This window comes from Canis lupus, chromosome 10, assembly GCF_011100685.1.
Source record: "Canis lupus familiaris isolate Mischka breed German Shepherd chromosome 10, alternate assembly UU_Cfam_GSD_1.0, whole genome shotgun sequence".
NCBI lineage: Eukaryota > Metazoa > Chordata > Mammalia > Carnivora > Canidae > Canis > Canis lupus.
Window position 1 is genome coordinate 33,903,218 of NC_049231.1, and position 72,089 is coordinate 33,975,306.

General features: G+C 41.3%; 1 long non-coding RNA gene and 2 pseudogenes across 1 annotated transcript; all 3 read left to right on the forward strand.

Annotated features, from left to right (window-relative positions):
- Nucleotides 1–13,200: 13,200 nt before the first annotated feature.
- LOC100687854 lies at nt 13,201–14,596 on the forward strand (annotated as a pseudogene).
- A 15,858-nt stretch (nt 14,597–30,454) lies between these two features.
- Nucleotides 30,455–30,690, forward strand: LOC100686172 (annotated as a pseudogene).
- A 33,771-nt stretch (nt 30,691–64,461) lies between these two features.
- Nucleotides 64,462–66,158, forward strand: LOC111097679. The gene is made up of 3 exons (XR_005365191.1): nt 64,462–64,521; nt 64,768–64,818; nt 65,835–66,158. It is a non-coding gene; the product is annotated as an uncharacterized LOC111097679 (long non-coding RNA).
- Nucleotides 66,159–72,089: the final 5,931 nt, after the last annotated feature.

Genomic DNA, 72,089 nt, shown 5'->3' on the forward strand with positions numbered 1-72,089 from the left:
TCTATAAATAGACTATTCACAATGTTCTGTGGTATCCACTTAAATGCCTATCTCCCTTATTGGATGCTATGTCCCCTGAAGAAACTTTTCTTACTGTTTTTTTTTTATCCACAGTACCCAGAACAATGTTGAAATAATGTAGTAGGTAGAGCTATATGAAAATGCCAGTTTTGTAGCTCAAAAACAGTTGAATGGCAGCAATTGAATGAAATGGACTTTCCTTATCTTATTCATATTTTTGTTCAAAGGGAAGAACAGAGTCCAACAGTCCTGAAGGAGGAATTCTTTTAGAAAATAAGTATTGACCTATATTTTTCACTGAGAGTTCCACAAAGACCTTGGGATTCCTTACCCATTGGCTAACTTCTTGTCTCCAGAGCCTTTGCTGGGCTGAGAAAGTTTGCCTTGCTCTAGTAGGCCAACAGCCAGAGGCCACAGAGCCTCCAGATGCAGACATGAACGTGCAGGGTGGGGTCCCTGATAGCAGAGGATCCAGGCCCAGCTGGAAGGCAGCCATGGGTGCTGCTGGAGCGGGAGGCTGCAGGAAGTGAAGGAAGGAGGAAGTTATCTTGTTGGCAAGCCCCACCCCTCCTCTATTTCCCAGGAGGTCAAACAGATGCCATCAGATGAATTTTTCCAGACTTGAATGGAAGCTCCACTATGATTCTAACAGGAGACAGTGGGGGGCACATTTTTGCCACTTTCTTTCTTCCTTTTTCTCTTTTTAAGCCCAAACTTAAGAGCAGCTGCCTTTGTATTGTGTTAAGTTGTGCATCACTCTGCAAGGCCCTATAAGCAAGAAACAGTCACCAGAAGGACAAAGGTAATTTGACAGTCTCATGCATGCTACATGACTTCCTCCAGGATCAAATTAAGACATGTCTTCAGACACATCTGAGAAGAGAAAGTGGCGAGTGGTGCTTGGTGGCCAAAAGAGTTCTGCCACCATGATGGCCTCCAACTTATTGTTGAGTCATATCCAAAAATGTGTTGCCTGTTTCTCTGTTTATGAATTATCCTTCCCCAAACAGAACAGCTGGAGCATTTTGTTCTCCATTCTTTGAATACGACTGGGCTTTCCAATTTCTTGTTCTCCATAGTTTAACACACACAGCAATAAAACATAGAGCCATTTTCTGTGGTATTTAGTTAATGATGCAGTGTCTGGCAGCCTCTCCTCCTTCACCAAAGCCATCCTTGGGAAAAGTTCTCATTCAAACACTCTAGAAGTTGTTTTTAACTGGCAAGTCCGAAGACTTAGATATTTTTTTGGGCAATCTGGTTCTTATTTTAACTGAAACTAGTTTATTCTCCTCAGAACAAAAGAATGCCAACAATTCATCAGTCCTTCACGCTGCTATGTCACCAGCCAGAGTCTTTCTGAGCTCTGAGAAACAGTGCTTCAAGAGATTAAAATAGAGGTCCTGGTGGTTGTGCAAGGCATCTGTTTTTAATTGGTCTTATTCCTTATTCTGTGTGCCCATGCAGCCAAGAGTATGTTGAGACCCAGTGTACATCACAGCTGAGAGCCTTTGGAGCCAGACACACAGAGGTGTAAGCCACACTCCAATGAGACCTGGGATATGGTCAATACAGGGCTAGTAGGGAAGAGGGTACTTCTGTAAAAGATCGAGAATGTAATACTGGATCAAGGGCCTACATGCAATAAAATCTTCTTGCAGATCATCCTACAATCTGTCCTTCTCAGGACCAAGAAGGATTGGAAATACCACAGTGATTTACCTGATAACCACTCAAGACAGAGCAGGATGCCCCAAGACTCCTGGATCCTGTCACAAACCCAAAGTGTGCTCTCCCTTTAAAATTATATCTCAGCCTTTTGGAGGCTTTAGAAAATCTCTATTTTTGTAGATGGAAGAATATTTATTGTTTCAGGGCATCTCTAGAGAAGATGACCCATTATGAGTCACTTTAGTTAACTTTGTCCTAACTCGCTCCAACTTTTTATCTCCTCTCTTCTTCATACACTTCTTTTCTTTCCCTCATTGAGTTGGTCAATATTTAAATATTGAATATTTAATTATATGCCTGATTATCCTAGGGACTGAGGAATATAGCAATGTATCTGTCAGAATGGACATAATGCATTATGTTCCAGTAACAAACAATCCAAGAGCTTAATGTTTTAAAACAACAAAGGCTTATTCTCCTAATGCTTCTTATCCATTAAGGATTGCAAAGAAACATGCAAAACAGGAAAATGAAGAGGATATACTGATTATATCCTATATACCAATAGAGTATCATCAGCTCCTCTGCCCACATTTTCTCATTTAATTTTCACAACAGCCCTATAAGATATGAAAATGAGGCTCAGGAGAAAAATTAGTACTTTATGTAAGTTGAGACATGCCACATAGTAGAAGCTCTGTAAACGTTACACTATTACTATCATTGTTAGTATCAGAAGGGAGAGTATTAAGTCAGTATATTCCATGCAAGTGGAATAACATTTCAAAGCAAGAAGAAGAGCCCAAGATAGCAGTGCTCCAAAAATAGGAAGGAGATTCCCTTGGGCAGAAAGTCTTCAACTCTTGGGAAGTCTGGGATCTCTTTGAGACTCTAATGAATATCATGGACCCACTCCCCAGAAATGTCTATACACACACAGTTTTATGGATCTTCAGATTTATGGACACACAAAAACCCATCCACGAATTCTGGAAAAATAAATATTAATGTTGACCATGTACTCCCAACTACGTGCCAGGTTCTGGTCTAAACGCTTAACACAAATTATCTCATGTAATCCATAGAGCAACTCTAAGGACTAGCTATAATTATTATTTTCGTCTTTGTAGACAATAAAACAGAGACCAAAAAGTTAGATAACTTGCCAAAGGTATACTGAAGTGTGAGAGTAAGTGCCATTACTGGGATTTGAACCAAACTGGCTCTAAAGGAAGTACACTCCTCCCATACCCTGCTGCCACTCAAGACCCCATCCCCTGAAGGCTACTGAGCTCCCCTCCTGCATTCAAAGAAACAAACAAAAAAACCCTTGCTTCTTAAGAGCAGATTCCTTCATCAATGAACCAAATCATGACCACCTGTTCCTCTTACCTGGCACCTGCAGACCAAAGGCCCTTTCCCAGCATGACCATGAAAGTAAAAACCACTTGATTCTATGGCCATCCTGATTGAGAAATAACCAGTTCCAGAGGTGTTACTGAGATCCATGCAAATCCTTTGAAATAACAAGCAGTCTCACACAAGCAGAAACTCCCTCCCCATCCATCTCTTCATGAGAAGTGTGCAAAACTTCCTTTTCCACCTCAGAGTCTCAGATATATTAATGGTTTAAGCTCTCCCCCACACTACACTTTCAGGTATATAACCAATCCTTCTCTATTAAACCCAGTAGTGTAACAGAGAGAAGAGGCCAAAACTGCGGGAAGGTCTCAACTAGCAGGGACAGGTAGCACACCCACAATTAATTATACACATTTATTAGAGAGCTGGTAAGCAAATCAATGTCATCAATGATTTATTCCCTAATTTGCTTTGAGTATGCACCTCATAAATCAATAATAGAAAATGGCATTAAAGCATTGGTGTTAACTGTCAGCAAAAGGCAGTGTACCGATTCTTTTAATTAAAAGAATGTGTGTGGTGAATATGTCCATGTGTTATATTAGATATGGTACATTCTTAAATTGCTTTTTCACATCAAAAGAAATGCTAGGAGTTTGGAAGAGGACGAAGAACTGTAAATTCACAGTAAGTGGCAAGAGTCCTGGCGTTCCTGGGTGATGTATGGTAATTTGATACGGAGGCTCATCCAAGAGCATTCTGGAAATAGAGATAATGTTCTCTAGTTCCAGGCCAGGCTAAGTGGATCTAGAATAAGAGCCATTGCTGACACTCCACCAGAAGAACTTAGAAAACAATGAGATGTGGCATCATATCCTTTCGGGTACCAGATAAAATTGATTCTATCTTTCCCAAAGAGGTATATATAAACTATGCAAATCGAGTGGTTATCCAAAATTGACAGTCAAAGTAGCAATGGTTCCCCCTCCTCCAAAGTTCTGAGGGTTAGATAACTATTTTAGATAAGAAATCTACATAAAAAATATTAAAAATCACAGTATTTGCCTGGGTGAAGAAGAGAAGCTATTACAATACAACATAAATTTCTATTCCATCCTGCCTGAAAACACCAGCTATTGTTAAAGTAGATGGCACATGGAAAAAATACACTTTATATTTGATTTTAACCAAAAGGCCAAGAAGCAATAAGGAGCGCACTTATAAAAGAGGAACCTGTTACTTGAGTTTAGGGACACCCATGTCTCAAGGAGAATATAGACTGCTAGCTACTCAATCTTCCAGCCTAAAAGCAATCAGACCTCCATGAGGGAAAAGCGGTGGGTAAGAGATGTAGCTGTCTGGATGCGAGCACAGGTTTTCAGTCAGGTAGACAAGGGTTGAAATCCTGGCTCAAATAAATACCCACTGTGTGATCTCAAGAAGAGCAGTGTCTCTGTTTTTGATCTGTAAAAAGGGCACAAGAATATCTATAATTTACAGTATAATTATAGGGTTACAAAAGATAATGCATGTAAATCAATTAGCAGAGTCTTCTGAGCCATAGTGATGCCCCACAAATAGTCAAAACAAAGTAAAACATGCAAAAATAAACAAACAAAAACCAAAGGTGTGGGACAGGGGAGGGAGGATAGATGCACAGTACAAAACTGTACATGAGGGGATCCCTGGGTGGCGCAGCGGTTTAGCGCCTGCCTTTGGCCCAGGGCGCGATCCTGGAGACCCGGGATCGAATCCCACATCGGGCTCCCGGTGCATGGAGCCTGCTTCTCCCTCTGCCTGTGTCTCTGCCTCTCTCTCTCTCTCTCGCTCTCTGATGACTATCATAAATAAATAAATTAATTTAAAAAAAAACTGTACATGAGGTAATAAATGCTAGTGTGTGCCTGAGGGTAGAGAAATTTTCTGGAGCTGTTGAATTGGAAGAAGAAAGGCAGGCTAGGGGATGGAACAAAATTCCTGAGTAAAGTACTATATGACTTTGGAGTGGTCACTTCACATCTTGAAACTTAAATCATAGGCAGTAAAATTGGAGTTTGAGGCTCCATAATCTCTGGGTCTCTTTCAGCTCTAAACATCTGGGAATGTGTTACCCAAAGATCACAGTGGGCTGAGGGTTTCCTGACTTCCAGGGAATAGCATGTAAATTCTGTCCCTGTGTTGTTGTTGTTGTTGTTGTTGTTGTTGTTGTTGTTTAAGATTTTATTTTTAAGTACTCTCTACATCCAATGTGGGGCTCAAGATCAAGAGTTGTGCGCTCCACTGACTGAGCCAGCCAGGCCCCCCAGTCCCTGTGTTTAGATCAGTGGTACACACCTGTTTCTTAAACTAGGCTCCTTTCCAGAGTCTCATTCTTTAAACTAGGACTAGGAATGGACCAGGAGACCAGCAGAGACACACTGTTCCCATGTTGGGATAGATGCTGAATATGGTTCTTTCCAGCTCAAGGATTGTCAAAATGGGGCCCTAACAAATATTCAACAACTAGCTACAATATAGTGTGCATCCACATGCCTGCAAGTGGATATGCTATCGAGGATGTCCAGAAGCAATAGAAAGGCACAAGAAAGAGTTGGCAGTGTCCTCTTAAGTAACTACTCTGCCTCTACTGACTTCTTTTTCACATTCTTTTTATCTGTCTGGAATACCCTTGTTACCCTTGATCTCAGTCTCACTGTAGAAACTCTTCTGTATTTTTTTTAGGCTCTGAAGGTTAAGGCAACCTTCCCAGGAAGCCATTTATGCTTCTGTCAGGTGGATACTGTCACGGTCCCTTTTCAGCACAGTGTACTTCTTTGCTGGCACTCATTGCCATTCTCATTTGTAGCACAACCCCTGCCTGGAAGCTTCCTTCAGGGTCCAGGTGTATGGATCCAGCTGTCTGCTCCAAGGCAAGCCCAGAACTCACGATATCTCCCTGCAGAGTAGAATGGTTAGGAACTCTGGAGAGAACCAGTCTGGCTCCATCATGCCTAACTGGGTGATCTTAGTAAGTGGCTTACTTCCTCATGTGATTTCTCATCTGTAAAGTGGAGGTAATAGTATTCCCAATTTGGATCAGACCTCTTGTTAATGCTCTCGTGGTATTCTATGTACTTCTTTTCTTTGTGGCACAGATCATCAATGTATTTAAGTCATTGATTCAATAGTTAACACTTTAATATATGTCTTCTCTATTAAAATAAAAGCTCCACTGAAGCAGAGACCTGCTGCTTTATTTCAAATTTCTAGAGGTTGGTTGAATGAGTGCATGAATGACTGAATGAATAAAAAGTCATCTATGTGAATGAATTATATTACTTGAAATATTTTCTACAAGATTGTTCTTCCTTTGAGGTAAGATTTTATCTTTCTGATCTTTATATCCCTAGTGCCTAACATGGAATAGGTATTGAACATGAGGCAGAATTTAATTGAAGGGCCCTTTCTGTGGAGGGCCAAGTACACTCTGGGTGGCAGTGAAAATTCTCCCCAAAAATCCTGTGTTCTGTTGATGTAGACCAGTTGTCTTTCTGCTGTTTTCTTTCTTTTTTAAAAAATATTTTATTTATTTATTCATGAGAGACACAAAGAGAGAGGCAAAGGGAGAAGCAGGCTCCATGTGGGAAGCCTGATGCGGGACTCAATCCCAGGACCCCAAGATCCCGACCTGAGCCAAAGGCACTCAACCACTGAGCCACCCAGGTGCCCCTCTTTATGCTGTTTTCATCTCAGTTTCTCTACCTGTGAAAGCAGAGTAATTGGCTTATGACATGCAAACACTACATAACTAAACCTCAGGCTGTCAGCTTGGAATCCAGGGCAAAACTTGTCCAGTTCCCATGACCTCATCAAACAAAATCATGGGGCAGGGTGGACCCCACCCTCACTGTAGCTCACTGGCATGAACACAGCCAAAATCAGGGCTTGGCCTGTCCTTGCTTATGCAGTGGAATTGTAGGCTTAGCCACACTCATAGGGTTTTATAAAAGATATTTGTGTTGACTTGTACTGAAGGACATTGCTTCAAGCAAACCCATCTCAGACATTTTTAATCTCAGAATACATGGATTTTAAATTTGAGGTTCTTTTAAAATTTTGTATCTGCCATACCCAAACATTTGGAAGTTGCTATTTATCATTCTGTTATAGAACTGCATAAAGCTCTGAACCCAAGACCTGCAATAAAAAGTATATGTATATATATATATATATATATATATATATATATAGAGAGAGAGAGAGAGAGAGAGAGAGAGAGATACATTTTCTCTGAAATATATCTTATATTAAGGTGCTATATACACCAAGTAGTGTAAATACAAACATAAACATGCAACAGACCCAACAATCAATGATCTCATGGATAAGCAGGAGAAATGGTAACATAATAATAATTCGTATCAATTAGAGTATCTTTGGGTGCAAATAACAGAAAATGCTAATTCGCACTGGCTTCAGTAATTTAGAGATGTAGCAGCTAGTCCAAAGGTGGAGTATTATGGCTGACAATATCATGAAGAATCCAGGTCTTTTCCATTTCTCTGTTCTGTGTCTTCAGTGTTGCTTTCTTCTTCAGTTTAGGAAATTGCTTCATTCCTATGTGCCAGTTCCAGATATAACATCAGGATGTGACAATTTCCAGAGGCCAAATGAGGCTATCTCTTCTGTTTTCTCCTTTGTAAATCCTCTCTCCCATCATTGTCCTGATGTATGTCACATTCCAATCTCCACCCCAACCACTGGAGAAATGGGTATAGGATCATAGTGAAGATTTATTCCTGAGTCTATGATTATGGTCAGCGTTCCTAGAAACATGTGGAAGAGGTAGACATCAAAACATAATTAAAGTTCTGGAACTCAGGGCAAAAGGAAGGTAGATGGTAGAAAAGTAGCTAACACATGCTAGAATATTTAATGTCAACTTGGCCTTTGATACTATATAACTCTCCTTTTCATACCCATTATCACTTGAATATAAACTCCATAGCTCAGAGATCTTTTGTGTCTTTTGTTCTAGGATGGATCACAGAGAAAGTTCCTTGCACATAGTAAATACTCAAGAAATATTTGTTGAATGAATGAAATATTGACCACATTATTTCACTCTCATGGAAACAGAAGTTAAGAGTGGTTATATGGATTCTCCAGTCATCTAGCTATGAAATTTCAAAAGAAAGATTTAACTCCTATTTGCTAGACTTCATATCCAGTGTTTATTTGAATCACTTTGGCTTAGCTGCCTTATTTATCAGAGAGGTATGGATAAAGGGTTCTGGTGCTTTCAAGGCATAGGTATTGATTCTTACTGGAATAGCTAGAAGACTTCATGGAGAAGGCACATATAATTTCAACATGGAGTTCTAATGCACACATTCATACAGATAGCAACAAGTAATTCTTTCTCACTAGAATCAATTCCAAAATTCTAAATTTTCATGTGATAAGTACAAAATCTGTATATGAGCAGAAAAAAACATTTTTTCTTATTTAAAAAATCTTTCTGCTATTTTCAGCTGCTGTATTTAATAATAACCCACTGGATTTTTTTTATATCAGTTTCTACTTTGATATGTCATTTGCCTTAAGTTGTAATGTGAGATTGGCTCCATAATCTGGAGTGGTGAGCCTGGGCCATTTCATTCACCAGGATAGTCATTCAACAGCTATTTATCTAGTCTGTCAGGGGCCATGCAATGTTCTAAATGTGGAGGACATGCAGGCCAAGCATCCACTCGTACACTCTGCCAGGTGGTGGTGGGAGCAATGAAGAAGCTCAAAACAGTGGAAAGGGATAGAAGCCCAGGATGGTGGGGGAAGAAAGGGATGCTCGTTTATATACACAATTAAAGACAGCCTCTCAGCTAAGGTGATATTTGAGTAGATTTGTGTGAAGTTAGAGTATAGAATATTCCAGAATAAAAGAACAGGAAGCACAAAGTCCCTGAGATAGAGGAATGCTTTATGTGTTTGAGAAACAGTGAAGAAGTCAGTGAAGCCAGAACAGGAAGGGTAAAATGATGGCAGGAGGTGAAGTCAAGGGTCCCCAGGGCACCCTAACGAAGGTTCATGGGCTTGGGCGGCATGGTCCACTGCAGGTATGGTAGAGGAGGACACATGCCCCCTCAACCCAGCCTCACTGATTTCCATCTAGGGTAGAGGACACACCATCAAAAGCCATCATATAATATCTACACGTACAAATGAAGCGACATTGAGACATAGTGGTAACCAGGCTGGACCGGGAAGTCAGAGAGGCCTATGATAGAATCCAGATTCAGTCACCATCATTCACTTTGTCCCTGAGAAAATTATATAGCCTCTCTGAGTCTTAGCTTTTTCATCTTACAATAATATGATCATACCTACTTCATTCTGCTGTGAGGACTAAGCAAAATAATGCATGTGATGCAATTAAACCAGTGTCCGGCACGTAGTAGGTGTTCACTAAAGCACACCATTGTTATTACCATCGTCAATTACTGCTGTTGTTCACTGGTATTTGCTCAGCATGGCAGACACTCAAACCAGCTTAGGATCTTCCCAGGCTAACTTCAAAACTGGAAAGAGTCTTCCCAGAAACAAAGCATTTGCCCTTGCAGAAACAGCAATGATGTCCCCTAGTGAAAGTTTGGCAGCCGCAAGAGGCAGGTGAGAAGCTGGCATCGCTCCATGTGAATGAGCAGAGGACAGCCCACCTGAGCCAGGTGGAGGAGAAGAACAAAGCACCCTCTTTGGCAGCCCTGGGCACTGCTACCTGGGATTCCACACCTAATAAGCCCTTTCAGGGCCCTTGCTCAGCATTCCTGGAGCAGACTGTTTTCCCTGCATGTTCTCTGAAGAGCCAAATATGACTCCTCTAAACTGCACACGTGGGCCTGTGGTTTGGGCCATTGGTGGATGGCAAAGAGTGGGGGGGGGACTATGAAAAGTCCTGGGGTGTATACAGGAGACCTTGGTGTAGGAGACCTCAAGACTACCTGATTGCAAAGCTTTCTTGCCTCCCTATCCTGCCTCCAGTAAGGATTGAGGGGGCCCATTTGTCCTTAAACTGCATCCAAAGAGTCTCACCTTGCAGGGGAAGGTGACTACAGCTGGAGGACTTGGGGTATCAGGTGAGAGGGAAGGGAGGATCCGGTAGGCATGAAAGATAAAGAGGGGTCCTGAAAGGTTGCTGTTTGACAGCATGTCAGGGCAACATGGAGACAGAGAAAGGCATCTCATTCTGCTTCCTGGTTCCAAGCCCTTCTTTTCTGACCAGAACAGGGCAGAGCAACACCATGTATTGCTGTTGCACTGGACAGTTGACCAGCAAGTGCCCCAGGCAGTCTCTCTTTGAAGCTGTAATTAAAGCTGTAAGTGCATCAGACCTGCATGTCCATCCCCTGGACCCTCCCCAGCCAGGACTCTTGCTCAGCTCCCCCAAGTGCCAAGCCAATCCTGACTTCTGGTGGTTTCTTTTAACACATTTCAACAACTATCTGAGACATCCTGCAGCAGGCCGGCACAGAGCCAGGCAGCAGGATGTAAAGGTGCAGAAAACTGTGCCCCCGTGTTCACACCCCTCAGAGACCAGCCACTCCCCGTGGTGGTACCGGCTCCCTCTCCACAAATACCTGATGCCACCCTAGTTCAACAGGCTCCTTTTTTAAATTCAATTAGCCAACATATTATTAGTTTCAGGTGTAGTTTTCAGTAATTCATCAGTAGCATGTAACACCCAGTGCTCACCCCATCGCGTGCCCTCCTTAATGCTCATCACCCAGTGACCCCTTCCCCCCTACTGCCAGCAACCCTCAGTTCGTTTCTCAGTTAGGAGTCACTCATGGTTTGTCTCCCTCTCTGATTTCTTCACATTCACTTTCCCCTCCTTCCCTTATCGCCCTCTGTGCTATTTCTTATATTCCACATATGAGTGCAATCATATGATAATTGTCTTTCTCCTGTTATTTCACTTAGCATGATGGCTCTTTATGAAGCTCTGAGTTCAGCTTCAGTGCTATCACTTATCAGCTAAGTGACCTCAAGAATGAAACATATTCTCCTAGAAACTGTTTTCTCATCTGCAAAATAGGAATAATCCCTCCTGTCCTGCCCACCTCAGCATGGTTGTTGTGGATCCTAGAGACAACAGCCACAGAAGACTTGGAAAAAATTAAACATCGTATAGGACCCAGACATCAGAAAGAGTTTAAAATTCCTCAGCTGGTAGGAATAGCCAGCATGGGGGGCTTCAGGCAAAATCGGATCCCCCAGCCAGGGCATCAAAGGTGAGGTTCTAGAAGCCCACAGGGTCTTTCTCAGCTTTATTCTAAAGTGTTGATAAAGTTCCTTGGCCACTGGGAAGGGACTAAAAGACCATCCAAAATCAAAGCTAGTAGCCCCGAACACTCACAACTTCCTTCCTGTCTTTCCTCAAGTGACTTGTTTTTACTGGAACCCAGTTTCCTCTTCCTGTCTGGGAAGCTCTGTTGACAAAGACTAGCTCTATAAGGAAGGCAAAAAGGAAAGCTCTTCCCACCAACAGCCTTGGAATTTCACCAGGTTATCCTCTTAAACCTGACCTAAAATAGGCCATGACTCATCATGTATGCTTGGCGGGGGAGGGGAACTTCTCCATTTATCTTCCCAGGAGAACACATCCTGAATGTTTGCCAGTAAAAAAGCAATCTGTAGGGATGCTTCTGTAGAAAAACAAATTAGGAAAAAATTCGTTTTGGGAAAACTCTTTCTCCACCACACTTGCTTACAATATCTAAGCTCCCCACAGGCTGTCCTCAACCATCTTCTCCTCACCACACACTTCAATGCACTCTCTGCTGCATTTCCTCATCCAAGTCAAATTTCCTTTCATTGCTTACCCTTCCATCCCAAAGTGACAAATTCCTGGATGTGTGACCCCAGACACAGCTCTTCAAGCTTTAGTTTCCTGACCTATAATATGGCTAATAATGGTAAATCATAGCCTACAGATGACAGAGCTCTTTGTATCTGCCACCATGTGAAGAAGCTACAAGGAGGAGCTCCCACTGTCTTCATTTCACAAATGAGGACACTGAATCACATGAAGGTAAATAATTCACCCAAGGTAACATATCAGGGGAGGAGCCAGAATCAAAATACAGGCAGGCAGTCTGGCCCATGGTTTTAACCCATATTCTACACTCACTGACCCAATTCATCAGCATGTTTTGAAGGTTTATTTTTTTTTTAAAGATTTTATTTATTTATTCATGAGAGACACGGAGAGAAAGAGAGGCAGAGACACAGGCAGAGGGAGAAGCAGGCTCCATGCGGAGAGCCTGATGTGAGGTTCCATCTCAGGTCTCCAGGATCATGCCCTGGACTGAAGGTGATGCTAAACCACTGAGCCACCCGGGCTGCCCTGTTTTGAAGGTTTAAAGAGATAACTGGAAAATGGCAAGCAGTGAATAAATATTGTTATATTATTGGGTGGAAATATATGTCAAAGCACCTGTCATAGTGCCTGATTCATAATGGGCCTTAAACTCATATTAGTCCCTTTCCCTTCATTCATCTTCTCAAAGCAACACTCCTGACCATGATCTTCCCTCAGGCAGCCCAGAATGTGCTGTTTGAAGGTTATTCCTGAGACAGTTACAACACTCAATAATTTTTTCCTTAAAATAGTCTTCTGAGTAACTGTGTCATTAACAGGGGATCTGCCACTTTCTAGATGGTGCTTTAGCTCAAAGGCACTCAGCCATGGGCACAAGTGCCATCAATGCAACACAGAGTTTCTGTGATAGTTTCTAAGAAACCCTGATTCTTGGTGAGAAAGCAGGGTTGTTATTCTCCATGATGAAACTCCCAACAGAGTAATATTCTTAACTTTACCCATTGTCCTCTCCTCTCTTACTTAATCAAGGATAAAGAAAACCACTGTATAATGATCAAGGGGCCAATTATCTAAGAAGAATTAACAATCCTGAATATGTATGCACCTAACAACACGAGGCAAAAATTGATACAACTGCAAAGAGAAATAGAAGAAGCCATTAGAGTTAGAGACTTTAACACCCTTCTATCAGAAATAGACAGCTGTGGCAGGCAGAAATCAGTAAAGATATAGTTGAACTCAACAGTGCCAGTAGTTAATCCTTAAGCTCACATGGAACATTCACCCACATGGACCACACTCTGGGCCATAAAACACACCTTAACAAAGATAGTGTAATCGAAATCATACAATGTCTGCTCTCAGACCCCAGTGAGATTAAACTAGAAATCGGTAACAAAATATAGCTGGAAAAATCCCCCAAATACTTGGCAATTAAGCAATACACTTGTAAATAACACATGGGGGTCCCAGCTCTTGAGCTGAGGGAGAGGCATGCTGTGCAGCTGGTCAGGATGTCAGAGCTGTGGATGAGGAAGAGGAGCAGACAGAGGAGGACTGTCCTGAATTGATCCCCATTGAGATGAGGGAAGGAGAGGAGGAGGAAAAGTCTGGTCCTGGTACCAAGATCCTAGTCACAATTATCACTAGGTATTAAGGGGCTAGGTGCACCAATACTTCTGAAAAATATCTTGATGGAGCAACATAAGAAAAGAGTAGTAGTTATTTCAAACAAATTTGGGGGAGAAAGTACAGTGGAGAAATCCTTATCTGTCAGCCAAAGTGAAGTTCTCTACCAAAAATAGTTGGAACTTAGAAATGATTGCCTCTGCTATTCTACTGAATAGGATAGTGGCCCTGGAGCTAACGAGAATGTGATGCAGAAGAAGGGAAAATTTGATGACATACCATTAAAGACCACTGGATTAGCAGATGCTGGTGCTGTAGCATCTTTGTTTTGGGGTTGATGCTGAATTAGGGATTAATATTTCTCTTATTAGTATCAGAACTCTTGTGGATACAAAATATGGATTAAAACATTTAGCAGTAGAAAAACTCGATGGTCTTATCCAGGAGGCTTCTAGGCAAACTGCTTCAGCAGATACCATTATCATTAATAAAACAGATTGGGTTTCACAAGAGGATTTAAACAAATTAAGAATCACCATTAGATCAATAAATGGACTGGGAAAATTTTTAGAAACACAAGGATCAAGAGCTGATCTCTCTAATATACTAGCTCTTCATGTCTTTGACAGTCTCTCTGGAATATATTTGCAGAAAAACTTCAACACTTACCAACCACACAGCCTTGCGCTGATCAGAGCATCATCAACATCACATTTTAGAACCAAGCGATGTGAAGGAAGAAAGTCTAAATGGATTTATTCAGAATCTTCTGTGGGTGAAGAATGTGAGAAGCAAGGACAATGACTGCATGCAGGTCAAGCAACTCAAGGGGCAGGTGTTGATCAAAGACAAACCAAAACCAATGATTGTCCAAGGTGCCCATGAGCTCTATGATCTGGAGGAGAGCTGGAAAGAAGATACTGAGAGAACGAATCAATTGGCTCTTATTGATGGGAATCTAGATGAGGACATCTTCAATAACTACTTATAGCTACTAAGACTGAAACAGAAAAGTGGTGGACAACACATTTCAAAGAAGATCAAGTTTATCCATAACACTAGAAACATTTCTTATCCAAAGGATTGGATGATATAATTGGGAATAAGTTTCCTACCAGGTGTATTTCAAGCATCTATTCTTTGTATTACTTCTGTTACAAATTCCAGTATACTTTCAAATAGTGCTTATTTTACAAAATACATAAAATATAGTTATTAAATACTGTGAAACATTTGACATTCATACAATAAAATATAATGTCCACTGGAAAATAAGTAAATAGAACAAACTCATAAACAATACATAAATGAAAGAAGAAATCTCAAGAGAATTCTATTTTATTTTTTAAATTTTTTTAAAGATTTTTATTTACTCATTCATGAGACACACACACACACACACAGAGGCAGAGACACAAGGCAGAAGGAGAAGCAGGCTCCATGCAGGGAGCCCGACACGGGACTCGATCCCAGGTCTCCAGGATCAGGCCCTGGGCTGAAGGCAGTGCTAAACTGCTGAGCCACCCAGGGCTGCCCGTCAAGAGAATTTTAAAATATTTTGAACTAAATAAAAATACAACTTATCAAAATTTGTGAGATGAAAACAGTGCTTAGAAAAATATTTATAGCACTGCATACCTGCATTAGAAAAGAAGAAATATCTGAAAATCAATGACCTAAGCTACCATCTTAGGAAAACTAGAAGAGAAGAAAAAGAAGGAGCAGATCCAAGCTATGCAGTGCTCAGTTCAGAATTCCATCTGTATTGGCCTCCCTGAGCCACAACCTCAACTCAAAGAAGCTCCCGGGCTCTGTGTCAGTGCCTCCTCCTCCATATAACACCTCCTGGAACCTTTCTCCAGGCAGGAATCTGGGGCAATCATTGATTTCTCTTCTCTCAGGAATCACTGTCCTGAGTTGCCAGCTGCCCACTGACACATACTGACATTTCACAGTATTGAATTTTCCACAAGAGAAAGTAAATCCCGAACAAAAAAAAAAAAAAAGAAAGAAAGTAAATTCAGTACCCATTAGTGCATTGTGACCAGAGTCAGAAGTCAGATCATTGCTATTTTCCTTTTTTTGTTTGAATTCAATTAGCCAACATAGAGTACATCATTAGTTTCAGATGTAGTGTTCAATAATTTATCAGTTGCATATAACACCCAGTGCTCATCACTGCTTGTGCCCATCACTATTTCAAAGCCCCTTTCTCACTTTCTTCATCACACAATTAACAGTTGGGTTGGCCTCATGGCAAATAGGCTAACTTCTGTGTGAGAATCACAACTATGCACCACACAGGGACCCAAGTGTTTTACCTGCTTGGTTTCTCATATATTAGCAATAGTTCACATTTTACATGTGTGTGGATGTGTGTGCCATGGTGGCAGCGGCAGGCAATGCACCAATAGCAAGATAACCTAAATCACTGGAGGTTACAAAATAGCTTCAGGTTCTGGCCCAGTGTGATCACAGTATATATGTCTTTAGCCCTAGCTTCTATTACATTAGCGGTTCCATGACTCTGTGTGTGTGTGTGTGTGTGCGCGCGCGCACGCGTGTGTGAGCACAGGTACAGACATGTGCATATTGGGGCTTGGAACTGGGTGGTAGCAAATAAATGCAAAAATTTCTTCATAAACTAAACATTTTGTAACATAATTTGTGATGTGTGCCAAATAACTCAAAATATGTTATGACTTTTAACGCTCACAATTACCCTGAAAAATAAACACAATTCTTATGCTCATTTTACAGAACTTGAGTTCAGTGGTACGCTCCTCAAGGTCATGCGATGAATTGTTTTGTACTTGATTTGTGCTATTCTATATTTTATCACAGTGAGGCCAGTGTGACTTCATTATGGGGCCTCAATAAAAAATATTGGGAAAGAAAAGTTTTTCCTTTTCTGCACTGGAACCTTGTAAAATAGAAACCCAGAGTTCCTGATAACCATTCATCATGCCAACACAGAGCTGGCCTGAGAGTGTCACTTATGCGAAAGAAAACTATAATTTCTAATGATAACTCGTAGGCTTATAGAACCAGTCTCTCTTGAACCAAAATCCACTTTAAAATTATACAAGTAGGGACACATGGGTAGCTCAGTGATTGAGCGTGTCTCTGGCCCGGGTCGTGATCCCAGGGTCCTGGGATCCAGTCCCACATCGGGCTACCCGCAGGGATCCTGTATCTCTGCCTCACTCTGTGTCTTGCATGAATGAATGAATGAATGAATGAATGAATGAATGAATAAATAAATAATAAAATCTTTTAAAAATCATACAGGTAGCTTAACAAATTCCCATTTATGCTCAAGCCAGTTTGAGATTCTGTCATTTATAACCCAGGAGCCCCAAGAAAGGGGCCAAATAGCTACTTGCCTAGGCACTATCATTTTACCTAATTGTCACAAACTCCTTAGGAAGATTAGTCTTCTCCATTTTATAAATAGGAAAACTAAGACCCAGATATGTTAAGAAACTAAGTACACATGAGAAGGAAGTTTGAATTTGGATTTACTCTTACCTTTCTCTGGCCCTCGGTCCTTCCCACTACTGAATACAGCAGAAGCAAACTTCTGCGATAAATCACCCTTTCTAGCTGGGTGTGTGGAAAGCATACTAAACAAGAGAGACAGATTCCTGGCTTTTTTTTTTTCTTTCTTTCTTTCTTTTTTTCTTTCTTTCATTCTTTCTTTGTCCTGGCTCACCATACTTTTCATATGACCTTGAGCACTTTTCCTTTCTAAATCTCAGGGGCTTTTTCTGTTTTTGTTTTTGTTTTTTTGGTCTATAAAACCATGGGGTTTGGATTAGATACTAATGAGCCAAGTTCTTTCCAGCCCTAAAAATGTAAAATGTCAATTCTTGACTATTTTCCTGGAATTCCCAAGTTAGGTACTTGAAGAACCAGACATTGAAGCAAGCCAATAGGCGAAGGTTCCCTCCATGAACCTTCGCTCCTAATTTGGTCAAATGGATGAGGTATGTGTAATTAAAACTGCAGAAATAACAAGCTTCCGGCCAAGTTCTACCCTCACTTAACCATACTCCTGGGGGTTGATCTCGGGGGTGGGGGGAGCGGATGTTGAACCCAGGGTGGAATTTGGCCTGATATGTGGATTCTTATAATTTCCAAATGATGTCAGTACACTTATTTGAGAGACTGAGAAAGTGCTGAGTTTAGTCTATTTGACTCCATAAAGAAAAACTGAAAACCGCTGGGCTAGGGCCAGTGCCGACCAATGTTATCAAGCCAAGAACACTTTTGGCAGGGCAAAGTCATTCGGGGACGATAGTACCCAATTCACGTCGATTTATGGTTGTTGCCTTTCTTTTTGATTAATAGTTTGTTCTAAGATAGGGAATACCAGCCCTGTATTTGTCAACTGGCTCAAAGAAAGTGGATCTGCTAAAAAGTTTCGTCATCTGTTGATTCCAGAGCCACTGAGGTTATAGAAATTTCAACAGCAGCTAAGAGAGGCCAGAGTTAAGTGCCCATTCAGAAGAGTCAGCAAGCTATTGAAAAAAACCTGTCTAGCTAATGCAACTCAAAAAGAGTTTTGATTCTAGTCACACAAATAATGGCTTCATATTCCTCTTTTTGCCTTTGAATTGGTCCTCTCCTAGGGGTTCAAGGTAGAGTTTTGAATATGGTATATGTTCAGAGAACCTAGGATTCTAACATTCTACCTAATTACCCATCCCCTCCCCCAGACAGTTCCTTAAGGCAATAACGTATAGTGGGAAAGAGGTGAATGGGAATGACAAGGTATGTGCAGTTAAAGGCAGGTACCCAAGGTTCAAATCTTGCTCACTCCCCAGTGAGGAAACCTTGGGCAATTTTTTCATCTGGAAAAAAAAATGGAATAATAATTATGAAAACAAAATGAGTTACTTAGGCAAAGCACTCACTGTTTGGCACATAGTATGCACTCAGTAAATGTTAGCTATTAATCCTGAAGATACTATGGACAGAAAACAAAACCAAATGCATATAAGGTAAAAAAAAAATTTTTTTATTGGGACCAGTATCTGGTATATCTTATGTGGTGCTCTGGTTAAGACAAAGAGAAGCTTACAAACTAGTCTGATTACCTACAATGACTTTACCTCCGAACTACAACTCTTGGGTATTATCACCTTCTGGATGGACCATACCATCCAGGGGACCAGAGTTTCCATGCCAACATTTAAGAAAGCATGCAAAGAAAGCAAAAGACAGGATAAAGTAATCAAACATTGAGGGATCTTGGCTCAGCTTAGTGATATCCCACTAAAGAAGCAGCAAAAAATAGAAAAGATGATAATAAATACAACTACCTGACATTTTAAAGTATAATGATCATATCTATTAGTAAATATAGTCTGGTCTATGTCCTGGAATCTGACTAATCAGAGGAATGACTCCCTCTCATCTAGAGAAAGGGAGAGTAGTGGGAAGGGAACGAGGACTAAGACATCCTTCCCCCACCTCTAGTCCCCTTCGTTTCTGTGATTCTCAAAACATGGAGGGTGAACTATCCACATCAGACTCATTTGAGATGTTTGCAAAAATGCAGATTCCTGGAATCTAAGCAGACATACTGTGGTGGTGAATATTATACATCAACTTGACTGAGCCATGGGAAAGCCCAAAGTATTATTTCTGAGTGGGTCTGTGAAGTTATTTCTAGAAGAGATTAACATTTGAATCAGCAGACTGAGTAAAGCAGTTTGTCCTCCTCAGGGTGTGTGGGCATCATCCAATCCATGGAAGGAACTGAACAGAACAAAAAGGCAGAGGATGGGGGGATTCTCTTTTGTTGTCTGACTAGAGCATCCCTCTGAGCTAGGACATCAATTTCTTCCAAGCCTCAGACTAGGACTTATACCATTGGCACTCCTGGTTCTCTGGCCATTGGACTTGGACCAAAACTACACCACTAGCTTCCCGGGTCTCCAGCTTGTAGATGGTGATTATGGGACTACTTTGCTTCCATAATTATGTAGCCAATTCCTCATAATACAGTTGTATCTGTATCTATATGTGCCAATAAATCTCTCTCTACCTCTCTGTATGATAGATGATAGATGATAGATGATTGATAGATAGATAGATAGATAGATAGATAGATAGATAGATAGATAACCCATTGGTTCTGTTTCTCTGAAGAACACTGACTATTACATGCATTGAAGGGGAATCTTTTAGGGTAAGCCTTAAAAATCTGTATTTTACAAGTTCCCTAAGTGAACTGATGTTTAAGAATCATTTACCTAATTCACTACAAAGTCATCAAAGAGTGGAGGTGGTACTGTAAAGTATTTTTAAGTAGTCATATTTGAGCACCTTCCAAAACGGAGAAGTTATCAGGCCTAGTGGAATTACACTGGGCCAGCTGGTGTGAGCTCTGGTATCCAGCCATTCAAGTCTGGACACATCATGGGCTTTGCCTGCATCTCTCTTTCCTCGCTTATCAACAAAAGCTCTCCCTTGCTTTCTTCACAGGGTTCTTGTGAACCTTGAATGAGCTGATGTGTGAAAAAGCCTGTAAAACTTATATAACACAGGAATTATTTATTTCTGTGAACTCAGAAATGCCCACCCTTCCCCACTTTTCCTGCAGTTATGGGGAATCAGAGGCTTGTGTTTTTCCCTTCAACAGGCTCTCCACTAAGATCATATTCACCAGATAATTGCAGACTTCATTTTATTCAGCTTGTGGATTCTGTCACAGGATAGGATGCCCATAACCAATAGGAAACTAACCCAACATTTCAGACCAAAACTTAAAAATATCTATATTCTCTTATTAATATCATTAAACAGTTCCTGTATTTTAACTCTACTGACCTCGCTTTTAAACTCCAGGCCTGGATTTCCAATTGCGGCTTGAGTATCTCCCCCTGGATAAGGCTTTTGTATAACCCCAGAAATTCTGTGTGTCCCAAATTGAACTTCCTGGTTTCTGTCCTGAACAGACTCCTCCTGTTGACTTTCCCTTTCCTATTCATGACCTTACCATCCTCCTGAAGCTCCTCCAATTAAAGAACCCAGAGTCAACTTGGATCCCTCCACATCCAATCACTCTCCATCCGGAAAGAGTGTCTCACTCACAGATTCTTTCATCTCTAAGCCCACCACACTGCCCTCCTTCTGGCCCTCATCTATCACCACGCTGGCTCAGGTTCATGGCTGTGCAGTAGTAAAAATGTTATAAAGTCAAGTCTAGAAAGTCGGCTCAGAGTTGAATCATGCTTAAATAAGTGAGCCTGACAAGAGAACAAACGACATCAGTTATGTTGCCTCATATGTGCTTGCTGGTTGACAAGACCCAGGAGAGGGTTTTGGAGGTCCTGGATCTATGCAGCCTCTGCTTTGGAACATGCTTAGGGAGGTTCTAGCTGAAACTGAGCACAGCATCTCTCCTGGGAACCTGAGATACACTCAGGGATTTTGCTTGTTTATCTCACCATCATTGTATCTTTTCCTGAAAATAAACCACATTCCATGGAGATCTTTGAGGTTATATTTTTGTCCCACAACAACCCCCTAAGGATGTAGGACAGGAAGTTGGAAGGAGCTGGCCCAATGAAATGGAATCCCTGAGCCACTGTGATGGCCCTGGCCTACCTATCCCGGTACTTCTGGTTGTGTGAGATTAATAACTCCCCAGTTATTCACTGGTCAACTCTCCTCTTGACTGCATCCAAATGCAATCTTGACTAAGAGTGAAAAGACAAATCTGGAAGTTGGGCCAAAATCCTTCTGACTCCAACACCTGTTCTCTTAACCACTACTTTATACTGTGGCTTATCTGAGGCAAGAGTTGTACAAATGAAGATGACATCAGATGTCTTAACATAGCCAGAGCTAGCAACTGATATCCTACACCTGGATGGCCACTCGAAGTGGCATCATCCCCAGCCAGCCGTGTCCAACTTTAATGCAATTTTCGATGTGCGAGGAGCTCATTTAGTCATGTCTCAGGGATAGAGTCAGAGTAAGATGCTGATTTGGTTTTCACAACTTGCCAGGGGCCACTCTTTTCCTTTGACTGTTCCCCAGGCTTTCCAACATGCACCTCTGCCTCAGGAAATGTTATGAAACCGGGACCTCCGTAACTGAAGGCATGGCCTCCATTAGCATTTGAACCAGATGGTCCTTCCACTCTGGGTGACAGAAAGGAATACTCTTTGCCTCGTGTTCTAGGAAATGAGAGGCCCTCATCTAATTTGATCTGTATCTGTATCCTGCGGCCTGGCATCAAACTAGAAACATGGGTGAAAATAAAAATATAAGGTAGGCAGTTTTAGACTAATCAGAACCTTGCTTTCATTGGGTCCCCTTGCCTAAGGGGTCTAAATGAAAGAAAATATCACAGTAGAGCAAAAGGGGGCTGAGGGGACCTGGAGGGAGAGAGCAGGCAGCTGACTCACAGTGAAAGAATGCATCATCAGCTTTTATCAGGCTTGACATGGCATCCGTCCTCTGCAGCAGGTCCCATCCTCCAGTGTTTACATTTGTCACATCTCCTTTCCTTCCAAACAAAAGATGCTTGACAGTCTGAATGGATCATTTGTAAGGTGCCACAGCTCCTCAGCCATCCCTGCATATACATTTTTGGATAGGAAGAGGGCAAGTGGAGGGCAGTGGCTACATTTTGGGGGCAATGAGGCTATGATATCCCCAAAACATGACCAGTGCAGAAAGAACCAGGAGCTGCAATCTCCATCACACAAAATTCAATTAATGACTCTTCACCCACTGCAGAGGTCAGTGTGCTCCAGAGCCCAAGAGGGCAAGAATGAGGCACAGAACATATCTGCAGAAAAATTAGATGACTTTGACTTTCTGCCCAGACTAATAAACTTCTCCATGTTTGCAAAATCCTCCTTTCAGTTTTGGTTGTCCTGGCCTCATCTACTGCATGAAAAATCAGTTCACATTTCTCCTCTCAGATGTTTAGAGAAGTTAAGAAGTTTGCCTCCATTTATATAATAGAACCAAGAGAGGGTGTGGGGGGTAGTGTGCATCATGAGCACAGGGTATGAGGCTCCACGGAACCTTGCATTCTTGATTAGAGTTTTGGCCACAATTGCTGGGCCTGATTAGGTATATTTCACTTTTGCAAATAACCTCAAACTGTTGACCCACTACTTGTTTGTTTTTAATCAGCCTCACCATGGGAACACCAAATTTCTTTAGCTCAGCCAATCGGCATATATATTGGAGTTATTGTTCTGAGCAGACACAAGACCTGACTGAGACAGGACCCAGGACTTTAAGGGATGACAGTAGAGAGAGAAAAAAAGTGAATACAGATTTATGGGTCAGTATGTGTGTGAATTTTTCTTGGAAATGACTCTTTTACTTGCACCCAAAGGATCTGGGATACAGTAAAATGTTATAAGAGAGAATATTGCCTATAAGCTCTGTAGACAACTGGGATGCTTGAGTGAGGTGTTGAATCTCAATGAACCTTGATTTGCTTATTTGTGAAATGGAAAGGACAATGTGGCCTTGGTATGAAGATTAAATAAAATAATGTAAAAATCATTTAGCGTAGTACCTGGCACATAATAGGTCATTAACACATGTTAGCTATCTCAAGCAAGGAGGCAGAGAAGAAGAAAAGAAAGCACTGGTGCAGGGGATTTTTCTAGAAGGTGTCACATTTTGTGAGTTCTTGGTGCTTTGGGGCTAGAGAAGTCAAGGAAATGAGATAGGATTCGACCCTTGAAGACCAAAAAGGATTCATATTGAGAGAATTGCCAAGTGTCAGGTCTGAGCTAGGGTGGGGAAAAGGTAAGGGAAAAGAGGATAGAAATTGGGTTAAGGGTGAGTAGTGTTTAGTCTTAATGTTAGAGACCCAGGCTGAGGAAACAGTAGTATTCCAGCACAGAGGATTAGCAGAATCCAGTCCAGGAAATGGTGGCAAGGAGAAGTGGCTAGGGCAGATGGCCTGTGTTGCCGGAGAGCGGGTAATGAGAGAGAGTCTTGGACCAAAACAAGTAGTTTCTCCAGAGTGTTGTTATAGCAGAGTGTTATTTGCTCTGCTGTACAGATTCTTTCAAGCTCATTGAGGCCAGTGCTTATGCTCATCAACCACAAAGGCAGTACTATTTCCCTGTCAGTCATCCCAGCAATCAGCCCCACATGGAGTCACTGCCTACTAAACACTTGCCCCAAAGTCCAAGCTACAGAAGGGTCTCTTGTAACTGTGGAAGGGGAAAAAGTCACTTGCTAGCAATTGCCCCTCCCATTCTGTTTCTACCAGCCTTCCACTCTCCTCTGCTGGGACATGTTCTCCATGGCTCTTACCTGTGCTTTGGGATATTTTCACACAGGGAAGAGAGGAGAGGACCATGGTGGGCCTTGTCTTCTAAATCTTTTACTTTCCCTTCTAAAACCACTTTTGAGATGGAGGTTGCTGTAATCAAAGGAATATAGAAATGAGGATTTTTCAAATGTAAGCTCTGCTATCTCTACAGGTATGACTTCTGGTTGAGTCTTTAAACCTCTCTGCCATGTTTTCTTTGTGCATGAATCTGAGTGTGAATGACAACTTTATCAGGCTGCAGTGAATTTCTGATAGTTACCATTTCTGGTGCTTTTCATTCATTCCTCAAGATCTGTGTGTCCATTTCTTTTTCTTTCTGGGACTCCTTTTCCTTCACACTGAATAATTCCATTTTGCATTTCTGTAGCACAGGTCTGGTGGCAATGACTTTGCTTAGCTTATCTTTATCTCAAAATGTCTTTATTCTGCCTACATAATTGAAGGATGTATTTGCTGGATATAGAATTCCAGATTGACAGATTTTTTTTCTTTTTTTCTTTTTTCTTTTTTTTTTTTCTTTTTTTTTTTTTTTTTTTTTTTTTTTTTTTTTTTTTTTTGCTTTTAGTGCTTTAAAAATGTTCTTGCACTGGCTTTTGGCCTCCATGGTTTCTGATGACATGTCTACAGTCAGATGAAACATTTTCTCACCCATAACGTGCCTTTTTTTCCACCAATTTTAAGATGTCTTTTTAATCTTTCCTTTTCTGCTGTTTGACTGTGATGTACCCAGATGCAATTTCCATTGACCTTATCCTATTTCATTGTGCTGAGCTCCTTCCCAGAATGTTCTCCATTACTTTCATTGTTGTGTCCTTAGTGCCTAGAAAAGAGTCTGGCTCTGCCCTATGAGGCTCAGAGATGTGTGCTTTTCCTAAGTCATGCAGCCATTGGGTTTTAGGAGTCAGAATTTGGAACCAATTCTCTTTGACTCCCTGTGTTTCTACCCTACACCACGGCAGGCCAAACTCACATTGCATTTCTCATATTAGTTGATGTGCTTCCTCTATAGCTGGCATTTCCTGGTTAGGAAGTTTGGGTCATTCTCTCCGTTGGTCTACTTCCCTTGGAAACAAGATCTGACTTTAAACTACTTAATTTGCATTGAGTTAACAGTAACCTTAAGATGAGACAAGCTCTCTCTTCCCTACATGAAAATATTAGATTCTGTAAAAGGGGCGTAGCATGACAGAAACTGTAGTCTAATAGAACTTTACTTTGAAAACCACCAGATCAGAAAGTTCTAAAACCATGTTAAAGGTTATTTCTTCAGTTTCCAAGAGGAAAAACAAACATGTATGGAGCCATTTTTATTATGGCAGAATGCACTTAATAAAAACCACTTTATACATCATGATTTTTAAGATAAATCAAAGGAGTCCCAGCACTCAGATCTTTCACATGGGAGTACCAAGTACAAAGAGGTACCAAACAAAGGAAATAGGTAATTGAAACACATTTGTGGAATATTATATCTAAATATCTGCACAAGTTTTGCAAATGTACTCATTTGATCTGACATTTTTGTGAGGAGTATAAGATATCTATTATTATTATTAAACCTTCATTTTACATTTAAAGCTTGGGGGAGTTATTACTAATTAGAAGAGCTAAGATTTAGTTTGAACCTTTTAAACCTAAATCCTATTTCCTTAAGGTTCACCAGGCTGGTTGAAGCAGTTATACACAGATGAGGTAAAATATTTGTTCCAGCCTAGACTCGAGTGGGTAACTTGAGGATCAGATGGGGAAGTGCTAGTGAATGTTCATATTTACACGAGGTGAGATGAAATAGATTAGAAACACATGTGACTGTGCAGTGTGTACATGCCATATACACATGTGTACACATTCATATGCATGTATTTTTATATGTGGACACATACATACATTCACATATGTGTGTGTATAACCCGTGGGGACATGTACATGTATGTGTATACATATATCTATTGGAATCTTGAAGTATGATAATATCATAAGCTGATTGAATGAGGAAGAAATGAGTTGAACTCTGGGAGAAGAATCAAGATTGCAAAGAGGAAAGATTAGCAGTAAGAAAGGAGAAATGGTCCCTGCTGCCAGTCAGTCCATTTGACAGAGATGGAAAGGGTATAGCACTCCAGACACCATTGTCTTCTTGCCCATGGTGACCGTCTCCTTGATTGTGTGTTTTCCCACAGAGCTTGGATACAACCAGAGTCTTCCTCAAGACTGCACTCCAGGCAGCCACTGTCGGTAGATCAAAGATAGCACCCAAAAAGCCTTCCTAGCACTGCCTGAGGAAATCCCCACCTACTCCATTCTCAGCTGTATTTTTAACTGAGCACAGTAAACCATAGGACTTACCCTTTAAGTTCTTTCATTTAATGCATCGTTAAACCGCCAGCATGATTTGTCCTAAAGCTAGTTCCTCTTTCTTCAGATCTTGACTTAGATTTCACATTCCCAAAAAGCTTCCTCATGACCCAATTTACAATATAGTAGCCCTTCCATTTCTTAATCTCGACAGCCCAAATGGGCTTCCTTCACAGCATTTATTTTTTGCTTATTGTGTGTTCTGTCTCCCTTGCTAGACTGTGACAGAGGACATATCTGCTGAGCTCTCCTTGTATTTCTAGCACACTGCATGTGATTCAGTGATTCAGTGAGTGCACCAGCATATGAATAAATGAATGAACACCTTCATGCCTGACCTCAGTTGCCTCAGAGTCTAGGTGAAAGGCTCTCATGTAAACAAACAATGCTATCAACGCCATCAACAAGCCCAAACAGCACCTGAGCCAAGTGCTAGATGAGAACAAAGAGAGGGCAACTGGAAGACTTCCCAAAGAGATGATTCTTGAAGGGTGGGTAGAGATCCGCAAAGCAAAGAAATGAGAAAGGATATTGAAGCTCAAAGACAAATTTAAAATGATAGCACTGAGGGTGAATCTGAGCTTGAGTAAAGCTGAAACAAAAGGGGGTGTTGTTGGGGTGGGAATGCATAAGTGGCCAGTGAGGAGGCCACACCAAAAATGGCCCCCAGCTAATCACTTCTTTGGGGACCTCTGGCTGAGCTCCCACAGCTCTGCCTCTCAGACTGCTTCCTTAGGAATGCTGTTCATTTTTACAATGAACGTGCTTCTCTTTGGTAGACAGTTTAAGCCCAGAAATGGAATAAGATTATCTCTGTGTTTATTTTAGTCTCACTTTAAGGATTTTATCTCTAGTAAACCCACCATCATGGGTCACCACAGCAGGACACGATAGGAAGAGCCACTTTCAAAAAACAGAAAAGAAAAAGAAAGGCAATTATTTCTCCCAACCCCATTAAACTGTCATGAAGTTATTCCTTATTTACAAATGCAGATTCATTGCCCCAAGAGAGGAGGGCAGAGACGAAATCCTAAAGTACACGATAGTTTTGGTGTCTGGACTTTGGGGAAAATTTTTCAGGGTTTTATGAAGAATTAGCTTTCATACTAAACTTTATTAAATTCTATCCCTGAATTCCTTCCCCTTTGGAAAGGACCTCTCAGCCATTAAGCCTGGAGAACAGCCCACATCGGATGAATTCCAAATGAAATGTAGTGGAGGGTCTGGAATCCTCTGAGCACAGACAACAGAAGTCTCATTAAATGTGTATAGACGCTCGCAACAAAGCCCTCCTCACTTGGAGCCCAAGAATGGAGAGACTGGGGGTGAGGCCTGGTCAGGGGTCTCACAGGCACACACACAAAGAAGGCTGCAAGGAGAAAGCAAACACCATTCTCCCTCATGAGATTTTTCTTTCCCCAATTGCAAGGGGAAAATCACTTGGAAATGCCAATTAGCCTCAATTCTTTTTGTCCATTTTAATACTCTTTCCCTCACCAAATCAAGATCTGTGACTGCTTAATCTCAACTCAAACTCTGGTCAAATATGAAGAGGCCAAAAGTAGTTCAAAAAAAAAAGGGTGGGGGGAAGCTGAGGGAAACCCTAGCCTGGGACCCATGTATTTAATTTACCTTGATGTAATAAGTACATTAGTAATATCTTGAAAAAAAGAAAATTATGTTTTTGGGCAAAAAGAGAAAATCCCCTCACTTTCACCCCCATACCCTTTCCAAGAAGCAGAAATAATTAATTCCCAGTTGCCAGCAATATAGAATATGTATTTGGGGCTATTCCTTTTTTGGGGGGAGGGAAGGTCCTATTTTCAGCAGCAGTTTTTCCTTAAAATATAGCAAATGTTACACCACTAAAAGCAAACCACTTACTCTTTTCATAGGCCCAACTAGCTTGGATCACACAGATTTTGTGAAGTTTGATTCTAGCACAAAAGAACAATCTAGAAAGTGTGCAGAAGGGCAGAACTACATGGTTGAGAGCTCTTTGGAGACAGATTAGCAAGAAAATATTCTTTAGCTAAATCTGTACTGAGCCCTTTGTTGATGCTTAGTACATAGTACCAATTAGGATGTGTCTTCAAATCTCACACCTGCAACTTCTTCACACCTCGATGTTTCTAGAATTGCAGTGTATCTGACAATTAAAATGTTTATTTATTTAGTGTAGTAGTGTTTCTTTTGTTCCCAAAGGCTCTTATTAAATTGAAAGTGGATTTTATAAGGGACACTTGAATATTCAATAAATTATTATTATTAGGTAAAGCAAAGACAAGACATCATTTGGGAAGAGACTGCCTAATGGATTAAAATGAACAATTAAGCAGCCAGATCATAAAGGCTCTTAAGTACAATGCCAAGTTTGCAAATTTATGGTCTGCAACATTTAATGTGTTTTGAGCAATAGAAACCTTTGTACACCTAGAGACATTTGTAATAGTGGCATGGAGAGAAGAGAAAAATGATGAGAGGCTGGAGAAATGAGGTTAGAGAAAGGGAGAAAAGCCAATTGGTGAAGTCCTGAGGAGAGATAAGGGAACCTGAGCTAGAGTAATATCAATGTCCAGATGGGACAAAGAGCAAGATTCGAGAGATATTTGGAATGTAGAACTGTCACAATTTGGTGACCCACTGGACACAGACAGCCTTTTTTTGGTTTCTCATGGACGGGAAATCAGACATGGATGTTGAGTTTCCTCGGTTAGCGTGAAGTTTGCAATGGAAAGCTCCAATTAGGCCTCCAGGTTAAAGATCTAATACAACCTTTGGAAGCTCTGTGTTCCACAGTGCACACTAAATCCCTCAGTCACTCAGCCTGAGATTCCTAGAGCACAACAGGTATGCCAACACATGAGGCATCCGTGAAGACAGAAAAAATGGTTGCTCATGCTGCAGAGACAAGTTTTTGAGATAACACTGCTTGTGTCAGAAGGAGGAGATGCATAGAATGATATCCAGAAAATACCCCCTCCACCCAAACCTCACCAAGGACAGTATCACACCTGAATTTGAAGGTTTGTAGCTCTTAAGAAATTGATTATGGAAAAAAAAGAAAAAAAGAAATTGATTATGGAGATCTAGACTATGTAGGAAGATTCATCACTTTGTAGATTATCTTGCCTTTCAGGTAAAATTCAGATTTCTTAGTCCCATATAAAACTCATCATTCTCCCTCCACAGCTTTATGCACCTATCTGCATAATTATTAATAGCAATTACCACTCATTGAGCATTTGCTATGTGCCAAGCATTTTGCTAAGCACCTTACATTATTTCATTTAATCCTCAGACTAACTTTATGTGATTCTTCATCATCATCATCCTCATTTATAGATGAGAATGCTGAGGGTCCCAGAAATCAGTCAACTAACTTGTCTGAAGTCAAGATGTTTGTAAGTGGCAGATCTGAGAAACAAACTCAAGTCTAGCCTACAATATAACCAAGTGCCTCCTCTAGGATTAACACTCTCACAGAATACAACTGAAATCTCTGGAAAATTTAAGAACAAATATGTAAAAGCAATACAGAATAATTAAAAGCAAAAAAATATTGGAGGAGAGGGTAATTGACATTGAGGACAGGTTAAAATTCTAGTAGAGGGGCACCTGGGTGGCTCAGTCAGTTAAGCATTTGACTCTTGAAGCCCCATATTGGGCTCCACATTCAGTGTGGAGCCTGCTTAGAAAAATAAATTAAATTAAATTAAATTAAATTAAATTAAATTAAATTAAATTATTTCAGTAGAAAGCCAGTCTTACTGGGTTGAAGTACCAAAGAACAGACTTTAAGGCAATTCCAGACACTGAAACATATGGAGAATAATGCCAGGAAGGAGAAAGCCAGAAAGAGAGAGCTCTAATTTCTATGTATAAACCATGTCCAAATCTCTGGCTAAGCCCTAAGTCATGAATACCTAAAGCATACTCCAAGCAGATCAGTGAAAAATAAAAGATTCAGTTGACATCAAAATTTCTACCCACCAAAGAGGAAGCAGTGTTTGCAGCTAGAATCCAGCCACGTTAGGTGCTCACCAGGAAAACAACAACAGTAAAATCCACTTTTTGGAGGAATATACCCAGATCCAAATTCTCTATAACCTAGCATTCAGAATACAGGACACAATCCAAAACTGATCAATATACAAAGAAACAGGAAAATATGATGTATTTTTAAGAGAAAAGGCAATCAAGAAAAGTGGGAACAGTGTGGGGAGAGCATGTTGGATTCAGAGCTCGGCAGGAAGTGGGACCAGTGCATGGTGGACCAGTGCATCTGAAGATAGATACTGGTTTGGATTAGGACTTGTTTTTTCACTTACCTTCTTTAAAAGAATGTGGCCACTAGGCCTTTGGTTCTGGCATGGGATTGGGAATGGCCTACTCCAACTGTCAGTGTGATTTCCAGGCTCCATATCTTCTATATGGAAAATATGTCAAAGAGCAGGAGCAGTGACTTACACCTGAGAACATAACATCCCAGTGGGAGGAAAAGAGAAATCATGTTTATTCCTCAGGAATACTGAAGTGCCCGGAGTAAGCTGACATTCTTCTGTAACAATGTTATCAGTAATGCTTTCAACTCCAGCACAGTATTTATGTATTTGAAATGAAGTCTGTTTCTTGTTTTGTATTTTCTCTCTGGAAATTGCAAGGAGGTGGTCTTAAAAGAAATAAATTAAAAATAGGGGGGAAAAGAGAGAGAGAGAGAGAGAGAGAGAAGGCAATCATGAAGACCACCCTGAGATGACCCAGATATTGGAATTAGCAGATAAGGCTTTTAAAGCAGCTATTTAACTATATTTAAGAATATGAAGAGAAAGACACCATAATGGATATGAAGGTAGTAAACTCAGTACAGAAGCAGAAAACATAGCAGAACCAAATGGAGATTCTAAAACTGAAAAATAACTATCTGAAACAAAAAATTCCCTGGATATGATAGCAGTGGGCAATGAATATAAAAATAGTCCAATGGCAAAAAAAATAAAAAAATAAAATAGTCCAATGGCAATAATTCCAACATAAAGAACAAAAAGAAAAAGAATTTTTTTATAAAGGACAGAGAGAAAATCTTAGGGCTCTATGAGATAATATCAAAAGGTCTAACATGAATATAGTGAAGTCAGAATAGAAGAGGAGCAAGAGACTGCGTAGGAAAAAAAAATGTAAGAGATAACTAAAAAATACCCAAATTTGGGAAAGACATGAACTACAGAATCAAGAATCTCAGTGAACAGCAAGCAAGATAAATACAAAGAAAGAAGGGCACCTGGGTGGCTCAGTAAGTTCAGTGTCTGCCTTTGGCTCAGGTCATGATCCCAGAGTCCTGGGATCGAGCTCCATGTTGGGCTCCCCACTGAGATTCTCCCCCTCCTTCTGCCCTTCTTCTCTCCTCTCCCCTTGTTTGGTTTGTGCTCATTTGCCCTCTCTGACAAATAAATAAATAAAATCTTTTTTAAAAGAATAAAAGAAACGGTACCTATGAATATCATAATGAAATTGATGAGACCAAATATAAAAAGAAGACCTTGAAAGCTGCCAAAGAAAAATGGCACATTATTGTAATTAAATGAACTCTAACTTTTCATCAAAAGCCAGAAGATAGGGCAGCCCTGATTGCTCAGTGGTTAGCGCCGCCTTTGGTTCAGGGTGTGATCCTGGAGACCTGCATAGAACCTGCTTCTCCCTCTACCTGTGTCTCTGCCTCTCTCTCTCTCTCTCTCTCTGTCTCTCTCATAAATAAATAAATAAATAAATAAATAAAATCTTAAAAAAAAAAGCCAGAAGATAGTGAAATAAAATCAAGCATTAAAAGATAACTACTCTCAACCAGATTTCTATATCTACCAAAAACAGACTTCAACAATGAAGGCTAACTAACGACATCTTCAGATATAAGAAAATTCATTGCCGGGAGACTTACACTGCAAAAACAAACAAACAAACAAACAAAAAGCTACAGGAAGTCTTTCTGGCTGAAAGGAAATGACACCAGATGATCTTCAGGGAAGAATGAATAGACTCAGAATAGTAAATATGTGGGTAAATAGAAAGGGCTATTTTTCTCCTCTTAATTTGTTTAGGACATACAATTGCTTAAAGCAAAAAACAATATTGTATTGTGGAGTTCATAACATACGTAGATATAATACATGAGGAGTACAGCAGAAAGGATGGGAAAGTGATAAAATGTAACAATGTTAATTCTAATTATACTGTTAAAAGTTAGGGATGTGCAGTTGTAATTCCTATAGAAATTGCTAAAAAAATGCAAAAAAAAAATACAGCTAAATAGTCAACAAATAAAATATTCTAAAAAACACATTCAGTTAATCCAAAAGAAAGCAGGAAAAGAAGAACATAGAAACAAAAATCAAAAGGCAAAACTTGAGAACAACTAGTAATAGTGCAGTACCAAGTTCAACTATATCAAAAATTAAATATTAACAAACTAAAGACTCCAATTAAAGGGCAGAGATTGCTAGAACAAATTTAAAATGGAAGACCCAGCCATATGCAGTCTACAAGAGATAAACTTAAATATGAAGCCAAGATAGAATGAAATAAAAGGACTGAGATAGAATGAAGTAAAAGGACTGGAAGATTCCTGACATGCAAACAGTAAGCATTAGAAGGATGGAATGGGGCAGCCTGGGTGGCTCAGCAGATTAGTGCCGCCTTCAGCCCAGGACATGATCCTGGAGTCCTGGGATCGAGTCCCACGTCAGGTTCCCTGCATGGAACCTGCTTCTCCCTCTACCTGTGTCTCTGCTTCTCTCTCTCTCTGTCTCTCTCATGAATAAATAAAATCTTAAAAAAAAAAAAAAGAAGGCTGGAATGGCAGTACTAATATTAGATAAAGTTGACCTCAAGACAAGGGGGATGATAGAGTTGAAGAGGAGCATTTGATAATGTTGATATGCTCAATTTTTCAAGATGATCTGAAAATCATCAATGTGTTTGTGCCTCATAACAGAGTTTCAAACTACATGAAGCAAAATTTGATGGAAACAAAGAGATACACAACTTCACAATCAGAATTAGAGATTTTAACATGCCCTTTCCAGAAATTGATAGAACTAGACAAAAAAGTAGGCAAAGATAGAAGATATGAACAACACTATTAGCCAACTTAACCTAATTGATAATTTATAGAACACAACACTAGCAACAGTAGAATGTATGTGCTTCTTAAGTGCATGTAGATATTCAGCAAGACAGGTCATAGATGAAGCCATACATGTAAATACATGTAAAATGACTGAAATAATGCAGAGTAGGTTTTCTAACCACAATGAAATAAAATTGGAGATCAAAAACAGTAAGATACAGAGAAAAATTCCAAATACATGGAAATTAACTTATATACTTCCAAATAAACCATGAGTTAAAGAACAAATCATGTGATGTGGGAAGTGAGAAAATTTGTTGAATTGAAAGAAAAAACAACATATCCAAATTTGATAGTTGTGGCCCAGAGAAAGGTTTATAGATGTAAACAGTTATATTATAAAAGGAAAACAGTACATTTGTTAGGAGTGCTATAACAAAGGCCACAGACTGGGTGGTTTAAACAGGGGAGATTTATTTTCTCATGATTCTAGAGGCTGAAGTCCAAGATTAAAGTGTCAACAGGTTTGGTTTCTTCTGGGGCCTCTCTCCTTGGTATATAGATGGCAGTTTATCTCTGTTTTCACACAATCTTTCCTCTCCATCTGTGCTCTCATTTCCTCTTCTTACAAGGATACAAGTCATATTGGATTAGGATCCACCCTAGTTAACCTCCTCTAACCTTACCCACTCATCTCCAAATATAGCCCCATGCTGAAGTACTAGGGGTCAGGACTCCAACATATGGATAAAAGGAAGACGATTCAGCCCAGGACAAAAGGTCTGAGATCAATGATCCAATGTTCCAATGTAAGAAACAAAAGAGTAAAATAAAATAATAATAATAAAAAGAATAAACTTGGAAGGAAGGAAAGAATAAAGATTTGAAAAAATCCATTTTAAAAAAACACAACAGAGAAAATTAACAAGGCCAAAAGTTGAATTCTTGACAAGGCTCTCAAACATTGATAAATTCCTAGCAAAACCGGTTGGAACAAAAAAGAAAGAGAACACCAAGTACTAATATCAAAAAAGCAAGAGTAAGGATTAGCATTACAGATCTTACAGACATAAAAATGATAATAATAGAATTTTATGAGCATCATTGAGCCAACAAATCTGACAACTTAAATGAAACAGACAAATTTCTTTAAAAATATGACTAGAAACTGACACAAGAAGAAACAGAAAATCTGCAGTCACAGACCTATTGAACAAATTAAACTCATTATCAGAGAACAACCAACAAATGGAACTCTAGTCCATGGTTTCAGTGATGCAATATACCAAGCATCTAAGGGAAAAAACTACTATCTGAACTTCTTCATACAATTGAAGAAGAAGGCATACTTCTTAAGTCATTTCATGAGACCAGCATAACTCTAAAGCAAAACCTGACAAAGTTATTACAAAAGAAGTTATAAACACATATTCCTCGTGAGTACAGATGTAAAATCTTTAACCAAGTGTTCTCAAATTGAACACAGCAATGTACAATAAAAGGATAATTCATTATGCACAAGTTGAATGTATCCCAGAAATGCCAAGTTTTAACATCCAAAAAGTAATCAATGCAATTCAATATATTAAAAGAATAAAGGAGAAAAAACATGTATGATGTTTTAATAGATTCTAAGCATGTGGCAAAATTCAGTATTTCCTTGTGATAACTCAGTTGGTAGAGCATCTCTGGGTTGATCTCTGGGTTATGAGTTCAAGCCCCATGTTGAGCATAGAGCTTCATTTAAAAAGAAGAAATTCTCAGCAAGCTAGGAATGGAAGCACGTTTCCTCAATCTTGTAAAGGACATTAGCAAGAAACTATTAATTCAATTATATGTAAATCACTTAATGGGGAAACAATAAACAATTGTCCTCTAATATTTAGAAAAGACAAGAATGTTTCTCTCACCAATATAAATGTTAACAACAACAATCCCTGCAGGTGTTTTTCTTGTTCTATTTTGTAGAAATTGATGCACTCATTCTAAATTCATATACAACTCAAGCTTGAAAAAAGAAGATAAAGTTAGAGGTTTCTTAAACACTAACCAAACACCTGCAAAAACTGAAGTGTCTGAGAGTTTACTGAACTTCACTCTAATAAGTTGGCCCTCCACAGTTTCTTGGATTCTGGAAGAGGTCACAAGACTTGACTTAAAGACAAAGGACAGTTTATTACTCACAGTGATAACATAGCCAGAGTATCAGCCAGTGCTGTTCCTCTAAGCCCTGATTTTGATGAGTGAGAAGAAGGGGACCAGATGATACCTGCATACATAGTGGATTGGACTGCAGGAGGGGAAGCTTTTGGAGAGGATCTTAGAGAACCCAAAATTTCTAAAATGGGCTTTAAGCCCACCTGGCATTTGCCTGGGAAGAAGACATTATCTTCATTATATTTGACAGTAAACAAAGATACTCCTGAATCTGGAGGTAGAGACACCATATCGTCCAAGGCTGTTCATAATACAAACATTCTTGACATAATATGCAGTGTTTCTGTGCATCAGATGTACCAGAAAGTGAGATAGTATATTGTGCCCCACCTATCTGATAGACGTAGCCATTCTGTTCCTAAGTATTTACCCAAAAGAAGCAAGAACTTATTCTGCTAAAACACTTGTACAAGAATGTTCATAGCAACTTTATTCATAATAGTCAGTAACTTGAGGGGCAGGCAGCTGGGTGGCTCATTCAGTTAAGTGCCTGCCTTCAGCTCAGGTCCTGGGATCAAGACTTGCCTTGGATTCCCTGCTCAACAAGGATCCTGTTTCTCCTTCTCCCTCTGCCCCTCCCCTGCTCATGCTCATTCTCTCTCTTTCCCAAATAAATACATTAAAAATCTTTTTTAAAAAACATCAAAAACTGGAAACAGCTAAGGTGTCCATCCATAAGAGCATGAGTATACAAACTGTGGTATATGTATACAAAAAGATACTTCTCAGTAATAACATGGGATGAAGTACCAAGGCAAGCAGTAAAATAGGTAAATCTCAAAAAATTGAAAGAAACCTTACACAAAAAAGTATAAAACAAAAAAATCCATTTCTAAGAATTCTAGAACGGGCAAAACTAATCTATGGTGGAGAAAGATCAGGCTAGCATAAGAAAAGCTATCTATGGTAGAGAAAGATCAGAACAATGGTTGCTTCAGAAGGTGCAGGAGCAGGAAATGGTTGGGAATAGTCAAGAAGGAATTTTCTAGGTAGATGGTAATGTTTTATATCTTGATAGGGCATTGGATGACACATTCACCAAAACTTGCCAAATGGTACACTTAAGATTTATGCATTTCATGTATGTAAATTTTATCTCAAATGGAAAATTCTCCAAAGCATCACAAATACCAAACTCTAGTTAATGGCATGCATCCAAAGGATTTAGAGGAAACTGTACTGATATGTGTAACTTACTATGAAATGCGTTTTAAAAATGGATCAGTGAATAGACAGGTAAATGGTAAAACAAGTATGGAAATTGTCAATTATAGAATTTAATGATATATGTTCACTATAAAATAACTACAATTTTTCAGTATTTTGATACTTTTTATAATAAAACAGTGGGGGGGGGGAGAGATAGCATGTACATCACCAAAAGAGAGAGAAAAAGGCTGTGTGTCTGTTTGACTCCAAAACCCAGTCTCTCAACTCATTTCCCAACTTATTTCTCCCTTATGAACTCAACTAGCTGAGCTACTCTCATTCCCCCATCAACCCCCATTTTCTCAGTTCTTTGCCTTTGTGCAAGGTATTTTCCCCACCCATAAAACTCGTTCTTGCTACTTTTTCTTTTTTTCTTTCAAAATTCTTGCTACTTTTTCATGAGCAAACTCTATAAAATTATTAGTAGAAAATCCATTCTCTTCCATTCAGCAATTCCCTCCCTTACATTGTCCAAGAACCCCAGGGACTCTTACAGTCCACAGAGTATAACCTGGTTTCCACCCAAGGGGACAGAAGGAACGAGGGACCTATCAGACACTATGTTGCCACTGAAGATAGGCCCTGAGGGCCCAATACCTAACATCCCCGGCAGCTCACTGCCCTAGCCACGCAGGTTTCAGCTCTGCAATGCTTAGGCTTACATGCTGGGAGCTCAGGTCCCAGCTTTTCTAACTTATTTGAAGTCTAAGCCCTCCCAGAAGCATGGAGTCAGGATGTCTTGTGATGTCTGCCTTGCACCCAAAACTGCTGTCTCTTCTCCTTCCAGGGTCAAGCAGCTTTTCTTTACTCCTTCAAAACACTCTTTTCTCCAAATTGTGGGGCTGTATATTACCCTTCTATGGGGGAATAATAATCATGACACTCTACTACTACTATTACTACTAATAATAATAGTTCTTGGTGACTCAAAAGTGGTGTATTCTTCCAAGAGAAACTTTCCAAGTGGGTGTGAGATTTCCATACCCACTGCAACAGGAAGAATTGGGTGGGGAGAGAAGGGAGGTGTGCGGGAGGCACCACTTTCAATGCTTCCAAAAGCAATATTATGACCTATCACACTGAGGAATAATTTTTAAAACACAAGTTTTAGTTTTTGATGGAGTATTCCACTACTTATATGTATGAGTATTTTCAAACATATGTTGATGCTAAAATACAAATTAATTTAAAAACATTGCTAATTCATAGTGATCAAATGCTTATTTATCAAATGTCCAACAACTCTCATACCTCTGAGTGGAGGTGGGGGTGGGCGATAATTATGCAAATTTTAGGATACTAAGATAGTGTTTATACTTAAAGTGTGCCATTCATCTAATACTCTTTCCCTTATTTAATCTCTTTATTCATCCCTTTATTATTTTTTGAGCCTCTCCCACTTGCCGCGCAATGTACTTAGGTGCCACACCTACTGGTATGAGAAATATAGACATATTCCTTGATTTCAAGAAGGCCAAAAGCTAGCTAGCATGAATCAAGCCACCCCCAGATGAGTGGTAAGGCCTACTTTAAGGAAATATCGAGTACTAAGGAAGGAATTATCACAGTAACCTAACTAACCAGAGGAGGATCCAGCAAGATTTCACAAAGAGAGCTACATTCAAGCTCAGGCTTGAAGGATATACGGGCATTAGCCAAGCAAAAAAGGAAAGCAAAACCTATTCGGGAGTAGATCAGGGAAGGACTTGGATAATGGCTAGAGGCAAGAGGAATTGGAGGGAAAGTTGAAAGAGTTGAAAGATGCTCTGTAAGGCTGGGGTGTATTGTGCTATTCGGGGGGGGCAACAGGGAGATGAAGTTGGGGAGGCAGGCAGTGGCCCAATATTAGGGGACTTTAGGAACCATGTTAAGTTTGAGAAGACTGAGAGCCAACGCATACCAAGAAACTTGCTCAAGGGAACAGAGCAGATTAGGCACAGAGCCAGTCTAGACTCCAGCCTCTCCAGGTTTTAAACTAAAACCTTCCTATTGACTCCGCTAAGATAGGACTAAGGGCAGCCATTTCCGCAGAATGAGGATGACATGCAGGGGACCTGAGCCCAAGCCTGTGTCATTGACTAAGTGCAAACAGTAGGTGAGAATGCGTTGGTCCTCATCACCCACCTGGGACTGTGGGGGCTAATTAATCATAGTGACAGCTCCCTGGATGCAGTCAAAGGGATTATTTTTTTCCTGAATGCTGCTAGTTTAACCTGCCCAAGGCAAGACTTCACTTTATGACACCAAGACGAAGCCTTGTTGAAAATGATGAATGCCTTTTGGAAAAGAATAACATTTTGATAAAAGCCCTTCCAACCAGCCTCCAGGTTAGAGTAGAATGGTTTTCCTTGAGTGTTTTTGCAGTCATTTTACAAGAAAGCCAGCTTTATCTCTGGTCTCCAAGTCAACAAACCTAAAGAAGTCTTTTACGATTAAAAATCAAATAAATAACTTGCCATTGTAACTAGCTTTTCATGAGTAATTATGGCAGGAGCTGCCACTTAGATCTCAGCTTTCTGCCAAAGCCCTGTGTGGATCTCATTATTCTAGCTTCCGACTCCTCGGCAGCTCCTGAAGATCACAATTTGGGTTTAAGCTGCAAACAGGGCTTCTCCATTGCCCAGAAAATAGATGTTATAAGAGCTCTGGGGGCTTTTTGCTGCACAGTGTTACTTTATCCCTGTTTTTGGGCATTAAATGTAGCCTTTTTCTCCTTCTTTTAATCCTCCATTTTCTTGTTTGGAAAATGCTACAGCATGAAGAGAAAGAAGAACAGAGACAGAGGGAAGGAGGAAGAAAGGCAGAAAAGGGACTTCCAGAAAGCACTGGGAAGCCTATTGATGAGGAGAAAAATATCTCTTTTTTGTAGCATACGGATGGCGGGGCCTCCTACCTTAGATCCAAGATCTTCCGGTGACAATACTCCTTAGATCCTGAATTCCACTTACTGGTTTGGAGAGATAGGGGGGTCTAGGAGGAAGCCCAGCTGGGCATGTCCTAAGAAAGCGAATGCCAGCAGAGGGCGATACCCATCTCCAGCCCAAAATGGAAGGTCGAGACTAAGAAAGGAGCCTACTTAGAAGCAGAGACTGCTAGCTTTTGTTTGCCTACGTGACAATATCATGAGGACATGTATATGCTCAAAAGCACATGTATGTGTGTGTCACACACACACACACACACACACACACACACACAAAGGTGGATATATTGCACCTAAAATGCTGCAACTATCTAATACATACTATGATTAAGGATTGGATCGAGCCTGCCTTTAATTGTTTCTGCTTCTTTGGCCACTTCTATTTATAACTTACTTATATCATAGAATATCACTACTAGTTACTATTAGCACACTTAGATCCTTTATAAAAAAAAAAAAAAAAAGCTTTGAAAGCCAAGAGGCAAACAGGCCTTGTGAAGGTATATATTCTTTATCCCAATAATTCTACTCTATTTGTTTCTTTTAAAGAGGCAGAGCATGTAAATGTGAGCAAAGGAGAGAGAGTGCTCAGCAGGCTCTATGCCCAGTGCAGAGCCTGATGCAGGGCTAGATCTCACAACCCTGAGATCATGACCTGAGCCAAAATCAAGTCAGATGCTTAACTGACTGAGCCACCCAGGTGCCCTTCAATAATTCTACTTCATACTAACAATTTATACTAAGGATATACCTGAGCATACCAAAGATTTAGCTATATGAGCACAGCTATACAGACGTTTGTGTCCTCCCTTCCCAAAATTCATATGTTGAAACTCTAATCCCTTTTGCAGCAGTGTTTGGAGGTGGAGTCTTTGGGAAGTGATTAGGTCATGAGGATGGACTTCTCATGATGGGATTAGCACCCTTATAGAAAAGACCCAAGAGAGCTCCCTTGTCCCTTACACCAGGTGAGGACACAAAGAGAAGTTAGCAGTTTGCAATCCAGCAGAAACTCACTAGAACCCAACCAAGCTGGCACCTTGATCTTGGACTTCCAGCCTCCAGACCTGTAAGAAATACATTTCTGTTGTGTATAAGCCACCTGATCTGTGGTATTCTCTGACAGCAACTTGAATGGACTAAGACGAATATTAATTGCAAAGCAATTTATAATAGAAATATTCAACAATATAGGATTAGTGAAATCATGGTAAACGTACAAAGCAAATCCTCTCAAGTTCTTAAAAATTATGTTGTTGGAGATTATTAATTCACCTAAGCATACAGGAAATATTTATTTGGCACAAATGATGTATGAAATATGCAAAGTGGAAGAAAACAGCAGTTTACAAAGTTAAGGTCATATAATATGCTTTCATTTTCATAAAAATTCATAAATATTTGTATAAAAGTGTCTGAAAGATAGACACCCAAATGTTAGCCAATGTTAAATAGATGGGATAGGTCATGGTAACATTTTTATTTATAATGTACATATGTAAATTATGTAATCAGGAAAAAAGTAATTTTTTTCAATTCAAGTCACTTGTTTTGTTTATCTATACACAAACATCTGATTTTTGCCATGTGAATACCACTAATACTAACAACTTTTAGTTAAATAATAAGAGATTGAGTTTTAAAGTTTCCATCAACCCCAAGCAAAAACTAACAACTAATATTCCAATTATCGGTGGCCATAAGCCAGCTGATGAATTTTAACTCTTAGTGTCACACAACTACCAAGCCTTCCCAAAAGTCTCTGCTGGCAAGCCAAACAGAGCTTGGTCAAGGTCAAATGCAAGCATAGGAAACTCTTCTTTTTCTCTGGACAGCAACCCAAAATTTGTGGCAACCCAAACTTCGGGGTTCTGCATGCAGTCAACAACTTCCCAGAAGGCCCTGCTCCAGATGACTCAGATCAATAGCTTCTGAGGTAGAATCTCTGTCAGGTGTGAAAAGTACCAAGTAATGGGCTTAGCTAACCCTAGGGATATTTTTATCCCTCTACAACATGGATCGCATCTCAGTTACCCAGAAAGAGGTCAGAGTCACGACCCCATGATGTTTTTCCTTAAATAGGCTCAAAGCTCTCAGTCTTCTTTCCTCTTAAGTCAGTGATGCTTGTCTACCTACTTCTTAAGTTACCATCTTTGCAGAGCTCCTGCATGCTGACCTTTCTTCTGCCTTTTTAACCTCTCCTTGGTCCATTTCATCTTCAGTAAATGGAGCTCATAGTTTTAATCACCAGGGAACTAGAGATTCAAATTCTGTGCTGGCTGTTTAGCTAATTAATTCACTTAGAAAATATTGAGGCCTTGGGGCACCTGGGTGACTCAGTCAGTTAGGCATCCAACTCTTGGTTTCGTTCAGCTCAGGTCATGATCTCATGCGTCATGGGATCAAGTTCCAAGTCAGGCTCCTCACTGGATGGGGAGTCTGCTTGAGATTGTCTCCCTCCATCCGTCCCCCTGCTAGCACTCTCTCTCTTGCTCTAATTAATTAATTAAAATAAATCTTTAAAAACAGAAAGAAAATATTGAGGCCATACTATGTGACAGAATGTTATTCTAAGTGGTAGGTATTCCACAATTAAACAAAACAGAGGAAGAAAAAAAATCCCTGACCTACATGGAGTCTTAGCAGGATAAACAGATTGCAAATAATAAGTAACTGAAATAATTCAATACATCAGATGGTGAGAAATACTCTGGCTGATACAGAAGGTTAAGCAGATGGGTGTCATGGAGGCAGAGGGCAAGCACAATTCCAAAAAGGATGGTCAGGGAAAGTCTCATGGAAAAGACATAATTTAAGCAACATCCATCAGTACATTTCTTAAACTTTAAGGGGCTTGGTTTTCCATTTTAAAAATAAATAAATAGTAATTCTTCCTAGTAAGTTGTGAGCATTAAATGGGACAGTGTGTCATCAATGGCATGGCATTTGGCACTAGAACTAGCTCCTTGTTCTCTTTCCCCTTTCAGTCTTTAAACACAAGAGTTTTCTACAGGTTATGGGCAAAGCCCATTCCCTCTTTTTTATAATATTTTATTTATTTATTCATGAGAAACACACAGAGAGAGAGAGAGAGACACAGAGACACAGGCAGGGAGAAGCAGGCCTCCAGGATCACACCCTGGGCTGGGCTGAAGGTGGCGCTAAACCACTGGACCACCTGGGCTGCCCCCCATTCCCTCTTTGTTTTGTTTTATTTTGTTTTGTTTTCCCATTCCCTCTTTGATAACTTTATCCCCTCCCATTGCTTTAGTTCTTTTCTCTCTGCAAATGACCCCCAGACTGCCACGTCCAGGACCTTCATCTTGTGATTACCTGGGTGGTGGCACATCTACCACTGGCTTATAATTGCATGTAGACTTCATGCTGTTCCCCACAGGATTCCAACACCTTACTGGCAAAGGTGATGTGTTTCATCTGTATAAGTCCAAGAACCGGCACAGGAACCATCTCAGGATTGCCACTCAAGAAAGGTTTATTAAATAAACAGATGAATGACATATCTTCTATATACTTTCAGTTGAATATTGCCAATTTCCATTTAATAATTTCCATCCAAATGTCCTAACAGTACCATATGTAAACATGTGTACAGGCCCTTTCATGTATCTTAAGATATTACAGATGTGGGGCACCTAGGTGGCTCAGTGGTTGGGTGTCTGCCTTTGGCTCAGGTTGTGATCCTGGGGTCCTGGGATCAAGTCCCACATCGGGCTCCCCATTTGGAGCCTGCTTCTCCCTCTGCCTCTGTCTTTGCCTCTCTCTGTGTGTCTCTCATGAATAAATAAATAAAATCTTAAAAAAAGATATTACAGATGCTACACATGCTGTTCTGTGACCGACATCTCTCACCACTTAGCACTACATTTCATTATTTCTGAAACAGCATCAATGCTAAGACATGCCATTATTTTATGGATCACTAAGAAATAACAGTGCTGCCTTTTAACTATGATGTGATACATATCACTTAAAATTACTTTATAATTTACTTAAAGGGCTCATAGAGACTTAGATTGTCACATATTATCTTTGCATACATATTAAAAGGAAAATAGTTTTTCCTAGAACTAATCTTCATTTGGAGTTCAACTTGTCTATGACTTTTTGTCTCCGTTATCAATGTCAGTATTCTTCCAAACATCATCTTGCTCTGTCACATCAAAAACATTGGTAGGCGGCAGCCCGGGTGGCTCAGTGGTTTAGCGCCTGCCTTCAGCCCTGGGCGTGACCTGGAGAGCCAGGATCGAGTCCCGCGTAGGGCTCCTTGCATGGGGCCTGCTTCTCCCTCTGCCTGTGTCTCTGCCTCTCTCTCTCTCTCTCTCTCTGTGTGTGTGTGTATGTGTGTGTGTCTCTCATGAATAAATAAATAAAATCGTTTTTAAAAAAACAGTGGTAGTGTTGCATTTCTTACAAGAATTCATGACACACTGATTCTAGCTTCTTCAACTAGCTATGCAGTTATATAGACCTTGCCTATTTTTTATTTTCCTTTGATTCATCACATCCACTCATCTAGTTGCTCCAGTATTACTGTCACAATTTTTTTCCAACCCAAACACTAATACCCAGTCTGCCAGTTCTAACACTGGCACTTTTGAGATTTGCCCGTACACAGGCAATGAAAAGCTGCATTTTGGCTACAGCCAGGCCTCTGGCAATTATAAGATACTGTCAATTGTCAGAGGTATCCCAATGACAGACATGTCAAATTTGTTAAAATAGGCATCTCAGAAATCTAGGAAATGTGTTATATCATAAATATTTGCCATGCATGTAATCCCACAGGATTGGCTTAATAGTAACACACAACTACCACTGATAAACAGCTAACATACATGGAAACTGAGGGCTTCCTGTGTGCCAGACTTTGTCCGTATAGACTATTAACCTAATTCTCACACTACAGAGCATATGATATTATTATTCTTTCAGTGAGATGAAGAAACCAAGGCACAGTCAGGTTTGCTATTTGCTAATGAATAGCAAAACCAGAAAGCAAATCCAAGTGTTTTGAATCCAAAGGGCACAGACTCAACCTATACTAATCTCCATTCTATAATGGGGGAGGGGGCACATAATTCAGTAAACCAATATGATTGAATGGATATTGATGTTTCCATTGCATAGAAAGAAGCAGTGGTCATTCTCACAGAGAAATGTATGTCAATATATGCTGGCTTTTTCCTCAGGTTAATTTCCCAGATAGGAAACTGCTGAGTCTAAGATGTGAAAACCTTTAAAGTTAAATATCTCATATTTAAAGCCACAGTGTCCTTCAGACAGATTGTCCCAACTATACTTTCATTAGCAGTTCCTCATAACCTTAAATCTTAGGTATTATTGTTTGTTTTTTAATCTGTACCAATCTGAGGAGAAGCAAATGAATACTCACCTCAGTTTTTAATCTACCTTTCTTTGATTTTCTAGTAAAGTTGAACATGTTTTAATATGACCACCAGCCATGTGTGGTTCTTTTGTAAATGACAGATCTCCTCTGTAAGACTACAGAGGCTTCCCCCAAATTCCAGCATGGTTAGATTCTCAACAGTTGAGCCCCTGCATCCAGCTCTCCGGTGGTACCTCACAGCTTTGTTCGGGCTCTAGATCAATGGTTCTCAGCCTTGGCTACACATTACAATGACCCAGGGAGCTTTAAAAATCCTGAAGCTCAGACTTAACCCCAGAGCTATTTATTTAATTGGTGAAGAGGAAACCCAGGCTTCAGGATTTTTTTTAAAGCTCCCCAGGTCATTCTAATGTGCAGGGCGGCTGAAAAGTGTGTCTTCAGAGATAGGCCCTGATAATGGCATACTAATGAGCATCCAGAGATGCAGGAGAATTACCTTCCATTAGCATCTGCTCCTTGTGTGAAGAGCAGAAAGATGAGGGAAATGGATAAATTCACCTCTAATGTCATTTCACTTGGTTCACATATTGACTCAATAAATATTTGAGCATCTCCCATGATAATAATGGTGCACACTTATTGAACATTTACTATAGGTCAGGCTTTCTTCTAAACCCTTTACACATATTCCCTCCAATAATCCTAGGAGGCAAGTACTCTCTTTATTCCCATTGAAACTGAGGCAGAGCATTTTTTCATGTTCTTATTGGCCATGTGTAGGTCTTCTCTGGAGAAATGTCTGTTCATGCCTTCTGCCCATTTCTTGACTGGATTGTTTGTTTTTTGGGTATGACAAGTTCTTTATAGATTTGGAGGGTATGATGCTGAATGAAATAGGGCAATCAGAGAAAGACAATCATCATATGGTTTCACTCTTATGTGGAACATAAGAAATAGTGAAAGGGACCATAAGGGAAGGGGGGAAGAAACAGAGTGATGAAAAATTAGAGAGGAAGACAAACCATGAGAGATTCCTGACTCTGGAAAGCAAATAGAGTTGCAGAAGGGGAAGTGGGTGGGGGGTGCCTGGGTGACAGACACTGAGAGGGCATGTGATGAGATGAGCACTGGGTGTTAGACTATATGTTGGAAAATCGAATTTAAATAAAAGAAAAAAAGAAAAAGAATAAAGAAACTGGGGCAGAAAGCTTAAGTCATTTGCTTGTAGTCACACAGCTACTAAGTAGTAGAGGTAGGATTGCACACAAACAGGCTAGCTCTGGAGATCCCCGTCATAACACTGCATGTCAGACATCGTGAAGGCGGTTGATATGTCATAGTACACAAACCAGATAACAGTTCCTGCTTTCACAAAGCTTAAAGTTTACCAGAGGATTATGACTATAAATGAATAAGTGCACAAGATCTGTAGGAAAAGTACAAGGTGCTATAAAGGAATATAACCACATATTCATGTTTAACAGCATTATTCACAATTGCCAAAAGATGGAAGCAACCCAAGAGTCCACCCATGAAAAGATAAAGCAAAGTGGTCTACACATACAGTGGAACCTCATTCAGCCTTAAAAAGGAAGGAAACTCTGATAAATGCTGCAACACAGATGGACCTTGAAGACTTTATGCTAATTAAAATAAGCCAGTCCCAAAAGGACCATCACTGTATGGTTCAACTTACATAAGAATAGAGTCATCAAATTCTCAAAGACAGAAATTTGATGGTGGTGATCATGGCCTGGGGGGAGACGGGAATGGTGAGGTATTGTTTAATGAGTGTAGAGTTTTCATTTTAGAAGATGAAAAATTTCTGGAGATGGATGATGGTGAGGGTTGCACAGCAGTGTGAACTGAACTGCACACTTAAAAATGCTCAGGAAGGTGGGGCGCCTGAATGGCTCAGTCAGTTAAGCATCCAGCTCTTGATTTTGGCTCAGGGCATGATCTCACAGTCTCAGGATCAAGCCCTGCACCAGGCTCCACAGGCAGTGATATTGAGATTCTCTCTCTCCCCCTCAGCTCTTCCCCAGCACTCTCTAAATTAAAAAAAAAAAAAAAAAAAAGCTATGTTAGGCATAAGAGATCGATAGATTTCTAAAAGAGTGTAACCACAGGGGCAGCCCGGGTGGCTCAGCAGTTTAGTGCCACCTTCAGCCCGGGGCATGATCCTGGAGACCTGGGATCAAGTCCCACATCAGGGCTCCCTGTATGGAGCCTACTTCTCCCTCTGCCTGTGTCTCTGCCTCTCTGTGTGTCTCTCATGAATAAATAAATTTAAAAATCTTTGAAAAAAAAAAAAAGAATGTAACCACAGGCTACAAATTAGATTGGAGAAGGAGTCAGGAAGATCTATTTCAGAAGATGAGATTGAGATTTGGGAATCAAAGGATCTTGTAGGTGAAGAGTAGAGAGAAGCTATCCTGAATGGCAGAGTGGCATATGCAAGGGCCCTGGGGCAATAATTATGTGGCAGGGGAAGCCTAGTGAGGGAGAGGCACCTGGTGCAGGGTAAGGCCATGCAGGATTTCACAGACCTAGACAAGGAGCTTAGCATTTATTCTAAGTGCTTTGGGAAACCACAAGTGGATACTGAACAGGGAGATAAAAAGACTTGCTTTGTGTTTTATAAAGCTCCATCCATCTGCCCTAGAAGAGTGGTTTAGAAGAGGGAAAATTAGAAAGCAATCACTACAATGTGAGTGAGTGTAGATGATTTTGAGAAAACTGAAGTTCAGAGAGGTTAAGTAGCTCACCCAGGGTCACACAGCACACAAAGGTTTCTGACTCCAGTACCTGTATTCCTTACACTTTGTAGATTTAAAGAAAGAGAAAGAAGAAAGAAAGAAAGAAAGAAAGAAAGAAAGAAAGAAAGAAAGAAAGAAAGAAAGAAAGAAAGAAAGAAAAGGAAGGAAGGAAGGAAGGAAGGAAGGAAGGAAGGAAGGAAGGAAGAAAGAAAGAAAGAAAGAAAGAAAGAAAGAAGAAAGAAAGAAAGAAAGAAAGAAAGAAAGAAAGAAAGAAAGAAAGAAAGAAAGAAAAAAGAATATACAGGAAAGAAGATACCTCCTAGTCAGACCCTCTGGCGAGAGAGAAAAGCACAACGCCACTGTTCCTCCACAGATGTTTCATATTTATGGATGTGAAACCAAACAAATTGGCAGAAAGGCACATAGAGAAATGGAAAGGTAGGAAATGAAGAAGGAAAAAAGAGAGAAAGGAGCTTCCCAGGGATCCTGCTGCACCTATTGCCCCTCTAGGCCATCATGTGGATCAGCCAGTGAAGATCCGAGGGCCAGAGACACCCAAGCAGCACTTGAGGCTGTGCATGTATGGGAGCAGACATCCTGGGGAGCGTTCTAAGGCCCACTGGCAGCTTCCCTGTGGGGAACACCAGGGCGAGCTTCTAAAACTTGGAGCCCTCAGGGTGTTGGAGTTTCACAATGGCTTGGAAGACATGATTGGGAATAAAAAAAAGGATTAATGAGCATCTCTTTTGAAAAGTAAGAAAAATCCCTGGCAAGGCTGAGTCCCCTCTCCCAATATTAGGTCATGTACCAACGAGCACAAAGCAAAACCTCAATTTACAGCAACCCACCAGTCAGAACCTCCCATTCCTGGGTCCTGTGCAGTCCTTCGCATGAAGCAGGAAAGGCAAGCCCTTTAATAATAATAATAATAATAATAATAATAATAATAATAATAATAATTTAGAGGGTTATAGCTGAAAGAGACCCCAGAAGTGTTTCTTGTACAATGACACCTCCTCTTAGAGACAGAGAAAGGAAGTGACTCGTCTAAGCCACATGATCTTACTGGCCAGACATCCAGTCCTTCTAGTCCATTCTATGCCACTGTACTCCATGTCTTCATTGGACCCACAGCCCTGTGAAACCATGAAAATTTTGACCCACGCTCATGCAGCTCCACGCTGCATCAAATATTATCTCCATTAACTTTGTCAGCCCACTCCAGAGCTAGAGGATCTCATAGGATGGGACCGTGTCTTCATTTGTCTTGGCAAATGTTACGGATGCAGAGCCTTGAACGTACAGGCCCCTGAGAATGGAGGCTGAACTAGCAAGACTAGCTGACCTTCATCCGTTGCTGCGTAGGCACTGGAGCTGAGGGCCTGACCACCGGCTGCTGTCTGCACATCGCCGGTGAGGTCAGCCCCATGATCACCCTCCGTTCACAAAGGGAAAAACTGAGGCATGAGACAATTTGGTGCCCTACAGGGGTCCCAGCTTTCCTGACAAGTGCCAAACCAAGATATAAATCCGGGAAGCTGCACTCCAGAATCTGCAGTCCTAATACTATACAATTTCTCTCACCAATTTGTCTCTGGCAAATGAACAAATATCCACTTGGCAAATAAGAACCAGGAAGTTGAGGCGCTTGCCCAAGGATGCACAGTAAATAAAGCATAAAGGGAACCCAGTCCTTCAGCTGCAAGTCTTAGAGGCCCTCCCTCCATCCCTAGCAGTCTGCACAACCTTAGCTTCTTAGGGAAGGGGTCGGCTGAATTACACACTACAGTGGCTAGTGGGCACACTGAAGGATCTGCTTCTGGAGCTGAGCTGTGGGTGCCCTCAAAGACCTCAGCTTTGGAAGGTGGACATGCCTGACTGAGTGAGTTCCAGATGCCTGGCATGAGCCTGGTTGGCTTTGAGGTTGATCTTGCTGCTTGGTACCCCTCAGGACCAAGGGGACCGTACTACCTCTCTCAAGGATTCTGGTATGACCTGCGGGCTGCAGTTTATTAGGATAGATACACACATACCCTATCATCTGAGACTCAGTGTTGCATGGTGTGTATCATGCCACCACTTCCCAGCCAGATGACTTACATCTTTCTACCTCAGGTTTCCTTATCTCTAAACAGAGATAACCATAAAGCCGACCTCCTGGTGCTGCTGCAAAAGCTAAATGAGCTGTTCTAGGAGAAACATTTAGGGCAGCGCCTGGTGCACACATTCCACATGCATTGGCTGCTGCATACATTCCATCCCTGGAGACAGAAGCTTTAGTTTACTCTGTAAAGATCTCAAGGTTCGTGTCTTTGGTTTTACACAGACCTAAGGAAGGAAGGAGAAGCTTGTCGGAAGTGAGCGAGGGGAATGAGACCCAAGAGGGGTGTGGAAGAAACCAAAGACAGCTTTCACGCCCCAGGGCCCACAAGTCTGGCTGATGGGGCTGTAGACACAGGCATGCACAGGGGTGCTTGGAGGCGCCTCGCTGCAAAGCAAGGCACAGATTCAGGGAGGAGGTGTTTCTAGGGAGAAGGACTCGGCAAAAATACCCCAACTGCCTCCTGGGAGCAGCCGGGAGCGGAGATCTCACAGGCAATGGTGGCCAGCCTTGTAGAATTTTCCCAGTAGCTGAGCAGGCACCGGCCAATGAGATGGTGCAGAGTGGAGGTCAGAGTGGCCATGGGGCCTTTGAGACCTGTCCCACCATCAGGCAGGGGACAGACACTCAGACTGCAGTTGAGGATACTGAGGCTAAGGCACAGCTGATCAGTGTGCCTGTCATGGCCTAAGTGCCCCGCAAACAATAGGAAGGCCCGGAAATGTTTCCATGAGGAGGGCTCAAAGTATTTTCATTAAGTCTGAATCATGAAAAAATTTTGATCAGGGTCATGTCCTCTGGGTAACTGAGGCTGAGCCGTGAATATGAGAGATTTGGGGGGTAACCAGGGAAAGTATAACATTTCTGTAGTCCGAGTTGACACACTGAACATTTTTAAGCATGAGAAAAGTTGGAATCAGCAAAGGGCATTTTGACAGCACTGAAATTTATGTCTGGCTGGGAGGAGATAGTACCCCACACTTTTTAAACAGTTTCGGTCAGAGGAAAAAAATGTAAAATTGGTCCCTAGCTAATGAGGCCTGATCTTCCTTTTATGGTGCTCTAGTATGCAATTAAGGTTAGCTTCATGTAAACTGCCAGCACACTCAGACTTTTAACAGCCTTATGTATGTCAGGAAGGAAAATAAATAGTCCCCTGTTTGTGCTTTATGCAGGGGAATTATTGAGATAAACAGCTTGGGCCTGACAGGTGTGACTTCTTGCGGCTTAACGTGATGGATTTGCCAATGGCAGCTGGAGCCGATAGCACCAAACTGTTGATGGAAATAAAACATGGTGGAGAGTCCGACAGTTATATAAGTGCAAGAGCCAGGCAGGGTCTGACTTTTGATCACGAGACACTCAGCCTTTCAGTGTTGAGAGTGTGTGAGGACCTGGAACACAGAGATGGAGGAGACTCATCTACAGAGTAGTGGAGTCCTAGAGCTCCAGGGGAAGTGAGAGATGGGGACACTGAGGTCTGGAAAGTTCTAGGAGTGGACCAGCTGTCCAGGAGTGGACTCCAGGTCTCCCGCCCATGCTATTTCCACTGTCCTAAACTGCTTTCTAAGAACCCTGCAGGGGTGCCTGGGTGGCTCAGTCACTTAAGCATCTGCCTTCCACTCAGGTCATGATCCTGGGGTCTTGGGATCGAGCCTCACATCGGGCTCCCTGCTCAGCAGGGAGACTGCTTCTCTCTCTCCCTCTGCCTGCCGCTCTGCCTGCTTGTGTTTTCTCTCTTTCTCTCTCTGTCAAATAAATAAATAACATCTTTTAAAATAGAGAGAGAGAGAGAGAGAAAAATCCTGCAGAATCCTGAATAGATGGACTAAGACATGAAACCTGGGTTTGGTCCCATGTTGGCTACCACCTCCTTGCCTCTGGTCACCCCCTCTGATAATCTCCTTTGTAATCCACATTCTTCACCACCACTAGAATTTCCCAAAATGCAGATCTGAGTATGTCTCACACTTTCTCCCCTGCTTAAAACCTTTTGATAACTGCCCCCTGCTCTCAGGATAAATTTGTCTTATTTGCTTATAAGGACCATCACAAACCTAACCCATGCCGCCTTCTCCAGCTTCAGGATCCCCATTACCCTCCCACTCAATCCCTATAATACAGTCACTCTGAATAATCTGCTCTTTCTCCACCTGGAGCATTGCCAGATAAAATGTGTGATGCTGGGTTAAACGTAAATTTCACAAAGACAATGACTGGCTTATAGTATAAGTATATCCCTTTGGCATATTCGGGATATACTTATCCTAAAATATTATTGATTGTTTATCTGACATTCAAATTTAGCTGGAAAGTCTCCACTCTTATTTGATAAATCTGGCGGCCCTACTCTAGTTGGATCCTGATTTTCCTTACCTCTGGGCCTTTTAAAAAATATACCATCCTGGGGCACCTGGATGCCTCGGTCGGTTAAGTATCTGAGTCTTGATCTCAGCTCAGCTCTCAATCTCAGGGTCATAATTCCAGGCCCTGCACTGAGCTCTATGTGGGCATGGAGCCTACTTTAAAAAAAAAAAAAATACCATCCTTTAGCTAAGACACCAAATCTTTTCCCTGTTTGGCTAACTCATTGAGTTAAGGACACCAAAGCTTCATGTTCACCTTTGTATTGTAAAATTTTTGCTAGGCTGTGGCTACCAAATCAGTAACTATATTACTAAGCCGCCTGCATCAGGTGGAGCCCTGTGAGGTCTTACCTATGGAATGTGAAAAAAAAAAAAAAACATGCGTGTCACTTGTGGGCCAGAGTGGGTTAAGAAGCAGGTGTATCTTTTCCTCCCTATTTTCTCATCTGACAATTGGAAGTAAAGGACTCCAAGCCCTTCACTAGAAGGAGTCTGGATCCCTGAATTACAGTGAAGAAGTTCACCCACAGACCAACCACATTGGTAGTTACATGGATGAGAAGCAAACTTCCATTATGCTGTCACTGCAGTGTGGGGTTCGTTTGTTATAGCAGTTAGCATTATCTTAGTTTATGTGTCCATTCTTTGGGTCTTGGTATTGACATCTCCTCCTCACAGACAGTCCCTCAAACTGGGTGAGTGGCCCCTCTTAACGTGCTCCCATAGAATTCCATTCATTCTTACTTTGTCAGTAACACCTACCATGAGGTATTATAGGAGACTCTTTACTTGTCTGTATATATTTCCTACTGGATAAAATGTTTCCTGAGGGTAGGGCCTACAGTCATCTTGGCCACAGTTATATCTGCAAAGCATAGCATTGTCAAATGAATAACTAATCAGTGTCTCTTCAACTGTATTGGTCTGTTTCCTGATTTTTAAAAATGAGGTGGCAGACAAGTGATTGCTAAGATTCATCTCAAAAAAAGGAATTTGGGAATTATGAATATAAATTAAGTGGAACTGCCTTCTCCAGAACCCTATTTTCTACTGGGGAATGGTACTCCTTCCATTCCCATGATTGTGACAGGCTAAGAATCATTGTGATTCATGGCACCCACCTCCCACCTTTCACCACCCCAGGAGCAGGCAGGTGGCCCAGGCGGGACACTAGTGCTCCACCCTCCTACAACAGTGATTGGTCAGAGACAGGACCAAGACCAATCCAGATTCTTCCCCTTAGTTTATATGTGCATGTTGGAACACAAAAGCTATTTTTTCTACTGGGGCTCCTGGGGTAGAAGGCTGTGCATGGGGACCTCTTAGTGACAATCTGTTCTATTATTAGAGTGTATCTACAAAATGAAATTAACACTCAAAGGAAATCAGAGCAAGAATGAAGAAAAAAATAGAGCCCCAATAACATTTTCTTAGTTCTTGAATCTAGCTGTGCCTGAAGCCAACCACCTCTGGACTTCCTTCCCACTTATGTGAGCCAATAAACACTGATTTTGGCTTAAGCCAAATCTTAGATTTTGTCACTTCCTTCCAGAAAGGTACTGATTAAGGTAAAAATAGTAATTTTTGTGGAATTAAAGTACAATATAACCAGAATCACACACTCTTTTGCATAAAGTAGGTATAAAATGTATAAAATAAACTTTATTGAATTGATTAGGATGAGCTAACAATAGACAAAATGAGTTTCTTCATATTTAACACAAAACATAAAGTATATGCCTGCACTATTGTCTATAAAACTGAACAAATTTAGCAAAACTTTTTTCTTTTTTTTTTAAAGATTTTATTTATTTACCCAGGAGAGACACAGAGATAGAGGCAGAGACACAGGCAGAGGGAGAAGCAGACTCCCTCCAGGGAGCCTGATGTGACATTCGATCCCAGGACCCCAGGATCACGACCTGAGCCAAAGGCAGATACTCAACCATTGAGCCACCCACGCATCCCTAGGAAAACTTTTCTAAGGGACAGCTGGTGGAGCAGCTGGTTAAGCACCCAACTCTTGGTTTCAGCTCAGGGTTGGGATCTCAGAGTCATGACATCGAGCCATCCCTCAGCCTCCACGCTCAGGACGGAATCTGCTTAATCCCTCTCCATCTGCCCTCCCCTCTCAAATAAATAGTGTTTTTTTTTTTTTAAAGAAAAGCTTTAAAAATTGAGTTTCATTTAATAAGAACAAAACCTAAAGAATAGTTAAATAATGTAATTTTAAAGATTTGGAGAGCTCTGGTCAGTGGGCATTCGTTCTTCCTTATTTTCATACGGTAGTGGAGGAGGAGAGTCTTTCCACAAAGTTTCTGATGACTTGCCTTAGGGAAACCACACTGAGGCAGCTGCCAGCTTAAGACCATGCCTCAGCAACCAAATCTGTGCCTCTCTGTCCCCAACATCACTGACTGACCCAGGAACAGAAATAGCTTACCAAGCAGGGCAATCACCGGTCTACCTGGAACTAAAGCTTAAACAGAGACAGAATCGGGGCACTGGGTCACATGATGAACCCATCCAAGAGAGAAGGAACCTAACTCCTGCTTGCATCTTTCAGAAGATGTGCTTATTTCCACTTTTCTGATTCTTGATTGTCTATTTATTCTGCCACTCCTGTGAGTTTCCCAACATCTGTTTCCAAAATGTTCTTCTTTGATTAGACAGCATTGGGTTTTTTTACTGATGACTCAAGAAACTTCACTCATTCATATGGGGTGACCCAGGAGTACATTTTAAAGTGGATATCAGCTGTCATTGCTCCTGGGGTCCATCAACCATGCCCTCCTGCCAGCATCCCGCTCCTGGCTAAAGCACTCCCTGCCCTCATCACACTGAGGGGCAACCCCCCTCCCACCATCACCAGCATCCTAAAACTCAAACCCTCTACTCCCCTCATACAGGTAAAACTTTTGGGAGTTGCAACTTTGTTCCATCATTGGACACAACCAGGCAACATAGTTTAGCTGTTTTGTTGAGCTTCTCTTGTCCCAAATTTGCCTGCTCCATGGTAGGACTTTAACTTGGCCTTTGTGTACGCCAAAATTTTGTGTTTTTCACAAAATAAAAGACCAGCCTTACTCCAGAGATGAATTTTGCTTCAATTCTTACAGGGAAAATAACTGGCAGTAGCCTTAAAATATCACATTGTTAAAAAGAAAAAAAAAATATATATATATATATATACATATCACACTGTTCGTACTTTCAGTCTTTTTTTTTTTTAATTTTTTATTTATTTATGATAGCCACACAGAGAGAGAGAGAGACATAGGCAGAGGGAGAAGCAGGCTCCATGCACCGGGAGCCCTGATGTGGGATTCGATCCCGGGTCTCCAGGATCGTGCCCTGGGCCAAAGGCAGGCACTATACCGCTGCGCCACCCAGGGATCCCCAGTCTTAAAGATCTAGAGCTACTAGAGGTCAGATCCCAGTACCCCTTGGCATAGAGAACCCAGTTTACATTCCCGCCTTGGAATGCCAAATGGAATCAAGACACACACACCTGGGTTTCTTGCTTCCTTATTTTCTTACAAGGTTGGTTTCTCTCCCTTGAGAATCTGGTGCCTCCTTTGACACATCCAGATTCCTCTAGAGGCCACATGACACCAAGCATCATCCTGATCTTTTGTTCCTCTCCAAACTTCATCAGTAATTCAAATCTAAAGAGAATAATGCAGAGGAGAAACTCTTCTCTGTCCCTAGATTCCTTTCAGGCATCTGGCACTCCTCACACAGCTGAGGTGGACAGGCCACATGGCGACAGGCAAATAGGAAACAGACCTCCATTCGGGTGGTCTGCTGCTCCGTGTCCATTGTAGGCTAACGAGCAGTAACAGCTGTCCAGCAAGGAGGCTGACACACTCCCAGTGCAGACAATGACAAAGCAGTCCTCCCCTGAGGCTGCCAGCACACTACGACTTCTTCCCACAGTATCACCCAACTGGCTGCCAATAAGTAGGATGGGACTGTCTTTCTTCACTGAGTAGGTCACATTGAGTTGGCCAACAAACATCATCCAAAGACTGCATTCACACTTGGACAGTCGTCCTGGCTGAAGAGCCAATTCATCTGTAAATGGGAAATCTCACTCAGGCATCCTGGGGTTTGGAAAATAAAAGGAACCAATGAATGGCTGACTGGCTGCCAGAATGTGCCCCAGAGCTGTGCGGAGAAAAAGTTGGGGCAGCAGGTCCTCTGCTCCACCAAATATTTGGAAATCACTTCATATTTTAAGCCACTTTCCCGACTGTAAATTGAATGGTTGAACTGGATCTTGGAATCACAGATTGCTGGAGAATGACTAGTAAGCTAATCCAGTCCCTCATATCACAGACGCTCAAGCAAACTGAGGCTGATTCATATGTCCAACGTGTGTTTCTTGAGGCCTGCCATGTGCCAAGAGAAGTGATAGATACTAGGGATAAAACAAAAGTATATACAGACTCTCCCTTCAAGCTAGTTCCAGTATATTGGGGAAGGGGAAAGATGTTGATTGAGTGATCATGCAAATAAGTATTTAACACAAGGTGAGGAGTTCTGTGAAGAGGGCTCAGTGTACTAAGAACATATTTCAGATGAATCTGACCTAGTTAAGGCTGACCTATAGGGAAGTCCTTTTGGATCTAAGAACTGAAGGAAGGATAGGCTTTAATGAGATGAACAGTGTGGTGTGGGAGAGAGAAAGAGTCAGAGAGAGAGCAAATGCAAAGGTCCTGAGGCAGGAGAGAGCAGGAGACTTTCAGGAACATGACAGCAGCTAGGATGTCGTGGGACAGAACAGAGAAGGATAGGCAGACAGTAGAGCAAGATGAGACCCAACAGGAGGCAGAAGCCAGTCCAGGCAGGGCTGGGAAGCATTTGTGTGGTAGGCAAAACTCTAAGATGGTAGATGCTAATGCCCTGTAATCCCTGCCCTTTAAGTCGGGGTAGGCAAGACCTATGACTATAAATGGGTTAGCAACCTATAGTTATGTTACATTAAATATCAAGGGAGTTTTGTAGATGTAACTAGGATTATTGATCTTTGAGTTCATCAAAAGGGAGATGATCTTGGGAGGGCCTGATGTAATCAGGTGAGTTCTTGAAAGGGACAAGCAGCTGCGGCAGACACTCTCCTGCCAGCCTTCCAGAAGGCAACTGGCGGTGTTGTGAGCTGCCTGTGTGGTGAAGGCCCCTGTGGCCTGGTCCTGAGGGCACTCTAGGAGCTGAGAGCACTCCCAGACAACAAACAGCAATAAAATGGGGGTCTCTGTCCTATGACCTCAAGCAAATGAATTCTGTCAACTACCTGCATGAGTTCAGAAGATCCTGAGGTCCAGGTGAGGCCACAGCCCCAGCCAACACCTTGATTTCTGCCTTGTGAAACCCTGAATGGTGAACCCAGTTACCCTATGCTCAGACCTCTCACCTACAGAAACTGTTAGATACTAAATGGGGTTAGCCCCTTAAGTTAGTGGTAACTTGTTGTGTTTCAATAGAAATTAATATAGCTCTTTAAGATTTTGCTATTTACCTTTAGAGCATTAGGATGTCATTGAAGAATTTTAAGGAGGGTGCTGAAGGGGATGACATAATCACATTGGATTTCTGAAGATCCCTGGGGCTGCTATATGAAGAATGAATTGGAAAGGCAAGAGCTCAGTAAGGAGGCAACAGATGAAGGTGGTTCTGGTGGTGGGGATGGTGTTGGCCGTGGGGAGGCAGATAGAAAAGATAGCCAGACAGTAACAGAAAAAAAACTCTCAGACTCTTATCTTTATAGATTTATACTGAAATGTTTGCTTCAAAATAATCCAGAGGGTGGAGGGGAGTAAAGATGAAATAAAATTTGCCATGTTTTAATAATCTTTCAAGATGAATACTAGGTTGATCAAGTTTACCATACAGGAATCTCTATTTTGTGTGTATAGAAATATATCATTTTTTTAAATATATCAATTTTAAGTTAAAATGCATACACAGTGAAACACACAAATCCCAGGTGCACAGTCGGAGGAAGTTTGACACGTGCATAGACTTATAGGACGCACACTCCCTTTCACCTCAGAAAGTTCCCTCCACCCCCACGCAGCTAATCGCAGCCCTCCTTCCGCAGGCGACTACTATTATTCTGATGTCTATTGTCATAGATCAGGGTTGCCTATTTGAGAACTCATATGAATCACATGACTTGTTCTCTTCTGTGTTTTGTGAGATTCACCTATGCTGTTGCGTCCTATCAGTTAATTCCTTATTATTACTTCTTATTCCTTCGTATGAATATATTAGTTTGTTTAATTATTCTATTAATGGACAGACATACAGGTTATTTCCTTATTTAAGCAGCTATGAAATATACTTGTGCAAGTTTTAGTTTCTCTTGAGTGGGTTTTCTGGGAAATGTGTGTTTAATTTTATAATAAACCACTGCACAGGTTTCCACAGTGGAGGTAACTTTTTACACTCACCAGCTAAGTGAGAGCTCCAACTTCTTCTTCTAGAGTACCAGGAGAGCATAGAGAAGAGGGCTTCCCCTTGTAGTGGCCCCACTGTGACAGCCAGAGAGCTCCCAACATCATCTGCTGAGAGGCAGGGACACGTGGATGTGTGAAGGCTTGTCAGAAGAGTGAGGAGAGTGTTGCTTTGTAGTAGGGAAACATGGAAGGAGGCGCTGACATATCAAGATCACTGGGGACAGTGGAGAAACCCATTAGTGGTTGCTCGCTCTGAATTCACAGTGGTACCATGCTTCCTTGTTATGTCATTTTTTTTCCCCCGGAAGTACATTTGGTCACTTGAAATTTGGCACAAAGAAACTAAATGGTTGGATTCATCCAGGGTCTGGGTGAGATATGTAGATGAGATAAAAAACAGAGGGACAGGAGAATGACAGAAATGACAAACCAAGGCACATTCGCTGGCTGAGGGCTTTGTGAACAGGGAGTCACCTTGAGTTTGTAGGTGTAAGATGCCAGCAATAATGGGGGGCTAAATAAGAGGGACATTTCTTTCTGACTCACATAAAAGAAGTTGGCGGTAGCTGCAGGGGTCACATCCTTGGCGTGCGTCATCACTATGAAAAGGAGCTCGCGTATGTAAACACTTTTCTGGAGGGCAGAATTGACCTCAACAGAATAAAAGTCATATGTGTAAAGCTACAGCTGCCATCAAACTCAGTGGTGAAAAACTGCAAGCTTTTCCTTTAAGATCACAAACAAAACAAAGATTGCCCACTCTTGCCACTTCTTTTCAACATAGGCTGGCAGTCCCAGCCAGAGCACTTAGGAAAAAATAAATAAGTAAAAGTCATCTAAATCAGAAAGGAAGAAGCAAAATTATCTCTTTTTGTAGGTGATACAATTTATATGTCGAAAATCCTAAAGACCCCAAACAAAAACGTGTATAACTAATAAGCAAATTTAGTGAAGTTGCAGGATACAAAACCAGCATACCAAAACTGTGTTTCTATACACTAACAACAAACTATTCAAATAGGAAATGAAGAAAACAATCCCATTTACAAAGCATCAAAAGGAATAAAAGTTGTAAGAATACACTTGACTAAAGACATAAAGGTCTTATGCACTGAAAACTATAAGACACTGATGAAAAAAATTAAAGAAGGCACAAATAAATGGGAAGACAACCTGTGCTCATGGATTAGGAAACTTAGTATTGTTCAAGTGTTCATACTACCCGAAGCACACTATAGATTCCATGTCATCCCCATTATGTTTCAAAATTTTAAGTGTATTTTTGATGCCAAAATTCCCCATCTGGGAACTTATCATATGGAGAAAATCATACAAGCACATAAAGATGTATGATCACAATAGAATGTTTTAGAATGGAGAGAAATAAATAATCTAAATGCCCATAACAATGGTACAATGGGATACATAGTCATTAATGTGTTTCTGAACTTCTACATTAACATATTAAAATGTTCACAGCATGGGCAGCCTGGGTGGCTCAGCGGTTTAGGTTTAGGCCGAGGATTGAGTCCCATGTCAGGCTCCCTGCATGGAGCCTACTTCTCCCTCTGTTTGTGTCTCTGCCTCTCTCTCTCTCTCTCTCTCTCTCTCTGTCTCTCTGTGTGTGTGTGTGTGTGTGTGTCTCATGAATAAATAAATAAAATCTTTAAAAAAATAAAATAAAATAAAATGTTCACAGCAAATTAATAATAAAGGAGAAATTATAGAATATAGTGTACAATACGTTCCCACTAGTGTACATTTAGTATCTCTGTATAGGAATGTTTGCACATCCACCCAATTCCTGAAATTCTGGGACTTATTTGTGATTTCCTCCTTATAATTTTCCATGATTTCTCTACTTTTTTGACAAGGAACAAGAACCTGTTTTGGAATCAAGTAAAAAAATACAGTGACTTTATTTTGGAGCGAGCATGTGAGTGACTGAACAAGAGGAATGACCCATGCAAGGTGCATAACTGTAATGTGATTCTCAGCAAGAATAGCCTGTAAAACAATGGTGCCTGAGCCTCCTCCTGCTTGCTCAGGAGGAGACTACTGGTGAGACTGGCCAGATATCTAATCATCCACCTTCCCTCCAGCTCCACTCACCTCTGCCCTAGTTCAGCCTCAAATCCTCATTTGTATAACGGTGGTTTTCTTTTTTTGTTTGTTTGTTTATAATAAATTTATTTTTATTGGTGTTCAATTTGCCAACATACAGAATAACACCCAGTGCTCATCCCGTCAAGTGTCCCCCTCAGTGCCTGTCACCCATTCTCCCCCACCCCCCGCCCTCCTCCCCTTCCACCACCCCTAGTTCGTTTCCCAGAGTTAGGAGTCTTCATGTTCTGTCTCCCTTCCTGATATTTCCCACACATTTCTTCTCCCTTCCCTTATATTCGCTTTCACTATTATTTATATTCCCCAAATAGTAACTTGCCTGTAATAAGGAATAACAGGTAGAAAATACGTGAACTTGAACCAGGGTGGCTGACCTGGAAGCTATGCCTAACTGCTCCTCTGAGTAGCCCTGACTCTCCCCAGGAGAGCTGACCAACCTCACTCCAGTTCCCTCCCTCAAACTCTTACAGATTTCTGTCACAGCCTCTGAAGACTTGGCTATGATCCTATCTTTATTATCAGCCATTCGCTTTAGACTTATGCTGTCACAGGTGGCTATTTACATAGGAATTAATCAAAACTAAATAACATTAAAAAATTCAGTACTTCAGTGGCACTTGCCGCTTTCCCAGCACTCAGAGGCCACACATAGCTAGTGGTGACTGTATCAGAGAATGCAATCTTAGACTATTTCCATTGTCACAGAAAATTCTGAACTCTGAGAGGCCAGGAATGGTGTCTAGGTCACCACTGTGCTCTTAGCAGAGAGGCATCTAAGACCAGAGAGCCCTCACTGAGTGAGGGATTCATGATGTAATCCATCAGAGCCAAGCAAAATGATGCTAGGTGGGAAAGGCATTTAGCAGGAGCTAACTTTTCAGCCAAGTCCCAAAGGTAATTTTGTAAATGGGTGGGTCAAGAGGAGGGTAGAGCATTCCGGATGAGGAAAAGACTGATTTAGTGAGAAATGTGAAAGGGAATTGGCACCATCAAGCTATTGTTCTCAAGTTATTTTCTCACTGCCAATTAAAAATCATCTTAGGCGATGTTTTCTTATCGGACTTCCTCCCTGATTTGGTATTATTGTAAGGTCTGCTCTGACTAATTGGGCTCTTGGCAGTTCAACAGCCAGGCAATTTTTTAAATCTTTTCATTTTATTTTGTTTCATTATTAATGTTTGATTGGAGGTGAAATCATATACCCCAGAGAACTACAAGAATTTTTCTAAGAGAAACTCGGATGCCCACAAGTTATGTGTTCATATGCTTGTTAACAAAATGGGTATGTGTCCTAAGAGACTCTGAGGTGAAGGGGGGGTGACAGCTGAATTCTGTGGAAGATCTTTGTTTAAATCCTCAGGCAGGACATTGTGAACCAGTCATAGCTTAGAGGCATACAACCAGAGTTGATCCCAAACTAAGTCTAAGAATCATCTTTTTTTTTTAAGTTTCATGTTAATCCAGACTACATGGGGTTGAAACAGCCCTATTACTCACTAGCTGTGTGACATTTCTGAGCCTATTTCCTCTTCTGTGAAATGGAGATGATATAAGCGTTACTATATTAAATAAGGTAATGTATGTAAAGTATGTAGTGCAATTCCAGGTATGTAATAAGTACACAGGAGTTTATTAAATACAAAAGCAGCAAAATAACAGGGGAATGTATATGTTTTGGGATATCTCTAAATTATCTGCAACTGATTGATGTTATTAAGAATGAAAGTGGTAACCTTAATCGTAATTATTACATTAACTATCATTCATTAAGCTCCTACTAAACAACTAATCTTTACAAAAACCTGAAAATCCATCACACCACCCCCTAATTCCTTTTTACCCTGATCCAAACTACCATCACTCCGTGCTTGGACTAATTCAGTAGCCAATTATTTGGTCCCCTAGTGTCCTGTCCAGCCTCCTGTATGGCACCAGAGGTATCTTTAGAAATGGCAAATCAGATCCCATCACCTCCCTATATAGAACCCACCAGTGGCTACCTATCAAACAGGGTGGCAGATTCAAATTTGCCATCATAAGGATGTGTTTAGATACTCACTACATCTAAAGTACCCTGTGTCTTACACCGTCACTCCCCTCCCAGCAGGATAAAGAAACTGAGATTCAGAGATAATAAGTAACCCACCAAAGGCTGCCCAGCAAATTCATGGCAGAAGTGATATTTGAACTCTGAGTTCACAACTCTTGCTCTTAATCAGAGTAACAGATACATGGACTATGATCACAGAACTACAGAGTACAAGGACCTCCTAACACAAGTACCCTCAACCCATACCCAGACTGGGAGCCTAGAAAGGGTCAGTGTTAATCTCATGATTGCCTTGCCTTTTGAAAATAACTTTCACAGAGAGGAGAAAAAAATATGAGGTGTTCTCTTCACTCAAAGTTCCTAAGACTCAGTCCTTATAGAGCTCTTTGCAGGCCCCCAGGCCTGTCTGAGCTTGACATTCCCACTGCCCTGCCTTTGTGCTCCTCCTTCAGAATGTTCTTAGGCTTGACATGAAAGAACTGCCTGCTCCATGGCTAACATCCATCTAACATATTTAACATTTTGTATCCAATAACTCAGCAGGAGGAGCTCTGAGACATGGATGCATCACTGATCTGTGTTCATATTGTCCTTGTAGGCAGACCAACTTGAAATTAAACTATTCCAAAAAAAAAAAAAATAAAATAAACTATTCCAACCTCCAATATAAGGTTTCTGCCATTTTGGTGTCCACTGAACATTGGTCAGTAATCGACTTCTCAGGCTGATACTACGTATTCTTCATTACTGAATATTACTAATAACTTCATTCCCTTGTAGACATGGTGACATGTATATATGATTTTCTATTTAATTATCTGTAGATTCATGAATAGTTTTATGTACTGTGTATATAATATGTTTTCATGTCTATGCCCATAACTTCAGTTACTAGTATGCTGGCAACTCCCAAATTTATATCTCCATTCCAGACGTCGCTTTTAAGTTTCAGACCCATATACCGAGCAACACACTCGACATCCCTACTTTCATGTCTCACAGACACACAATTCAGCAAGTCCAAAACTAAATTCCTGATCTTCCTTCCGGAGCCTGTCCATCCTCCCATGTTCCTTATCTCAGTAAATGGCAGTCACCATCCAACCAGATGTTTAAAACAAAAACCTGGAAACTATCCTGGATACCACCTCTCTCCCTACCCATCAGATCCATTCATCCCAAGTGCTGACAATTTTACTTCTTCAAGTCATTCACTCATGAACTTTCTTGTTTCTTTAACAATTGCTTATTCTGCAGCACTGTATGAAAAAGTGGATGATATGATGGTGAACAAGATAGATATGATCCGTCCGTCTCAGAACTCATCATCATAAACCACAACAGCACATTTTATTGAATGAATGAATAATATATATACATGAAGGTAGTTTTATTTTTTTAAGATTTTATTTATTCATTTGACAGAGAAAGAAAGAGAGAGCACAAGCAGAGGGATGCTGCAGAGGGAGAGAGAGAAGGAAGCTCCCCACCAAACAGGGAGCCCGATGTGGGACCCGATCCCAGGTCCCCGGGATCACGACCTGAGCCAAAGGCAGATGCTCAACTGACTGAGCCACCCAGGCACCCCCATGAAGGTAGTGTTATACAGGACAGGGGCTTTACATAATTTCACTATTGTGCAATTGCATAATTTGTACTAGCTCTTGTCAAGGGACCACCTATAGAGGCAGAGTAAAGTGGCTAAGGGCATGGACTTGAGAATCATTTAGTCAATCAGTTGGTAAATATTTATTGCACACCTATAGTTTTAGTCTGCTCTGACTGCTCAACAAAATGCCATTGACAAGGTGGTTTAAACAATAGACATTTATTTCTCACAGTTCTGGAAGGTGGACAGTCCAAGGACAAGGTGCCAGCTGATTCAGCTTCTGGTGAGAGCTCACTTCCTGGTTTATAGATGGCTACCCTCTTGCTGTGAAGAAGAGAGCCCTTTTATTTCTTCCTCTTATACAAGCCCTGATCTCATCATCAATGCCCCCTCCTAATGACCTTATCTAAACCTAATACCTCCCAAAGGCCCCACTTCCCAAATATCATCACAGTGGGCATTAGGGCTTCAACCAATGAATTTGGGGGAGGATATAAATATTCAGCCCATAACAACTACTATATGCTCAACATATTAGGAATTCAGCTAAAAACACGCAAAGTCTCTGCACCCCCAACATCATGAAACATTCTTCCATGTTTGGGATTTTCCCACCATCTTAATAGGAGGAAGAGATTTCTTCCCTCTGTAGAAGCCATATATTCACTCTCTTGAAATCCCTTGTGGCTCTTGAACTCCCAGTTGCCAGTTGCAGGCATGCAACCTGGGCTCAGACTATCAGAAGTCCCTGTAAACTACTTGATGCAAATGGTGACACAAGGAAGAATTTGTTTAAACAAGAGTAGTGGCAGCAACATCCAGCTCCTGGAGGCTACAGTGGAAGAGGTTCTAGCACGAGCAACCTAACGGTGACATTAGTAGTATAAGTGGCTAAAATAATTGAGTGGTGTGATTTAGGATATTGTTCCATGCCTGTTTTGCCAAGGCCACTCAAAATCTTTTATGAAATTACTTCCTAACCAATATTGGGTTCTGTTGTTTCCAACTAAGAATCCAAAGCAATAAATATGCCTGAATTAAATCTCAAACCCTGAAGATTTTGGCTGAGGGTCTCTGGGCAAATTATTTAACTTCTTTCAATTTTAGTTCCTTCACCTACAAAATGAAAACCATTCAGCGCAATAGCTCATGAGCTTGTTGAGAAGCTTCACTGTGGTTTTCACTGGGGCCCTCCAGCTTTAATATCTCAGTGTGCTCTTATGGAATAATCATCATTCTAAGAACTCGGGAAACGGGCTTCCATGTCTCCCCTGATATCCTTCCATTTCTTTCCTGAAGAGAAACCTCTGTCCTGAGCTTCCAGTCAATTCATCCAACTTAAGGAATGAGAACCAGGCCTCCTAGAAAGAAGACAGAACTCAGAATCAGACATACCAAGGTGTAAATTCTGGCTCGATCACTTACCAGCTATATGGCCTCAGGGGATTCACTCAACATTTCATGTTCCTGAGCTTTCGATGCCTTAATTGCAGAATGAGATTGTCCATGCTCTTGCATACATCACCACACTCCACACAACAAATAGTCCCATATTGTAGGTGCTGTTGTTTGCCAATGGCTTATCAAATAATAAAGGAAATTTCATGCTCTTTGTTCCTTTTATATAGCATTCAACAGTTTGCTTTGTATTTATATTATTATATTTGATCTTCACGACAAATTTTAGAGAGGTATAAGGATTTTACTTTAATTCCTATTTCATAGAAGAAGAGACCAAGGATCAGAGAAGTTGAGTCCAAGGTGGTACTTTTTTTTTTTTTGCCATATCCAAATTGTAGAGGTAAGGAGCACATTTCAGTTATACTTTTCTGTTTATTGAACCAAAAGTTGTGACAATAAATTAAAGCTACCTAGTTTTCTAGAATACTAAAATTAATCTTTAAAACACCTTCCTACCTTTGAAGGAACTCCTTACTATGTGATCACATGAGGAAAGCCAAAGGGAACTCTCCCTGTTTATCAGAAGTCATAGAACTAGACACATGACCTAAGACCACTCAATGGGATGTTCCAATTCCATCCTATGAATATTGAGCAGGCAATCCAATAACACAGGGTTCTTATGCATTGGCATCAAGATTCAGTGCTGAAAGTCTCAGTGCCCAGTAGTGGCAGCAGTGGCAATGCAGTGATACCATGCCAACAAGGGACTTCAGCTGTGGCTTAACATCCCTGGAATATATACAGTTTTTAAACTTCATTCTCCTGTCTCCCATAAATATCGGAAGCTACTTAATACCTTTTCAAAACATTTTCTGTGAAATATCTGTCACTTGCATCTAATAAAAATCCTGAGTGACACCCTTAGAGAAACATCCACATGACAGCCTCAGAGTAGGATTTCTGTATGGGTAGACTGGTCGTGCTTATGCTCCATCCAAGCTCCAAAGTCTGGAAGGAAAAAGGAGCTTTGAGTCACCTGCAGGGCAGGCCCATAAAAAAGGCCACAAAGACATGGGCCAGCCAGGGTCCTGTGTCCTGTGGACTTCTGTCCGCACTATAGATTTCATGACCACATATAGGCAACCTCAATACACAGTTCATTACAAACCAGGGCCAGTATAGTAGTGGAATGGCTGAGAGGATACTGTGAGAGTGTATTTGCAGAATTATTTTAATGAGAAGCTACCACTGAGAGAAAACAGACACAGACTTAGAGCAGAAGAAAGGTAATTCCTTAGAAAGCCTAATGAAGACAGCTTAAGAAGAACTCCCTTGGGGATCCCTGGGTGGCGCAGAGGTTTAGCGCCTGCCTTTGGCCCAGGGCGCGATCCTGGAGACCCGGGATCGAATCCCACATCGGGCTCCCAGTGCATGGAGCCTGCTTCTCCCTCTGCCTGTGTCTCTGCCTGTGTCTCTGCCTCTCTCTCTCTCTCTCTCTCTATCATAAATTAAAAAAGAAGAAGAAGAAGAAGAAGAAGAACTCCCTTATGCAGGGCAAATGCTGAAGGATTTTTGTAACTTCAGAGTCTTCATTCAGATAAATTCTGCTGTTTATCAAGAGGAAGCTTCAGTGGAATCTTCCCAAAATATCAAACCTATCTGCCATGTGTCTTGCAGACACATTTTCATGCATTGAATCCCTCACCTTTCAAAACTTCTGTAGGATCACTACTCTCATCTTTGTGTTGTTTATTTTGCAGATGAGGAAATAAAGTCAAAGAGGTTAAGTGGCGTGCCTAGGCTTACACAGCCATTAAGTGGCAGAGCTGGGACTAGGGCCCAGGACTGCCTGGCTCCAAAGCCACATTCTTTCCAGTAACCCATGGTACTGTTTTCCTTTTCAAGGTGATTGTCAAGACCCTTTGCCAGAAAGTGCTAACAACTAATGTGTCTGACAGTGGAATGAACAGGAAGTCTCTCCGTGGCCAGGGTGACATATGGGAGAAACTGCCCGAGAGATATGAGTTTGTGTGGCTGGACTGGGCTATCAAAGAGGTGCAGTGATTTCTGACTTTCTGACTTGGTTGTTTTTCTCAGGAAGTCCTGGTGGGGTTATTAATTCAGAAAGAGTGAGGAAGAGAGAGGTTGGGGGATGGAAAGGAGAGAGAGAGAGAGAGAGAGAGAGAGAGAGAGAGAGAGAGAGAGACTTTGCTCTCATTCATAGCCTCACTCCTACCCTGAATGGCATCCATAGGTTTCCAAATCCAAATCAACAGTTCCTCTCTGGAAGCAGCTGGTGCCCCTTCCACAAGCCCCTCACAGCACCGACCCTCCCCCCACCTCAAAGGCTCTGTGCCAGTCAGGCTTTGCCTTGACAGATGCCCTTGCCCTTTATCACTTTCATTTTTTTCCATTGGTCAATAACCTCTTTTGGAGCTTTATTAGGCAACATAGCTAGACATTCTTTGAAGCAGGAAGTAGAAAATGGAATACTTTCTTAGCCTTGAACAGAATGTCCATGGTAGTGATTCAATTAATATGTGATTTGCTTCATTTCAGAACCTTCTGAGGGTAAAGTCTACCCTGCTCACCAGCAGCCCAAGGAAAACACCATAGGAGCAAGGGTTTATGGGAAGGGCAGCCTCTCAAAGGGGAAGTAGAGCCATCCTGACAAAGGATTCATCTCCCCTGAGAGGATAGACCCCCTCATAATCTTGACTGCGGTTGGCTATGACAAAAGCAAGGGAACCATCAAGGGGACAAGTCCTCCTGCCCACTAGATGCTCAAGGCAATGAGAGTGATTTCCCTGACCACACCTGGCCTTCCTGGCCCACGTATCCTTACTCCCTGGGGGAGAAAGAGTGAGTTACCTGGTTGGTGAACAAGAGCAAATGTCTATGTTTCTTGAATGGATGGTGCTAGTCTAGCAAAGATCCCCAAGAGAGGGATTTTGGCTTTTCTTCCCCATCCTTCTCTACTTAGCAAAGAGCCTTGTTTTGTAGACACCAATTTGCTCTCAGGTCCATTGCTCTGAAGTCAATCGTGGGTTAGGAAGTCAAGAAGCCACTTGGGCTTTTAATGAAAGTACTGACTCTAGTCATAAAAGTGACAATTTGGTCCCATCTGTCTCACATCTTTTCTTGCTTCTGAATCAGAGGAGAAGAAGAGATATTGATCGTGCCCCCTCAAAATTCCAGCTATCACTACTAATAGCTATTATTATTAATATCAAAAGAGGCAGATTTATTAACAATGAGAACTTAGGATTTCCATCTCCATTGGTTTAGTCAGCGATGTCCCCAAAACATGACAAAAGGCCTCAAAATCAGCACCTGTCCCCTCACTCCATCCCCTCTGCACTTCTCACCCCGAACACCTCATCCATCACTCCACACCCACATATCTTCCTGTCTTCTCAGCATGTAAACTCCTCTCTCTGAAACAGGGTACCTAGGTCACTTACAATACAAAATAGGCTGTCATAAATAATGTTGAAGTCCTCATTGTCCCGCTGTCTTGAGCCAGGGCCTTGTTAGGTCAGCTTTGCAGAAGCCTGCCAAGCATTTAGAAGGAGGAAGGGTCTTACCCACAAGTCTGCTCAGTCCCTGGAGTGTTTGCACACATTCTTATCCAGTGATGTAAGGGAATTGGACAACAATATGGTATCACAGTGTATATGGAAATAAATGTGTGCACACACATAAAAGTGTATGCTTGTCTGCACAAGCCCAGGCATCTGCATCTGTCTCTGTGCCCAGATCTTTGACAAGCCTGGTGTGCCTCATTTTCCAACTAAGAACCAACTTTCAGCAATTTGTGAATTAGCAAGGAACTGGAGAAAGGAAGCAAAGCCACAGAACATCCAATGTCAGTCTTGGGCAGCAATCTGCAGATGGGATTGAGGATGTGTTTACATAACACTATAGCTAACATTAAATTAGAAGCGGTTGTACAAAAACACGAGGTGCTGTTGGAAATTATGGGGGAACCTAAAGCTTCCCAATTCCACCCTGGCGCTTGCCATTGCCACCACCTGAGGGACACCTTCTAAGGCAACTACATGTTGTCATTCTTCCAGTTTAGCTGTATAAATGGGACTGCACCATTCTTGCTCATTTATTCAGTATGTCTTTGTGCTCCCTCCCTTCTCTCAACTCCTACAATTTCATCTGAGCCATTTCTATAAAACTCAGAAACTAGTGAGATTTTCAAGGCCTTGTACCCCAACACCTCACAGAGCCTGGCCCAGGAGAGGTGCTCAGGAAGTGCTCATTGTAGAAGACAAGCATCTTGCCATCTAGAGTGTGTGCATCCTTTGCTGGTCAACAGCACATCATCTCAGACTCTCCCCAGTGGCTCCACAGTGAGTCATCTGATATATAGCTCCCATCAAAAGCCTGACTGAACTATTGAGGCTCCAGACAGGAAAAATATTTACCAAGGCTTCTCCATAGTTTCTACCATAACAAAAAGGAGACGACATGAAGTTGCATCCCATTTGAGAGTTTTCAGACATAACCTAAAAAGCAGTCCCTACCCTACTACCCCACAGAATCATTACTTGAAGAGCTGACATATCATTTCACCCCTGGCTTTGTTGAGAGCCAATAAAATAACCAACAACATGTGGAATGTCTCTATATTAAAAGGAATTACTGCTGTTGTGAACATCACACATTACGATGTCTAGTGCCCCTTTTCTTTTGCTTAAGGCAAATTCATGAAGAGATGAAATGAAGCCACATGGTGTGGAATGGAGACTGTGTGCTTAGCCTAGCAGAAGCCAAGGAAGTGCCTGTTGGTGGCAGAGGTTGCTCTAGCAGCCAGGGGGAATTTCAAATAAACAGGCCATGACAATATATAATCAGAAAGGAATAGATGGCTGCAGAGCATGTGAGAGGACCACCAACCCAGACAAAGGAAGGAGGGCTTCCTGGAGAAAGTGACAGCTAAGAAAACAATGTGAAAATTGCATAGGAGTTGGTTGAAAAGGGAGAGGGGTGGAGTAAAAGTACCTGACAGAGGGAAGCGCAGGAGAAAAGGTGAGAAAAAGGGTGGCCCATTTGGGAAAAAGAAAAGCAGTTCACTATGTTTGGAATAGGCAAGATGAAAGATAATATTAAAAGTATAAACTGGGATTCTTAGAATGGTCAGAAACATTTTAAAAGGTGAATTTTTTTCCCCGAGAGCAAAGGGATGACATTGAAAATTTTCAGTAGGGGAGTTTTTTAACAAGATAGACATTCCTCTGGCAGCAATATGGACCGTGGATGGTAGGGAGGACAGAGGGGCTGCAGGGAGACCTAAGAAGACACACTTGCTGTGCTGGAACTCAGGCTACAGTGTCCTGGGTTAGGAAGGCAGCAAAGGGCATGCAGAGGAACAGTTGGACCCAAAAGATATTTTAGAGATACAATTGCTATGACTTGGTGAATTCTTGAGTGAGGAACTAAGAAGAAAAAAACAATCAAGGTTGGCTTTCAGCTTGTGATACCAGGGGCCTAGACTCACTGGGCTGTGATCTGTTGTGGACAGGTCCATTGTGTGTGCTCGAGGACAGGACTTATGCCAGGCACGCTCTCCTGGGCTTCCTATACATTACACCAAGCCAAATCCATCTCATCAGCTCTATTCCAACTTCATAGCTGCCACTGGATGGATAAAAACATAGACTTCCCTCACAGATCTATGTGAGCTTTGGCGGGGAGGAGGCAATAGAAGGCTTGCTTAGGCTTCCAAGTCTCAGTCTTGGAACTCAGCTCAGCACAGCCCTCAGACAGCTCTGCAATAGCAGCAGGGATGGACCCAGTAATAGAGGAAGGGGCTCTAGGGAGCTTGCCCAACTATTGCTAGAGCAGGATTTTGTTTCCATCCATTGCTTGTCCCTGGGGAGTTCTGATCTCCAAGCCAAGGCACACAGGAGAGAACGATGAGGTTCACACACCTACTCCACACTTCAGACTCCCATCCTTACCATCATTGTAAGGCCAGGACTGGCACATGGGGAACCCTAACACCAGTATGTTGTTAGAAGAGGCAATGCAAGGAGTAAGGAGGGGAACAAGGAAAGGGGAAAGGGAAGCAAAGACACATTCGAGGCACAGCGGCCAGGTGTCCTCAATTTCCCTACCAGATCCTAAGAAGAGGCC